Source organism: Glycine max, chromosome 1 (assembly GCF_000004515.6).
Source record: "Glycine max cultivar Williams 82 chromosome 1, Glycine_max_v4.0, whole genome shotgun sequence".
In the NCBI taxonomy this organism is placed as follows: Eukaryota; Viridiplantae; Streptophyta; class Magnoliopsida; order Fabales; family Fabaceae; genus Glycine; species Glycine max.
In genome coordinates, this window is record NC_016088.4 from 5,079,383 (window position 1) to 5,151,471 (window position 72,089).

General features: G+C 30.2%; 4 protein-coding genes across 5 annotated transcripts; 2 read left to right on the plus strand and 2 right to left on the minus strand.

The window, feature by feature from the left end:
- Positions 1–17,757: 17,757 nt before the first annotated feature.
- Positions 17,758–18,823, plus strand: LOC100819761 (uncharacterized). The gene has a single exon (XM_003517908.5). The coding sequence runs from the start codon at positions 18,101–18,103 to the stop codon at positions 18,647–18,649; it is 549 nt and encodes a 182-aa protein (XP_003517956.1). The 5' UTR covers positions 17,758–18,100; the 3' UTR covers positions 18,650–18,823.
- Positions 18,824–36,485: 17,662 nt separating this feature from the next.
- Positions 36,486–36,806, minus strand: LOC102663971 (uncharacterized). Its single transcript, XM_006573894.1, has one exon. It carries the CDS (start codon positions 36,804–36,806, stop codon positions 36,486–36,488), a length of 321 nt encoding a protein of 106 aa, XP_006573957.1.
- A 7,679-nt stretch (positions 36,807–44,485) lies between these two features.
- On the plus strand, positions 44,486–47,327 carry LOC100806758 (protein GAMETE CELL DEFECTIVE 1, mitochondrial). Of its 2 annotated transcripts, none has more exons than XM_006573041.4 (3): positions 44,486–45,128; positions 46,486–46,672; positions 46,821–47,327. In XM_006573041.4, exons 1-3 carry the CDS (start codon positions 44,605–44,607, stop codon positions 46,896–46,898), a joined length of 789 nt encoding a protein of 262 aa, XP_006573104.1. In that variant the 5' UTR covers positions 44,486–44,604; the 3' UTR covers positions 46,899–47,327. The 2 variants fall into 2 exon arrangements, with proteins under 2 accessions (XP_006573104.1, XP_003517783.1); XM_003517735.4 differs by having other exon boundaries at positions 46,832–47,327.
- Positions 47,328–53,086: 5,759 nt separating this feature from the next.
- On the minus strand, positions 53,087–55,874 carry LOC100306464 (uncharacterized). The gene is made up of 5 exons (NM_001248505.2): positions 55,783–55,874; positions 55,613–55,639; positions 55,378–55,500; positions 53,801–54,077; positions 53,087–53,230 (listed from the first exon to the last, which is right to left on the minus strand). The coding sequence occupies exons 1-5, from the start codon at positions 55,842–55,844 to the stop codon at positions 53,162–53,164; spliced, it is 558 nt and encodes a 185-aa protein (NP_001235434.1). The 5' UTR covers positions 55,845–55,874; the 3' UTR covers positions 53,087–53,161.
- Positions 55,875–72,089: the final 16,215 nt, after the last annotated feature.

Here is a 72,089-nt window from a genome sequence, read left to right on the forward strand (position 1 = left end):
TTAGTTTTTGTAGTGATTTTAAAATGTTAATGTAACAATTTTAGGTAACTTTAGAATGTGAGAATACAAAAAATTTAAAACTTGCAACAGGATTAAATTGGGATATGTTAAACTATAGTAAATAAAAGAAAATGTTATTGTAACTATAGAGATTAAAATAACAGTTAAACTTTATATAAAATCATGACATCCAATACATTTTGTGATTATAGCATATAAAGATTAATTTTTTAATCACCCAAAAAACTATCTATTAAGATAGAGTAATTCTTATATTTATTTATATTTTATGTCATATATGATCAACTTGTTATCAGTTGACTCGAATAGGATTGGTTCTAATAAAAAATACATATGATTCAGACCTATGAATATGTGATCAACTTATATGTAGCATACTTTAGTTTGACATCTGATTTTAAATATTCCATAACTCTTCAAACGATGTTGATGTTTAATAAGGATATGTCAATGTTATTATTTATTTGTTATTATTGTTGTTTGTTAATGTTAATGTTATTATGATTTGAAAAGTAATAATCATACATCTATTTTTTCTTCCATCTCATTTTTCCTTTATTTTATTTTATTTTTCTCTTTTTATGTATCACATTACCTATTACTTTTATAACTTTCTCTCTATTTTTTTTTCGTATCTCTTTTGTATTTTCACTCTAATCTACCCAAAAGTGGGATGAATGAATACCACTGCTCTTATTATTTACTAGTTATGGTTTGGCTTGCAAATTTTATGTCATAAATGTTCAATGAATTGATTTTGAATTCTTAAATGTGTGTTTTTTTAATGTAAAATGTGATAATTGATTTTCTAATTTTTAAAAATCTAACACTTAATTTGAGAAGAAGTATTCATTTTGATAGTAAAAGTCAACTGTATTGTTTGGATTAGTTTTATATTAAAAAATAATCATTACTTTTATGGTAAAAGTAAAAAATAAATAATTATTTCTATTTTTCATAGTATCTCTATAATTTTGTAAGGTAGAATTGATTATTGTGTTATCCAAACACACTGTAAGATAACGCGTGAGGGAAAAAATGATAAGCTTTTTTGCCTCTGATATTAAAAAGAATAATTTTACCTAATTTAAGTTTGCAATCTAATTCCGCGAGTCATAGAATTTATTATTTAAGAAAAAAATTAAAAATTAGAAAAGTAATTCTAATAGTAAGTAATTTAATACATTTTACTCAAAAATTATTTTTTAGCTACTAGTCTAATATGTAACATGTTTCATTTGAAGTTAAAAATCAAACCATATATTATATTATAAGTAATAATTGATCAGTAGTCTTAAAATAAATAAAAAATACAATAAAATTGGACTGAACTAAAAAAGCTCAAACTCTAAAGGATAATAAAATAAAATATATTAAGTAATCGGTGGAACGAATCGAATTGGATTTTTAAAAGCAAAATCCAGGATCAGATTCAAACTCATGGAATTTGTAATGTTTCAATTTGGTCCAAATCAATGATCCAAACCAATACAAATTTTCCAATTTGGATGATTCAGATTCACTGAATTATTGGACTGATCCGAATCTGTGCTCACTCCTACATCCAATTCCCCGATTTGAATTTCACAGAAAGCACCAAAGCAACGAATGATTAACCAACATCTGATCACAAAACTTCAGTTAAAATAAAAATCATTCATGTCAATTATTGTAGACATAATTCATTTCAGCCTTTTTTCACTCCAGTATTTTTTTTTTTTTTTATGATTTTGAGTATTTTTAACAACATACTTTAAAATAACTTGCCCGCTACTCCATGATTGTGATTATGACAACTAAAAATAGAAGATTGCTCTTAGAAGTTCATATATCATAGTAACATGTTATTCTCATACTATCATATATTCATATCTCAGAGCAAAAAAGAAAAAGAAAAAAAAAAAGGTGTGGTTCTCTTACATTTGGGAGCACTTTTCAATATCCTTAAGCCTACATAAAAAATCAAGCCATTGAAAGCAACTGGCATGATTGGTATTCGAGGCCCATGCAATCAACTTGACCAGTGAAAAATTAATTGCGCTGTGCCTAATTGTTCAAGTACAATTATATCCGGGTAAGGACTAAAGAGAGTTATTTAGGTGAGAATATTTAATTATTATAAGAAATAAAATAATAAATATAAATTATTAGATTACATTAATTAATTAAAATTAAGTTAAATGAACATAATTTTTTAAATAGTCGTACAATTATTATTAATTTATCATTTTAATAATTTAATTAGGGAATTTAATAACATTTACTCACATATTTTAAGAATAAATATATTAGCACGTTTTAACTACAATTTTCTTAAAATATATTTAAGATGTAACTTGTTAACATATTTCTTAAAAAAAAACAGGTGGATGTATATTAGCAAATTATTGGAAAATTTGTTTATGTATATCCACTTGTATTTTTAAAAAGAACACGTTAGTATATTGTAATTTATGATTTTTTTAAAATATATTTAAGATGTACCTTGCTTAGGTATTTTTTCTATAAAAAACAAAATGAATGTATGTTATCAAATCCCTTTAATTATTATATAATTTAAATTTATAATTTCTATATTTTCAATATAAGAATAATTAAATTTAATTTATAAGTTTTATATTTTGAAGATAAGAAATATTCTCGTTATGTATGTCTCATGTACTGATGCTTATCATGGAGATAGGAGCAAATTCTCACGCACATGTATTTATAGGTATCACTTTAAACTGAGCATTTATGTAGTACCTAATCATTTGTACAATTGTGCCAGCTCAAACACTTGATTAAATTGTTGTGATCGTACCTGTTGCAATTTGCCTTTGCGGGCACCCCAAAGGCCCAAATACATTCGGACCTCAATCTTTTAATTATAATTTTCATAAAGAGTAATTACTTTTAAACTATTTTTATTTTAGTTTATCAAAAAAATTGGATAAAAGAATTTTAATATCCCACCATTATCAAATTCTACCAAATGAGATGCCATGAATTGAAATAACTTAACTCTTATACAATCACTTCAAAACAATTAAAATAACATAATAATATATGATTATTAATTAAGATATTTTTTTACTTTACTTTTTTTTATTAATACTTTACATTTTTTTATAATGACTGTGTTAGGAAATTATATATTTGTTGGGAGTATAATTCTTCTAAAAGAAATATGCGCAATTGTATACTAAGGTTATATTCGCCAAAGTTAATTTTTAATTTTTTTATTAGTTAAAAAATTTGTTTGACGGTTAAATAAACAAGTATTTTTTTAATAGTTTTTAACGTTTTTTAAAATCTTACTTGAAGTGACATTTTTTAAAATGCTAGTTTCTAACTTTTAACTTTTTATATTTTCTTTCATTTTTATCCTCAACACATTTATTCAATTTCCTTATTATATTTTTTAAATAAATTATGATTTTATTATTTTTCTATCTTTTTACATTTTTCAATTACACTTAGTTTTACTAAACACTTATAATTTAATAAACTAGTTTTTCAATTTTCAGCTATCAATTTTTAATTATCAATTAACTTTCTAACTTTCAACTTCTAAATACTTTTTCAGCTAATTTTACCAAATGTAACCTAATTAACCACTAATATACTTTCACTTATTTCCTATGAAAAAAATATGGTTACAAATCATATATTATAATATATTAAATCAAAAGCCATAATATTTTGATGTATTCCTTAATGAATGTAAATATACTAAGAAATCCCCCGGATAATATAAATAAATCCACATGTTTGACAAATATTATATATATACTTATAGTTATAGACCCCAAGCTGTATTTGTATCGGGTAAGGGGTCTAAGAATTATGATTCATCTTATTCTACTAATATGTTTTTATTTGGAAAAAAAATTAATATGCTTGAATTTTAAGAATAGACCAATATATTTTGAGGATGGATTTAGATTAGAGTTTAAATCGTCTTAACTCAATTTGGTGTTCTATATTATTTAAAAAAAATAACTTTTTTAATAATTATGTAATTGTCATAAAACTAGCATAATGGATAATACTTTTAATAACATGATATTATATTTATAATGATAGTTATACTTGTATCGAGCAATGGGTTGAAGAATCATGTTCGTCTCATTCCACAAATTTTTTTATTTGAAATTAATTTTAATAGGTTTGAATTTTAAGAATTAGACCCAATATATTTTAAAAATGAGTTTAAATTATACTTCAAGTCATCTTAACTCAATTTGGTGTCCTATATTAATTTAAAAAAATATAGAATTAATTAAATTTTTTATCCCTCAAATTTTTTAATTTTTACTTTTTAGCCTCTCATAAATTTTTTGATAACTTTTACTTCCTTCCTTAATTTTTTGTCAACATTTTTAATCCCTAACATTAAATTGGATCCTTAAATGCTTATGTGATAAACAGATGTGCATCTCAACATGACATATAAAAGTTATGTAGCACCCCATGTAGTTTCACGTGACACTCTAAATAAAGTGTTGTTAGAATTTTAGGGGATTCTTATAAAATACTAATAATCACCTGAAACACATTACGTTAGATTATCAAGAAGAGTTTTAAGAATATTTGGATCTATAATGATTAATCAAACAAACACAGTGGAATCTGAATCCATAGGTAATTAGTGGCTTCATGATTCTTCCTCAACCGAAACTTCTTTATTCCTTAATAGGACCTTTGTAACTCTTTAGATGAGGAGAATAGAAACTATATGTAACGGCTTGATATATTGGGGATCATATTCATAGTCTTCTTATAGTGTGTTAACATAATAGGGTTCTCATTATCTCCTAATGGGCCAATACTGACATCTGCTCATTTTAAGTCCATATCATTTGATTTAGTTATCTAACGGACTCACTTAATTTAATCACATAAAATAAAATCCACTAATGATAAATAGCTAATATAATTGTCTTATAATATTAGTTCACATTAATTATTGGAATAGAAAATTCCAACAATCTCCCACTTGGGCTAAATATTGTAACAATTATATAAAAAATCCTTAAGCGTGCATTTGTATGTTATTTACCTTTAGACTTCCACCTTAACAACCTGGTTCATCTCATGTATCAATAATGGAATCATTGTGGCTTTCATCACTACAACAAATGTAACTAGATCCCAATGACCACCACATCAATACACTCAATGACATAGGTCAATATGGATAAGCAACATGAAAATTACATGCAATGTGATCTTAATCATACCTATTTCCAACTGGTGCAAACTTTATTCTTTATAGAGATCTATCCAAACACAATATAAATATTGCAAACAAAATAAGCTAATAATAAAATGATAAACTTCAACTTTATTTTTACAGAAAATCCAAACAACAAAATGTTTGTAAACCATAAAATATAGAACATAAGTAAGACTTCCACTAAACTAAGGTATTATCAGGAATTACACCCATATGAGCAATGTGCTCATGGAAAACTTTAAGTGTCATACCTTTAGTAAGTGGATTAGCTAGTATGGAATGAGTCTTTATATGTTCTATACAAATCTGTATTTTTTGAATTCTTTATTTAACAACCAAATACTTTATGTCAATAAACTTTTACTTGATTGAATCCTTAATAAGATCGCTAAGATATAGTCCTAATAAACATCCGATGGCTACTTAATGTTGGCGACAACAGGCAAGTCAGTTACAATAATTTAGTAATCATAAATTCTAGTATGATGTCTCATAGAAAAATATTAACTCCACCAACATGGTTAAATGTGAATCCTTTTGTGGAGTGATTGCTATTAAGACATTTCGAAAAAATCAAAGTCAGAATACCCAATGATCTCTAAACTTCTAGACTTTCAATATGAAAACATATAGTTTCTTGTTCTCTTCAATTAACATATAATGCGCTTTACTACTTTTTAGTGTTGCATACCAAGATTACTCATATATCACCTTAGGACTCCCACAAAAAAATATTTTATGACAATAAAAAATAAACTTAAGAATACATGATGAATTGCAATATAACTATTTTGCAACAATAAATCGTATGTTGATAGTAGGATGTCATCAACATATAATACTAAAATAATAAATTTACTCCCACTGAACTTTTAGTACATTCAATCATCAACCAAATTTACCTCAACACTATAAGAGATAATCTAGATGAATTTTGTAATACCATAGACAAGAGACTTGTTTAAAAGCATAAATGGATTTCCTTAGTTTGCATACCATAGACTTTAGATCATCTTAAACAAGGTTTTCTAGTTGCACTGTATAAAGTGTTTCATCAATGTTTCTTTACATCCATCTATGCAAAATAATTATCAAAATGATCTACAGTGTCATTATAGTCCTAAGAAATCAGAGAGAAAATCTCTTTGTGATCAATGTCTTTCTTCTTATAAAACTTTTGGCGACAAGACAAACTTTATATATCTAAATATTACCCATTGAATCCCTTTCGACTATAGATATTTATCTACAACTTATGGGTTTTACACTTTCAAGCAATTTGACAATATCCCAAATGTCATGTTCGACCATCGGTTTTATTACATCATTTATAGTATCAATCCACTTGAAAGTTAGAGCACAACATGACTTGATTAAGGTCAATTAGACCTTCTCAGTCAACCTAATGTCATATTCATGTTCTTCAAGAAATATGACATAATTATATCAAATTACATTTTCCCTTTCTCTAGTGGATCTTCTTAATGACACTTCTTGAGGCTATTGAGTTTAAACTTTAGATGGTGCTTGAGAGAGAATTTAAGTATTGTCTTGTCTTTTAATAATGTTAGGAGTAACATTATTATTTAATTACCATATTCATTTCTTGAACAATGGTAAGTACAAAGATTTATCTATTGTCAATAACAGGTTGTTCTTTAAAGACAACACTCTTTATGTTTCTTTCCCCTTCAAACTCAATTTCCTCAAGGAGTCTTGCACATCTCAAACATGATCTTAAAGTAGAATTTTAAAACTTATACATGTGAGAGCTTTAAATGTAACAAAAAAAATTGTAACTAATTATCTTTAAGTTCAGCTTACCTTCATGCAGCCTATAAGGCATTGCTTCAACTGGACATCTCCAAATGTGCATATGTCTAATGTTGGAATTTCCTTGGCTCACACCTATAGGGGTTCTTAGTGACTACTTTAATTGGTACCCTAAAAAGATATAAATTGCATTCGTTAATGTCTTTCCCCAAAGCGACTTTGGTAGAGAAGAATCAACTTCTTACCATATCTGTACAAGTCTAGTTTCATCATTCAACAACTTTGTTCATGGTAGATTTACCTAACATTATATGTTGTAGAAAAATTTCACAATTATTGAAGAAAACACATGGGGAACTCCAAACGTTACACCTTATGTCATATCTACCATAGTATCCCCCACGGTCAGATTTGACAACCTTAATTTTCTTTCCTAGTTGAAGTTCAACTTCGGCTTTGAAAGACTAAATGTCTAGAGGCCAAAACTTTTCATAATTAAATAAAAATTAATCATCTATGAACATAATAAAATAAATTTGTTCATTCCATGAATCCATAAGGAATATAACACAAATATATGCATGTATTAGTTCTAAGACATCTTTATTTCTTTCCACACCTGAATTCCATTTTGTTTGTTTATTTTTCCTTTATATACTCAATATAGACTATAAGGTCCAACCAATATAAAGGATCTAGAATTTCCTATGACACAAGCATCCAAATTCTCTATTAAGAGATATGACTTAAGCGCTTATGTTATAAAGTAAAGAAATTCCCATTTAATTTTAAGTTTTGTACTACCCAAAATTGATTGCAATAAGAACACTCAAATATCCATAAAAGAACTCATAACTTGCAACATTCGAATCACATGAGAGATTAACTTTATTATTTCTAATTGAACAAAAATAACCAAATTTGTCCAAATTAGAAATAAAATTTGGTTTAATAAAGAGCTCAATATATGTCTAAACCAAATTCAAATGAAATTGAGTCTTTTAAAGCAACATAAAAGTTCTCATAACTTTAATTATAACTTTTTGTCATCGCCCACATAAAAGAATATTTCATTATAACTTGGCGGATGACTTCATAGGTAGCATCGTATAGACATGCTTTTGTGAGTAGTAGAACCAAAATCTACCCAATAGCGTCCTTCGATACAAAACTAAATTAACTTTAAAACAAACAAAAATGAGAAGTTTACCATTCTTTACACACTAAATAGTGTAATTGGGACTCCATTTTTTTTATATGCCTCATCCTACAAAAGAACAATGAAATTCTTTATCTTGTTTTCTTGTTTCTTTTCTAAAAATAAAAAATTATGCAATATCCTCAACTCTCAACTGACTCTTTTTTCAAACTCTAAATTTTATACATGCATATTTGGGATTCAAATAATATGAGTAATTTAAATCATAGTAGTAACAACAACAACAATTAAAGAAGAGAACAATAAACATACATTGCACAAATAATCTTTATGGTAAATTTCAAGACCCATACAAGATACCTAGCGCACCATTAATCCTCAATCTTTGGACGCATTGATCAAACATTGGTGATAAGTCCTATCAAATAAAGGTTGTCTTTGGACACTCCATTGCTCACATGGAAAACTTATATGATGATTACTCCGGTCAAATAATGATTGTCTTTGAACATTTTATTATTCACATGGAAAATCACACTTTATAATCATCACAAGTTTACCATCGCAAACATGTAATTATTCAACCAAATTGTGTCTTCCTTTAGGCCAAGCACAATTCACATGAATAATTTCATGCAACATTCATGTAAATTCAATCAAATCAACTTACACAATAGATGTTACTTTGGCAACATGTTGTTTCAATCAATTTAACCAAAAAATACAAGGCAATTTAATATAATAAATGGGAGGTCTTAAAATTACACAACTTTCACATATAATTTAGTTATATAAAAATATATATAACAGAACATGCAAATATTTTGCAGAACAGACCCATCACAAGATACCTAGCACAACATTAATTCCTAGAGAAATTAATTTGTAATTGATACTCTCAACGCAATGATCAAATATTAACAATAAATTCTGTCAAATAATAGCTTTTCTTTGAACTGACTATTATTCACATGAAAGCACCTTATAATTGTCACACATTTATCATCACAGGTACAAAATATTGTTTGGCTAAATTGCGTCTTCCTTTGGGCCGAACACAATTCGCATAAATAATTTTATACAAAAATCTATGTAATTTTAATCAAATCAATTTTCATAATAGGGATTACTTTGACAATATATCATGTCAATCAATTTAATTAAAAAAATCACTAGATATGCAAATAAATGGGAAGGATATGTTAATGCTAAATTAACTTCAAAACAAATAAGAGCAAGATATTTATCTTTCTTTACACGCCATGCAGCATACCTTGGACACTTTTGTTGTGTCCAGACTTCTTGTAAGTAGCAAGTAAATTCTTCATTTTTCTTTTGTTTCTTTTGCTGAGAGCATCCTTAGTTTCCTTTTTTTTATTCTGAGAGGTCAAGTCTTCACCAAGCTCTAGCTTAAGTGCTTTTAGTTTTGATGCCAAGTTAGACATTTTCATTATGTACTCCCTTATATAACTTTTTCCTTTTTTTTAACAATAAATAAAAAAAAAACAAAAACTACATGCGCACAAAACTTCCTTATATATATTATGAACAGTAGTCATGAAAAGAAGTCGTTCACAAAACCAAATAACGATGCCAAAAAATAAAATACACTTGAATTTAAACCAAATATCCAATATGGCAATATCTGAATTTGCCAAAAATGAATGTGTGTTGTTCCAAAAAAAAATTGGATTCATATAACCAAAGCAATCCAGGTATAATTAGAATCGAATAACTTTAAATCCCAATAATCTAATAGTAATGGTGGTTCTGATACCACTTGTTGGAATTTTAGGAGATCCTTATAAAATACCAATAATCACTAGGAATGCATTACGTAGATTATCAAGAAGAGTTTTAGGAATACTTGGATCCATAATGATTGATCAAACAAACGCAACAGAATCTGAATCCATAAGTAACCGGTGGTTTCATGGTTCTTCCTCAACCAGAACCTCTTTATTCCTTACTAGAACCTTCATAACTCTTCAGATTGGGACAAGAGAAATTATATGTGACGACTCAGTATATTGGGGACCACAGTTTTCTTATAGTGTGTTAACCTAAAAAGGTTTTCATTATCCCCTAATGGGTCAACACTGACATCTGTTCATTTAAGTCTATATCTTCCGATTTAGTTGTCTAACGGGCTCACTTAATTTGATTACATAAAATAAAATCCGCTAATGAATATGTGTTGTTCCAAAAAAAAAAAATTGGATTCATATAACCAAAGCAATCCAGGTATAATTAAAATCGAATAACTTTAAATCCCAATAATCTAATAGTAATGGTGATTTTGATGCCACTTGTTGAAATTTTAGGGGATCCTTATAAAATACCAATAATCACTAGGAATGCATTACGTAGATTTTCACCTTTTGATGTAAGTCCTTATAAATTTTTTATTTTTCAATTATAGTCCCTTAAAATTTAAATTATAATTTCTAGTCCATAATTAATTTGTTGTCTTAATTTAGTCAATTTTAGAATACTTAATTTATTTGTTTATCCGTGTTTCTCAACGGGGCAATCTATTTATAAGTCCAATCACTTCATTTAGTGACTTTTTTTTTTGTTTTTTCCTATATTTTATCTTTTATCTCTATACATTTTTTCATTTTGCTTTCCATTTCTTATTTTACTATGTTCAACTCTATGTATTTCTCTATCCATAAAGTATATTGAATGTACAGAAATGGTTATATTAGAGTTTCTTTGCTAATATTGTCACATAATATCATTCAAATCATTATTAGCCAATAATGACAATGGTGGAAGCAGAACCAAGTGGCCCAAATATCAGCTCAACTCCCTTAGACTCACCCAAAATACCTTGAACACACCTAACTCATAATTCACTTAAAGGAAAGGCTACTTGGGCAAAAAAAATAGGAATACTTGTTGATCAACCATGGTTAAATTTGGACCCAAAAACTCTAAAGAATGACAAACTAAATACATTTATTTTAGGCTTATTTTTATCAACTGAGCTTTTAGTTTTGGTGGGCAAATATTTAAATTCTAATGTTGATGAAGAAGAGAAACTAAAAATGACTAAATTTAGACAACAAATTAATTAAGGACCAAAAACTAGAATTTAATTTTTTTAAAGAACTAAAATGAGGAATGAAAATTTTACTTGAAACTAAAATTCGAATTTCAAAATTTTGAAAGGACTAAAAATGATAGTAAAAACATTGTGCTACGTGGTACCACATGAAAGTGACATGTGACACACCCATAAGGCTAAGACATGACACTTTCTTGGGGTGTCATGTCACACCTCCATGTGGCATCCATGTCAAGTGACTGTCATGTGTCGTGCTAATGTGAACATTCATTTGTCATATCAGCACTTAATGAACACATTTTAACGTTGGGACTAAAAATATTGACAGAAAATAAAGGGAGGACTAAAAGTTATAAAAAAATATATATGGAACTAAAAATTAGAATATGAAAAGTTAAGGCACCAAAAAATTAATTAACCCAAAAATATAAAGTGTTTAACAATTATGTATTAGCGATAAAATTTCCTGATATGATGGATAATATTTTTAAAAAGATTATGTTATATTGATTGATTCCATGCTTGAAATATATATATATATATATATATATATATATATATATATATATATATATATATGTGTGTGTGTGTGTGTGTGTGTGTGTGTGTGTGTGTGTGTGTGTGTGTGTGTAAAACATATATTACTAAGAAAATATGTTATGTACTAACAATGTAAAATAAGTTTGCACTCTCATCCAATCTTAAATCAACATATATGGTAACTTTATTGACTTTTAAAATAATTACTTCAGAAATCATGCTAAGGATTTTTTTTATTGGTTGATAGTGTAAAATTACTTTACACAATTGGTACATGACCATTAAACTCTACATAAATTATAATTCATATTTCTTTATTTTTATATTTTTTTTATTTGTCTCATATATTCTCCTTCGGAAGAAATTTTATTTAAGAATTGAACACTAATGTGAGCATCTCTCTTGATGGGGATTAATTTTACAATTTATGTTAATAATTCAAACTAATATTTGTGAAGAGATCAAAACAACACAAAAATTGGGTTGAATAGTGACTTTGCCAACTTTTCATGAAACTTTTACCTTTTTGAACTTTTACTCCATATTACCTTTGTGTTTAGAAAACTTTGACATAAAGGTTCATACACTAGGACAACTAAGCTTTCTAGGTGGTTATTCATAAAATTCATTGTTAAATGTTTGACATGATTATGTGAACATAATGTTAGTGCACACTTTCTCATGTTTAGAAGATCCTTACTTAAATAAAAGCATTTCTCATAATATTTTTATTATGAAAACTTAGTTTATGTTATGTAGAAGCAATACTCAGAGTATTGTATTCAGAAAGTTATTTGATAAATCACTTTTTGAGTGACATTTTGTGTGAATTTTTGTGTCATTTTACTATATTTTCTTGGCAGAACTCACATTTGGACACTAATTTTATATTGTAGAAGCACAACTGCTCAGTTGAATGAAAGCATTGAAAACTATATAATTTTATAAAGATTTAAAGACTTTACACTTGATCATGGTCATGGTATTGGTACATTTACCACAGTCGTCATAACCAGCACGACCATAGTCAGATGATAACAACCCTCCCAAAACAATATCAAAGATTCGACAAAAATCGTGGTAAACTCACCACAATCATGGTCAATTTGTGAGGGTCATGGTCACCAAGAGGACAATAGTCAATCCATAATAGCCTAGAGCTTTAGCGTCACTTTCGATCACGACTGTGGTGGATTTACCATGACCATAGTATGCCTTTTCATGTAGATATCTTTAGGAAGCTATATATAAGTCTCTAGGGTTTGTAAAAAAACAATATTTTGTTCACTTTTATCTTTTTATGAATTTGAGAGAACCATGAGGGCTTTTGTGAGTTGAAGAGCATGGGCAACACCACTAAAACAGATCATGATTATTGTTCCTGCTTATTGGCATATCTATGTTTATCTTGTATAGGATTTTTAGTTTTGCTTTAACCATGAGCCGCTAGTCCCCTCAGTCTTGGGGTTATGATGTAACTATCCAAATTACTCATCTCCTTGTTCTTAATGGAATTCCTCATTATTTTATGCTAATTAATTATCTTCCTTACTTTTACTATTTATTTGGAACCAACAATTCTAATACTTAATCATTTGCATAGTAGTAATCATTTGCATGCAATTGGTAGATCTAGGTAGCAAATTTTTTCTACCAAATCGCATGATCAAACTAGTTAGGTAATCTCTGATAGATTAGTTAATCTTTGATTAATCATCCCTAGAATTGATTTTATCTTTGGACTTAAATTGATAGATCCATGATCATTGGGGTATTGATTTAAGGCAAAAAGCATCTTCTGACCTTGATCATAGGCTTTAGTTGATTTTGGGAATTGGTAATTAACTAGGGAATGAATTTCATTAAGACTGAGATAGGGGAAAATTGGTACTAGTGAGTCATAACCCTTGGTCATTCTTATCATCACTAAAAATCTCTATTTGCATTTGTATATTTGTTTTCTTCTAAAACCCAAAACCACAAAAATATTTAAATCCTCTTTTTAATCACCTCAATTGTAAGTTTAATAAACTTGACTAACTGGGAATATAATTGGTCATTTAGGTTCGATATCTAGAATTTCGAGTCCATTGTAACTATTGCATAGGGTACACTTGCCCTTGTGTGAGCCTTACATATTTTATGCATCAAGTTTTTGGCACCATTGTCAAGGACTAATTGTGGAATTCACAACTAGTTAATTTTGTTAAACCAACCATTTTTGTTTATAGAAATTCTTTTATTATTAATGTAATTTTTTCTATTTATTTTTATTCCATTCTTTTATTTCTTATTGCATTTGATCTTCTCCTTTGCTGTTTAGTGCATGCAAACCAAGTCCAAAATCCACCACTTTAGTTCCAACTTGATATTAACAAGTTAATATGAAAACTTTGTGTAGAAGTTCATCAAGAAAGAGAAAGAGCAATGACAACCAATCAGGGCCAAACCCTTATGGACTACCTCACCCTTACCTTGGGAGACACTACTACCATCTTACTACCCAAGTTGGCAGAAGGAGTCACTTTTGACTTCAAGCATGAGTTCATACAAATGCTGAAGAATAACCTATTTAATGGTGTTACCCATGAAGATCCTACAAAGCACCTAAGGAAGTTCACCAAGTTGACAAACATGGTGCGACAAAACTGGGTATCAGTTGAATACATAAGACTTTATGCCTTTCCCTTCTTTCTTAATGGGAAGACATAAAATTGGTCGTGTTCACTGTTAAAGAATCGTATCACCACATGGAACCAATGTACAAGTACCTTCTTATGGCAGTATTTCTCTCCTATGAAGACAAACCAGTACATAAGGGACATTGGAAATTTTATGCAGAGAGAGCAAGAGAGTCTACTTGAAGCCTAAGAGATATTACAAGAGATGATTAGAAGTTGTCCACATCATGGCTTCTACCAACAAAGGCTAGTTCACATCTTCTATGGTGGAGTGTCCTACCACAACAAGACAAGTTTAGATGCTGCTTGTGGGGGTAACCTCATGTTAAAATCCCATGTTGATGCCATCAAGATCATTGGAGATATATATTCTAACCCCTATAACAACTCAAAAGATAGGAGGATTATAAAGAGAGGCATTAACCAGGTGGAGAAGGATGATTCCGAAATGGAGTTGGGAAAACAGGTGAAACCTATGGCACTGAAGATTAAGACACTTCTGAGAGCTCAAACTCAAGTCCTCATCACTACACCTTCACTCCCAACCTGTGATAAATGTGGGATTGTACATGGGTCAAGAGAATGCATTGTTTATGATAAGCTAGTTGCAGCCATGGATGAGATCAACTTTGTTGGGGAATGAACAATTCTTATAATCAATATCAAAGCAACTTCAATCAAGGATAGGGCTTCAAGAAAACTCAAGGGATGTATAGACCTCAATCATGCAAAATCAGAGGCCTAGACAAAAGGAGAGACAACCCACTCTTCCGTAGACCATGCTTCAATATATGACCCATAGTGATAGAGAATGAAGCTAGTGAAGTCTCAACTTACCAACATACAATCCCTCTTGTCCCAAAGACTGCAAGACAACCTACCTTCACAATCTGAACCAAATCCTAAGAGGAGAGGGAAAATGTTAAAGCTATTGTGACTTGAAGCAAGAGAGTTCAAGAGGACTCTGGGGAGAAAAAAGACTCTTCTCTAAAAGATGCAGATGGCGTCTTTATTAAAAATGACCAAGCATCGGAGAAGGTTGAGGTTTCGGTTGATGGGAACTCAATCCCAAAGAAAGAATGAGATAAGAAGAATGAGATATTGTCATCTCCTCATGTAATTCTACCTTTCCCTCATAGGGTTAAGACTGACCAACTGGATGTGCAATTTAAGAAATTCCTTGAAACTTGTAAGTTTATCATTTTTCAAAAAAATATTTACAAATTTTGATAATCTTCACTTATTTAATATTTTATAAAATAGTTAATAAAATATTACATAATAAAACTATACAAAAAATTATTATCAGATTTTTTTTGAAATTTTGACAAAATTTCAAAATTTGGTTAGCCTTTATTTGATTGAGGAAAATGAGTAAAATAAATAAGTAATAAAATAGAAAGAAAAATACATTTTATAGTTGAGGAGAAAAAATAAAGTATGAAATTCACAATAGAAGTGTTCTCACCTTAACACTATATTTGTTTTGATATAAATAGAATGAAAAAAATATTAAAAAACAATTTTTTTATTTTGCTCCTTTTCATACAACATAAAAACAAGGAAGGAAATATTTATTGTAGTGTTATTTTCTCATTATTCTGTTTTTTACATTTAGGGTACAAATAATTTTACACTTATGTTTTTTATTTCTTTTTACTTATTCTTTATTTATCCAAATAAATCAGAAAGATATTTCTTAGTTTGTTTCTTTTTTTTCTTCCCTATTCCTTTTACGATTCAATCAGAATTTGAAATGTAAATGAAAAAAAATAAGAATAAAAAAGAAATATTTTATTGAATTAAAAAGTATATTCATCCATCATCTACTATCTGTAATTATATTTAAAAATCATAAAACTCATTTAATATACTCATACTTTTCTTCCTATTTTGTTTTATTAAAGAAACGAGAAGAATAGACATGACAACGGGGTGGGTCGGGAGTGGGTTTTGCTTACCCCACCCTCGCCCCGATTCCCCATTTTCCTCCCTGCCCCCGCCCCCGAAACCCGACGGGGTGTATATTTACTTTCCATCCCCGTCCCCAACGGAGTCGGGTTTTTCCCGCCCCGCCCCCGACATATTTATAAAATTTTATTAAAAAATTATAATTTTTAGTAAAATAAAAAATGAAATTTTAAATAACAACCATAACATATTTTTAAATTGTACATGCCAACATAAAATTTAATCTAATAATTTCATGTTTAAATATGTTTTGTAAATTAATTATTAGCGGGACGGGTTCGGGGTGGGTATTATTAATCCCATCGCCGATCCCGAACCCGACTTTAACTATAGGGAAAAACCCGACCCCGACCTCGACTCCGGTCAACTCGGCTTTTCCCCGTCAAAGTCGGAGTGGGTCCAGGATAGGCCCCACAGATTCGGGCCCCGTTGCCATGCCTAGAGAAGAAAATCATTTTCTTACTTTTATTCATTTAAATGATAAAATACCAAGATATTTTTATTTTATTTTCTCTGATTTTCTGATCTATTATTTTTTTATTTTGGTTTTCTCCATATAACATTACTGATTCATTTACTTTTTTTACAAAGACATTTAAAAAAAAATTAAAGGAACTTTTAATTAGTTTTAAAAAATAAATATAAATAATTAAATTAATTTTAAAAATAAGTCATATGAGTTGTGTAATTGTATAAGATTTTTTTTTTTCATGTACAAGAAACAATAATAGACACAAACAGGATTAATCTTTTATTTAATAGATAAGACTTACCCATATCAAAATTAAGTTAAAAATCATTTAATAAGATGGTACACACCTCTTAGAAAAATATTGACCACACACTTAATATCAAAATCTGAAAAGAATACTAAAATACTTGTACCTTGTAATTTTTTTTCTTCCCAACACCAGTTGTCAGTATCTTTGGGCCTTTTGATACCTTCCATCTCATGCAAAGGCAAAGCGCCACGCTTTCCCCATTGCCGTTCATTCATCACCGTCGGTGCCCGAGCTTGCACGAATTCCTATCCTCATCTAATCCAACGGCCACAACCCAAAGGAACACTAACCCATAAAATAGGCTACACGACACTCCAAATCCATATCCAAGAATAGCCTTTATTATTTATTTATTGAGTATGGTTAACCACCGTGATTAGAACGTTAGTTAAAGATATAAAAAATATATATTTATTGTAAAAAAAATTTAAAAAATATGAAAAATTATTATGAGGAATGTAATTTTATAAATTCTAATAAATATTTTTTTCTTAATTCTTTAATTAATATCCTAAAAATATGGATTAAGATTTTTCTTTTTTTTTTCATATTTCTTTAATTAATTTTGAAATCTTCTAGACATCTTTCCCTCTCCTACTCTAGTCCAACAATAACAAACTGACTTTACAATGTTTCCCAAATTAAAATATTCCTTGAATCCCCCTTCTTTCTACTTTTCCCATATTTTGACCATAGCTCTCTCTTTTCCCTTCCCCTATATAATGTTTCCACCCACCACATCTCTCTCATCATCCTTAACCTATTCCCTTCTTCTCCTTCTTCCCACTTGCAATCTCTTTATCATACCAACAATCTAGTTTCATTTCAGTATTTCATCTTCTCCTCTTCTATACTTGCTTTTTTCCATTTTCCAACTAAATGGAGGAAACTTTGGTGCCAAAGAGGCCTAGAGAAGAAGCCCAAGTGGAAAGAGGCTTGGACTTTGAAGAAGATTACTCCTCCTCAAAGAGGCACAAGCCATACAACCACATCCTATCCCTTCTTGATTCGGAGGAAGAGGACTCAACACAAGACCTCTCCCCTCTCATGACAACCCTCCAACAAGAAATCACTTGTGCCTCGAAAAATACCCAAGATGCCCTTTTAGTGTGCCCAACTCAAGAAAATGACCAAAACACCCTCACGATCAGTAGTTTAGAGGACAATAATGCAACAACCTCACAAGTTTTGAAGGAAGAGGAAGAGAATGACAAGGAGAGGGTCATGAGACACCTCCTTCAAGCCTCTGATGATGAACTTGGGATTCCAAATAGTGGGGATGGGTTATGGGGTTTTGAAGATAATGAATTTACTAGCGGGGATGGATTTTCTTCTTTGTGTGACAAGATGTGGGAGCTTGAAGATGAGAGAGCTAACTACTATGATTTCTTGCAATCTGAACTCTTCCTAGGGGGGGGGGGAATATAAATATTAGACAATTTCTTTTTCCAATTCTTAATTTCTTATCATCTCTTTTTTAGTTTTTACCAACATTGGATGGAGTTGGGAATGTGGGTGGCTTGTTTGCTCCGTGACCGAAACGGACTCTATTGCAGTTGAAATGGCTGGACCACAAATAAAGGATAAATAAATCTCAAAAAATTATAATTGTAACTTTTTAATAATTATTTATCAATTTATTAATAAATTCATTTTTATACTATGATCAATTATTAACATGTAATTTGTTGGTCATGTAAATGAATTTTTTAATAATATTTAGACAAAGATTAAAATAGTTTTTTTTTAATGTAGAACTTAAAAAATCAATTTTATGTTAAATTTTAGGAATAAAAATATATGTAAACCTTAAATTTAGTATATTTCAAGTCAAGAATAAATACATCGTTATATTTTTTTATTTTAACTACTTTTATGCTTTGAAGAAAACAAACTGACACATGTTTCACATGTAGTTTCATAGTGGAGCACTACCACTTGGGTCACACATTTCACAAATTTTATTTGTTATATTTTGATATTTAATCTAATTAAATTATCAACTGGAGTAAAATAATATAGTATATGTAAGGTTGTCAAAATTAAATTAACAACGTTGTGTACACCAATAATTATAGACTATTAATTCAATATCTTAAACAATTTATTTTACAAAATAAAGGATGGTTTTACAACAACTTAATTTAACAAGATTGCTAAATTGCTTTGATATTTCCCAAATTTTTTTTCTTTTTAGAAATATAAAATTGACATAATAATTGAGAATGAAAACTTGAGAATAAAGAGAGAAGAAAGAAGGGAGGAACAAGAGGTTTGCGAGTTTAAATCTCTCCACATTTCTAAGAAAACTAACATATTAACATTTGTTTATATAAAAGAAAATTTTCTCTCACATGAAGTTTTACTTTTATGATTGTGTGGACTAAATGAATTTATATAATGATAGATTAGATGGTTATTTTAACTGCACGGCCTTCTCTCTTCCTTGTTTGTGCATCAATTATCTCTTCTTTTTTTTACACTTAAATTCTTCTTCATTTGTCTTTCACTTCTGATATTTGCATTTCTTTTTCTTTAATTGTATTTTCATGTTTTTAATTTTTCAGAATAATTATCTTTTTGGTTGTAATTTGGTTTACATGCTATTTGGAAATTCATTTTGTTTAGATTCAAAAGGATGGAAACAAAGCATTCAAGGCCCTTTCTTACCATTATGGTCTATGGTTGCATACTTTATGTTTTAAGCAAGTAGGCGGTAGCAAATGAAATCATTTTTTCTATATATAAAAGAACCTTCATTCGCTTCAAGTAATTTTCATATTAATGCGCTTCAAGCAAGAAGAAAGTAATAACTCATGCTTTAAGGATTTACATATTCCTTTACCCGTGAGTTAAAGTCAAAATTCTCCTTTTATACTTTCACATTATTTTTACATATTTTTTCCTCTTCATCTATTTCTTTATTTTTTGTTGTTCTTCTTCATCTATGGTTATATTTTTCTTTATATTTTTTTTCTTCATTTATATATATTTTTTAATCCCATGTTTTGCTTCTTTTTTTATCTTTTATAAATTATTTTGCTTATACACGTTTTTTCTTCTTCACCTATTTTATTATCTTTTTATTCAACATCGTCTATTGTTATATCGTTAATCTTTTTCATCATCGTTATATTTCTTATCTTTTTTTTCATCTAATTAAGTTTTTGGTTCTTCTTCCTCATATTAATTAATTTTGTTTTTAATATATTACCGACTCATAATAATCAAGTGAATGCATATATATTTTTAAATTAAAAGGCTTTTTTTATAAAAGAAAACTTCTACATTACTTTAGAAATAATTGTTTTCAATTTACCGAAATTTGTAAGCTTCTTCAACAACTTTTTTTAATTATTCGCCTCAAGTCCCTTTAAAAAAATAAAAAAAGTGTCAAAGATAACTAATTTTAAATTTATTTCTTTTTATTTACTGTTTTCATTACCAAATATTAAAAAAACTATCATTTTTATTTTTAAAAATCTATAAAAAAAAATCTACCAATGTTAACTAAAAGTAATCATTTTTAAAAATAAAAAATAAAAACCTTCCAATTAATTTTTTAACTAAAACTACCCATTTTTTAAATTTCAAATGCCAATTTTTTTTAATTACAACTGTTTTTTTTTTTTTTAAAAAAAAAAAGTCTACCCGACAACCTTCCCAGAATTGGGTAAAAGCCTTACTTTGTTCTTCTTGTATGGGTATATGGGTGTGGGTTTTGCAACATTTAGAATCCCAAAATCCATTTTATTTAAGATCAGGAGTACAACAAATAATAGAAGCATAGTTTCTAATATTTTAATTATTCATTTTAATTGTTATGGCAGATATCTACTCTTTTAACTAAGATGGTTAAAGGTAAATCTTTTTGGTAGCTGAAATGGTATACAACTAATAGATATAACAATGACTTTCAGAAGTATACTCTCTCTATTTTCCCCTTATCCTCCTTGCCTCCCAAAAGTAAAAATACATTGCCTAGAGGCAGAGGATAAATGAGAGGTACGTGCAACTCTCTATTCTATATTTAAAAAATGTTTTTTTTTATGTATTGTGAATCATAATACAAAATAACTGACTAAAAGAAAGAACATCTTAGTTTGTCAGAGAAGACAAACGTCTAGAAAAGTCCTCCATAACATGCATCTTAATGGGTTATAAAAAAAGAAAATTGGAATGATTCATAGATATTTCATTTTACTCTTTTATTATTAGTTTAATTAGTTTTTCTTTTTACATTCAGGTTATTTTAGGCACATATATGTAGTGTCTCATGTTGTCATTAGTTGCTTTGACTTGACATGCTAGTGTTTTTAATAAACTTATTTATTATTTATATTTTTTTTGCAATTTTCTTCATTTTTTTAGCTTTTATTTCAAATACTGTATCAGAAAAAAAATAAAAGAAAAGTAAAATTTTCTCTTATTTTGGTCTTCTTTTTTACCCATTATTTAATCTTTGTTTTAAATTTAATTGAAATATTGTTCCATATGTTCAATGTGGTTGAATTTAAGAATATGATGAAGCGACGGAGTGTGTAACAATTGCAGGTTAAAATCCTTATATCAACAATAATAATACTTTTTAGCACTAACAATATTATTTTAGAAGTAATATTTTGCATCAAATTCAAGATGAATTTATATTTCTCTATAACATAAAAACTGGAAGCAAAACTTAGTACCCATAATAAGCTAAATACTAATTTAAGAGGAATTGTTACTGTTTTAACACAATAGAAATGTAATTACGTAATAAAATGTGAATACACAAGTACTAAATAATTAAATAAGAAACAAGTCAATACATAATAAAGTAAATTATAAAATTAGTGTTAACTTTAACTTATGAAAACACGATAATCAAATAAAAATGCGAACACAAGCACGATAATGTCTGTGTCGCGCTTGAGTTTTCGGTAGTTATATTAATGTTAAAATAGAAAAAAAATCACAAAATCTTTATTTTACATACAAAAGTATGAAATATGAAATTCAAATACCTATGTTCGTAGTTAGATTAAAAAGAGAGAAGTTGATGGATTAGGGGCCCTTGTTTAAAAACTTGCCCAACGGTGTGGAGAATTTTTTTTGCTGAATTTCTACGTGGAGGTAAGTCTTCGGTAAAATTTCAATTCAAATTAAAAAAAAAATAACAAAACACCAAAGTCTTTTCATGTGACTTTCCTTATGAATGACCTTGCAAAAAAGAGGAAGTTTGATTAAAAAATAGTTGCCACTCCAAGAACGAGAGGAGTGTCATCATCAAAAACATTGAGAGTGTCATTAACAATTGTTGTGGTAGTTGCACTTGCTTTTGTTGGTGGGTGTTTTAAGTATGGTGAAGTGCTTCACCAAATTAGGAGTGCATCACATTGATGAGGTGATGAAGAGTGGGGAAAGTACTGTCCAATTTTCTGTCAATGTTGATGTGATTCAGTATGGATATTAAGTGTGTTTGAAGATTTCAGAGAAAATTAATTTTAAATGAAATTAATTTTGTTTTAAGTGATATAATTTATGTTTGAATGTTAAAATAATAAAATCAAGTTTGGAGTAAATTTATTAAAATAATTTAAATGTAATACAAAAATTACTCAAACTTATTTTAACTCAAAATTAATTTTAAATTTTTCTTAAAGATAAAATCAAACATATCAAAATTTATCCAAAATCAATTACTGTCAAGTTAATCTTATTATTCTTTTTATATCATCAAAGTTAGATATGCATGCCGAAAAGATATTCTTTATGTATTTAAGTTTGTCTTTGATTTGATTTATCATAAAAAAGATAATTATTTATTTTATTAATTTATTGAGAAAAAAATATAAAAAATCATTATTTCTGAGAAATTTTAATCTCTGCTAAACATGTAGTCCTAATTTTTTTAGATTATGATTAATTCCTCCCTTCTCCCTTTCCCAAGAATCCGCCTAGACCTATTGAGTGGTTTGAGAAGAGTTTTAAGCCCAGTTTGCGCAAGAATTGCCAAGGAAAAATTATCGCAACTTTAGTTATGAAAATAATTGCCATTATTTTAGGATGTAAGTTTTTTTTTCTTCTAAATCTTAGATCGCAGGTATTTCTAATAAGAAGCTATTCTGTCTGAACATGTTTTTTGCTTTTATTTTTTTTTATAAAAATTACTTTGTACATGTTAGGAGGGGTTGTAGGGTTGTCTGTGCCGAAATTACTTTGTATTAGTCTGGATGATTTTAAATTTCTGTCTTTAAAAAATAATTTAATGGGAAAGGATATCATGTTGTGAGAATTTGTTAAAGAAGTAAAAAAAGATATAAAAAAAAGTGATAGACTATATTATAATAGCTGTACCAAAAAAATATTACTATATTATAATAGAGGAGACTTAATCACAAACATTTTTTCTACAATCTTTCATCAAGATTTTTAGTTGCTGCAACGTAGAGTATGAGATCATGTCATTACCAAAAAAAACAAGTGTATGAGATCAGGTCATAAAGACAATTTACTTTAGTGGTAATTTTCTTTAAGGAATTTACTTTAGTACGTAGTCTAATTGCCAGCTATAAGTCAAGTAATTTCACCGGCCTACTCTTATTTTAAGATATATATATATATACCAGCTCAGTGTACCGTAGTTTATATCCATATCAAATTCATATTTTATAATTTATAATAGTAATTTTTTATATTATTTTAAATTTTTGATATATTATTAATTATTTTATTTAAATATATTTGTATATACATGCATGTTCCAAAAAAAATATTATTATTGGAGACTTTGACTTAGGTAGATATCTCCTCACTTTATTAATGTTTTGCATATTTCCTTTTGATTTATTTTTTTTATAAAAAAGTTGATTTAGTTATTTTTTTTATTTGCATACTTATTTTTTTTATCCGTATAATTCAAACTAATTGAATTAAATCCCCTTAACATACATGTTTGGTTTGGGATAATAAAAATTTAGTGAAGTTATTTAATTACAATATAATTTATTTTTTTATTTAATTTTCCTTTTTAAGCTTTAAAGGTCTAAAAATGTTTAAACGTAAAAATTATTATTAAAAATATCATTTAATTTTGGTTGGGATTGAAGGAAAATAATTATATCAATGTTAATGATTTGAACCGATACTTGATAATTTGATTGATGCCATATTGAATTATTTTCAAAATTTAATTTCAAATATATTTGCATCATGATGTATATCTTTCCTTTTAACTTGAATTATTTTTTAAAAATATATATTAAGTCATTTATCTACATGAATTTTGTTTTTTTACTGTGATTAATTCTATTTTAAATTAAATTAGTTTCAAAAATAACTTTTTCATTAAATATTTTTCATGAATAAATATCATAAGAAATGAAATTTTATTATAAATAAATAAATAAATATATTTTCATGATTAAATTTCAATCAAATAATTACATAAGGATATATTTCATCAATGATAAGATCTTGAATAATTTTCATTTTCAAGACCTAAATTTTAGTAATCTAATTTTTTTTGTTAAATAATTTTGTATAATTATTTTATTATAATTAATTAAATATTTTTTATGAATAAATGTCATAAGAAATGAAACTTTATTAAAATAAATAAATAAATATTTCCATGATTAGATTTCAAACAAATACTCATGAGTAATATATTTTCATCAATGATAAAATTTTGTATAATTTTCATGCGCAAGGTCTACATTGTAGTACAATAATTTTTTCTATTAAATACTAGTTAAGAAATAAATAGTATAATATAACAATGATATCAAAATGATAGTTAATAATAATTTTTTGCTAATTAAAAGATGAAAAAATTGTTAACTAGTCAATTAAAGATACTTTTCATATATTACTGACTAAATACGCATCCTGAGAGCTTGCTTCAAAGATATTTGTACAAGGTGCACAGATAAACTAATAAAACGGAATAGATGAATCAACAATTAGCTTTACAAAGGTAATGACTTAAAATATAGCCGATATTAATGATTGGTGGCCTTGTATTTATAAACGCCTCATCAAATTTTAAAGGTGTTGTTTTTTATTTTTATTTTGATTGAAAATAGAAAATGGTGATGAAATTGTATTTGGTTGAATTTCTGTTTTCATTTTCGGTAAAAATATTTGTTCAAATGAATAAAAAACTGAAAATAATAAAATTTCCTTTTTAATGTTTTTCAGTTGAAACAGAAACCTTATTTTGAGTAAAATGAAAATGAAGTGGCAATGAATCTAATTTTAAGTAAATCTAAAAATACATTTTCTTTTATAAAATTTTTAGTGTTTTTATTTCTTGAAAACAAAAAACAATAAATCAAACCAAATATGTTTTCAGAATTCTAATCTTTTAAAAATGAAAACAATTTTCAGAAAATAAAAAAAATTAAAACAAAAAATAAAAATGTAAACCAAAAACCCTAAAGTTTCTTTTACTTGCGAGTGTTTCAAAATTTTCAACCTTTACATCTGAGTCAAAATTGAGAGACATGACATACGGATAGACTTAATGCGGAGTTGATAGTGAACGTGAAGTTGATATAAAGCACATGCATGTCTTTATTATTTATATTGATAGTTCATATATTTAAAATGGAAACAATAACAATATTAGAGCTAAATAATCAATTATATATTTTTGACTAATAAATTAGAAAGGTCGATTTTAGATTTATATTGATAATTTATATATTTAAAGATGTAAATAATAATAACATTAGAGATAATCAATCAATTATATAATATTTTATGTAAAAATATAATTGTCAATAATTGAATTAATGATCAACTTTTTTTTACTGTTTTTATATATTATAAAAATCAATTATAATATACTTATACTATATATATATATATATATATATATATATATATATATATATATATATATATATATCTTAAAAAAATAAAAATAAGAATATTTTGATGCCAAACGTATAACAATAACCTATTCTTAAATTATATATCAGTGTTTCTAAATAATTAATATTTATTAAACTCTTTATTAAAAATATATAGCTTTTATTTTATTTTGCGGAATATATTTGTTAAACTAAATTGTGCGGAATAACATTTGCTTGTATTTTTAATGTTTGTTAATCTCTTTATTAAAAATATATTGCTTCAGGTACACTTTAGCATGTTATAATTACAAATATATATCAATGCTTCTAAATAATTAACTTTAAAATAATATGGAATAACTTGAAAATTATGCTAAGTTCCTTTTGCTACTACCAGATACGGTGGTTAGAGTTTCCAAACAATCAGTGGTGTGACAACGTCAATTGTTGGGTGGTAACGACGAGAGCGAGAATAATGGTAAGTGGGAAAGAGAATATCATAATAGGAGATTTTTTATTTTATTTTATTTTTTTAAATATAAAGTTAAATAATCATCCTTTAATTTATACTGGTTTAAATAAGAAAAAAATGATTTTTTTTCAACTAAAAAGGTATTGAAGGTTAACATACACGTTTTATTTCTTAAGTGTTAGCAAATCCATATATATATATATATATATATATATATATATATATATATATATATATATATATTAAATTTTATTATTTCAACTATTAAATTAAAAAAATTATTAGTAGATAAAACTATAACTTTTTATAAAATTTTAACATGTTTGAATATTCATCAAATAATTCAATTTAAAGTATCAAAATATTTGACAAAAATATATTGTGAGAGTTAATACCAAAATATTGAATGATTGGGTTAGAAAAGTTTGTTGTGATTTTTAAAATTGAAAATAATTAAGTTCTTAATAATACTTTTCCAATAGTTCTTTTATATATTGTTCAAATCCAAAAATAAAAATGAGAAAATATTATTAAAAAAATGAATATAAACGAACATAAGACTAAAATTAATATAATTATTAAAATATTAAAAAAATTATATTAATTTTATTTTTTTTAAATCTCATTATTTCTTATTATTTTTTTCACTAACTCTAATAATTTTGAATATATTTATAAAAATTCACATAATCATTTCATATTATTATAAAAGTCTTATAAGAAAAATCTAATAAGTCATAATATTTACATATAATCTTTAAAATCTATAAGATTTTTTTTATACTAAAATAATTTTTTAAAATTCTAGTCCAATACGCTTTTAATTAAATAAAAATTAATATATAACTTCGTTTAAGAATATAAATTTCATCTAAATATTTTATATAAAACATCTTTTTTTAGTATAAGGGTAAATAAAAATGTTAGCTAACATATTTTTTAACACAATATTTTGAATGTTTTTTTTATTAGTGATTGAAATTTATTAAAAATTATAAATTTTGTAATCCAATACACTCTTAATTAAATAAAAATTAATATATAACTTCGTTTAAGAATATAAATTTCATCTAAATCTTTTATATAAAACATCTTTTTTTAGTATAAGGGTAAATAAAAATGTTAGCTAACATATTTTTTAACACAATATTTTGAATGTTTTTTTATTAGTGATTGAAATTTATTAAAAATTATAAATTTTGTAGGTCTTACTTCTTATTTAGTGATTATTTCTTCTGATTTTATAATTTTTAATTATTTTTAATCAATGAGAAAATATATATATTAAAAAAACATATTAAAAATATATTATTAATGCTTCTCAACGTAAATACTAAAGTCTGATTTAGTACAGTAGAAATGTTTGGATCCGCAGACTGTGGTGACACGTGACGGTGACATTGACCTGGCGAGTGGCGACTAAGCTATGCCTTGCCTTTGTCTGCCATGTTTATGCTGTCAGTATGGTGAATGCTCTCACCTCCCAACATGCATCTTATTAATATACCTAATATTTTAATCATCACACTTATTTTTTATTTATAAATGTTAACACTTATTTTATACCCACGTGGCATCACTTTAACAAATTGTCATGAGTCATGCTTATAATTTATAAAGAATGTTTATCATGTGTTTATTTTTTCAGAAAAAAAAAATATTATGGACATATCTTAATTTATTTGATCAAAGATTAATCTTGTAATTTTTGTTGATCTAAGAAAATTTTGTGACAACAAAAGAAATCAAACATAAATTTTCTTGGTTAAGTAAATTGTTTCTCATATGTAAACGTATGAGAATCTTAATCGATCCTATGGTTATATTGACAAATGAATAAGAAAAAAAATAATATAAAAAAGAATAAATAATCAAATTCATTCTAAAAAAATGTGATGTGATGATAAAGTAGTCTTTGAAAAATGAAAAATATAAGTTTAATCCTTAAATGTGCAAAAAAGTAAGACAAATTAGTCATGTCGTTAATTTTGTGAGATCATTTTATCATTAAGTTCAAGAATCAAATTGACAATAAGTTATATTTTTGGACTACCAATTTAGCATTAAGCTGCAAAATTTAGAATCAATTTGTCATTAAATTGTCTGTGTGACTAATTTGTCACATTTTTTACATGTTCAAAAACTAAATTTGTCTTTTTTTTCTTTCAGTGATTAATTTGTCAGTGTCTCACTTTTAGGGATGAATTTGACCATCTATACTAAAAAAAAGTTATTTTTACTCATGAATAAGGAAGGAAATAAAAAATTGGTGAGGTCGATGTCAAAATTACTTTCTCTCTAATTTGGAAAGAAAAATAAGAGAAAATAGGTAAATTGAGGTTAAAAAAAACAAACTTACCCTTGAATTATAAAATATTGTTAATTTTGTTTTATTTATTTTAAGTGATAAAATATTTTTAATTTTGACTTTTTTATTAGTTATGGAGAGCATATTTATGTTTTTATTTTTTTTATATTTCATTTTTGTGTAACCATGCTATGTGATTTTGCCAACATATCTTTTCTTTTTCTTTCATTTTTTACTCAATCAAACAAAAGAAGAGAAGATTTATATTTTTCTTTTCTTACACTTTCTCTCCTACCTAACAACTAAAAAATTATTTCACTTTTTTCTATCTTTCTTTTCACCTTCTTTGCTTCTACTTCGTAACCTTCATCGTTACATGGAACTAGAAATTATTTTAAGTAGAAAACTTTATTTTAATTCATTTAAAACTCTTCAATTAATTTGATTATAAAAATACTTATAAACTTTTCATTTTTCAAAGGTCAAAGGTTAAAATGTCCAACTCCAAAATAAAACCATCACACACACACACAACATCATAGTAAACCAAATATCCTTAGAACATACATATAAACATAAACCATACTACAAGAATAAATTACATAAACTCTGAATTAGTCAACACTACAAGTAAAACTAACGAAGAACAATACAAGAAGAATTGCATCTTCACGTCCGAGCATGCTCATCCATGATGAGCATGCTCATCCATGATGACTCCAAAAAAAGGATTTATCTCCTAATCATCTGCTCCCACGAACACAAAGTTAAAGATCATCACAATCATAACCACATCTGTTACATGCAAGGGTAAGCTTAAAAAAAATAAACATGCTTAAAACGAAATAAACTTAAACCATTTAAGCATGACCTACTATCATCATATATAAAACATAACACGAAGGAATCATTCATAAAACATAAGTCTTAAAATCCACATAACAAAGAATATCATAACAATCACCAATTCATCAATCATCATATCAAGATTCAATCATCATACACCATGATTTATCCATCAAACATCATCATCACTAGTCCATCAATCATCTACACCAAAGACAGACTAAACTCCATGGAGATTTCACCTTTTGAGCAGTAACCCAGGCACATCCTTTAACATAGCCACTTTTTAGGATTTGACCATTCGAGAAGACCTAGATTAATCCTACGGGAAATCGTAGTTTTATCGAAAATGGATGATTGGGGGTAGTGACTTACCTTAGAAAGGCTTGCAAATAATTTGATCTATCTATTACTTCACCCACCTATTTGTTCTCTGACCTATTCATTCTATAAGTCCATTCCTGTTAGCCACTATTAACAACCTCCCACAGTAGATTGAGGGCCACCAATCACCCTTAACTTACGTGCCTACTCACAACAATAACTACATTTAGATTCTTTGAGAGTTTTAGGTATGACACATTTGTATCCACCATCTCACTCATGGTCGGTCTCAAGTATTCAAGTTTCATCATCAACAACAATTCATCTCATATGCACTAAAAGAGTTACTAATCCCCCTAGGAATTAGTTTTCAACACCTCGACATGTCATTTGAAGTTAAAACATAAGAGTGATACTCAAGAAGATACCCCACTAGGCAAGATCCCTGGGTCGCTTTAGTGAGGCAAAGTTCTAGCATGGAACTCACCCTCCCAAGTATACCATTTTCTAACAAGAAAAATCTTCTCAAAGGATATAGTTAACTCCTTTTCACACATATAAATGATTCTCAAAACAAGATTATCATCCATAACAATCATATGTTATAACAAATCCATTCACCAATCTCAACACCATAAGAGGTTATAATATCATAGATTTACTATTCATATGTTCATCACACTCACGAACCCACATATAGTTCAATAAGCATAGCAAGACATTCAAACACCTTCAATTATTGCAAATAAACTCACCAAAAACTCATATGAATGTGAATATCATGATCTCAACATAAAGTTAACTCTAATCATAAAACAAAATCATCTCAATGACATCTCATATCATCATAAATTCATTAAGATCTCAAAATAATTAATTTATGAAAGGAAAACAAACATTAATCACATCCACATCAAAATTGACTCAAAGCTGGTCATTGGACTCAAAACTAGCCATTGGACTCAAAACTGGTCAACAGATGCGAAACTAATCAGTGGACATGAAACTAATTAATGGACGTGAATTCTGTAAAATTTCAAAATTCGGTAGAATTGCCTCTCATGACTTCTAAATCATCCTAAAACAAACCCAAACCTTTTTCTATCAATTCCAATAGATAAACAATATCAAAATGTTTTACAAATAGGAAATTTTCATCAATATTAATCAAATAATCAAAAATCCCAATTTCAAAACTCAACCTCAAATGTTTAAACTTCCATTTTTAAATAGCATCTTTCATTCTCAAGCAACATTTAAACCAATCAAAAGCAACCTAAGCATAGAAAAAAGGTAAAGCTTCCCTTACTTATTTAAACTCCAAAAGATGATTTTGTGAAGATGAAGAAGGAAAGGAAGGAACTTTGGGTCCAAGGAGGAAGCTTTCCTCAACTCCTCTAGTACTTCACATTACAAGGGCATTATCCATACTTAAAATCAACCCAAAGTTAGATCTAAACACAAAAACTAAGCCTTTTCCATAGAACCCCCCCATGGGTGTCCTAGGGGAAAATGGAAATAAAAGATGAGAAGGGAAGGAGGAGAGTTCCTTACCATTGAACTAGCCTCAAAACTCGAAAAAAGTACTGCTACAAGGTTCCTTGAGTCAACAAAATTCAAGGTCTCACACTCTTTAAGGAAGAGTTATCTTGGAGAGGAAGAAGAGTGTGAAAATGAGAAGTTTATAACATAACATATACATAAATATAACATTAAAACTCGTCAAGACACACATATAACATGACATATACATAACATAGACATAAATATAACAACCCATCATCTCATAATTAATTATGACACTTAAATAATATTTATTTACTTTTGCAATATAATTAAAACAATTAATCAGGCATTACAAAAAACATAATATTACATAAATCAAACATGGTGTAACATATTAATTCTTTTTACTTTTTTAGATATATGTTGGTAAAGTTTACTAGGGTCAATATAATAGTAGGGTGTTTGAATACTTTGCACAATATTTAAAATTTAAACTTTGTTGTTATCACAAGAGACAATTTTGTTTAGGGTTTGGCTATCCTCATGTGACAAATTTTCAGTATAACCTTATCCTTTAATTAGAAACAAGAGTGAGAAAATTTAAATAATAAAATGAACGGGCATGAAAGTTTTTATGGTAAAGATTTTTTATGGAGAAAATGTTAGGCTAAAGCTTTTAATATGTGATGTTACAAACTACAAAAGAAACACAGGTCATTAACAAAATGCGGAAAATAAAAAATCAAATCATACCTCTAGCCATTGCCATGAAAGAGTTTTCTTGTTTTTGGTTCTTCCAAGCTCTCTCTCTAGATGGTGTATCAGAATGAATTCGAAGAGATGAGCTTAAGGACCAAACATATGTGCTATATATAAGCAGTCTACTATCAAAAATGCATTTAGTAGCCATTATCACTCATTATTGGCTGTTATAATTCATTAATGGCCATTATCACCCATTAACAAGCATTCAATTTGACTTCCGAAACTGATGAGCGTTTCAATTTTTCAAAATGTTAGGACCAGAAATTATTACATTCTCCCACTTGGTCCAAACATTTTGACTCAATGCTCTATCTTCTTAAGAAATGAATATACGAATCATAGTGATAGTTCCTCTTATAACGAGTAATATCATCCATGTATTACAATATGCTTAATTTCCTAAATAGTATACTCAAAGTGATAATAAAACTTAATGAATAAACCCAATGTTTATTCTTGGTCCAAAACATAATTTTTCTCAAATAAATCAATGTGCACCCAAATATGAGAAAATATCATAATATAAAAGTTTCAATTTTAACATATAAGTATACAATCATAAAGTGGAACCAAGTCTCATTCTTTCTACATGATCCTTAAATTTAAACGGTGGCATGCCCTTAGTTAAAGGATCAGCGATCATCAACTCAGTGCTTATATGCTCAATGACCACTTTCTTGTCTTTTACTCTTTCTCTAATGGCTAAGTACTTAATGTAGATGTGCTTACTTCGACTTCCACTTTTGTTATTCTTAGCCATAAAGACAGCAGTTGAGTTATCGCAGGAAATTCTCAAAGGCCTTGAAATAGTATCAACTATCTTCAGCCCAGAAATGAAACTTTTAAGCCATACACCATGTGATGTAGCCTCAAAACAAGAGACAAACTCAACTTCCATGGTAGAAGTAGCAGTCAAAGACTGCTTAACACTCCTCCATGAAATAGCTCCATCAGCCATCATGAAAATGTACCTAGATGTTGATCTATGAGAGTCAACACAACCAACAAAGTCTGAGTCTTAATAACCAATCACATCTAGATTGTCTGTCTGTCTATACATAAACATGTAATCTTTGGTCCCTTGAAGGTACCTCAGCACTTTCTTAGCAACTCTCCAGTGATCAATACCTGGATTACTCTAATATCTTTCCAACATTCTAACTACAAAAGCAATGTCAGGCCTTGTGCATACTTGAGCATACATGAGGCTTCCAACAACTGAAGCATAAGGAATGTTTTTCATCTATTCCCTCTCAAAGTCATTCTTTGGATATTGGTTCAAATTAAACCTATCACCCTTCACAATGGGAGCAAAACTTGGTGAACAATCTTTCATCCGAAATCTCTCTAGAATTTTGTTAATATAGGTTTTCTATGATAGACCCAAAATACCTCAAGATCTATCTCTATGAATCTTAATGCCGATAACATAAGATGCATCACCCATATCCTTCATGTCAAAATTCTTAGAGAGAAATTGTTTCATCTCATGTAGCAAACCCCGATCATTAGCTACAAGTAAAATATCATCTACGTATAAAACAAGAAAACATATTTTTCTCCCACTGACCTTGTGGTATATGCATTGATCCATGTGGTTTTCATCAAAACCAAATGAAGAAATTATTCCATGAAACTTAAGGTACCACTGACGGGAAGCTTGTTTTAAACCATATATAGATTTATTAAGCTTGCAAACCAAATGCTCACCATTATTAGAGGAGAAACCTTCAGGTTGTTTCATATAAAGCTCATCCTCTAAATCACCATTAAGAAAAGTTGTTTTCATATTTATTTGTTGCAACTCAAGGTCAAAATGAGCAACTAATGCCAAGATTATACGAAGAAAATATTTCTTAGATACTGGAGAAAAAGTTTCTTTGTAATCTATTCCTTCCTTTTGAGTAAATCCCTTAGCAACAAGTCTTGCCTTGTATCTATCAATGTTGCCTAATGAATCCCTTTTGGTCTTAAAGACCCATTTACATCCAATGGTCTTTGTCCCATTAGGAATCTCTACAAGGTTCCAAACTTTGTTACTCTACATGGAATTCATCTCATCCTTCATGGCATCATACCATAAATTTGACTCTTCACAACTCATGGCTTGATCAAAAGTTTCAGGATCATTTTCAGCTCCAATATTATAGTCAAATTCTTGCAAATATACAATATAATCAATAGGAATAGCTGATTTTCTTACTCTAGTAAACCTCCTTAATGTTGCATCAACATTTTCTTGGGGATCATGTTGTTCAACTGGTTATTCATCATTTTCATGAATTTGATGATCAACTTGATCTACTGGATTATCAACAACAGTTTGTGGAATGCCAATCATCTGTTGTTCATCATCCCTTTGAACTTGAGGGGTATGAATTACAACCAATCTTTCATTTGATGTGGAAGGTTGAGACTCTACACAATCAATTTCAGAACCTAAGTCCCTCAATTGATCACTCCCACTGATCAAGTCATTTTCAATAAACTTGGCATTTCTTGATTCCACAATCCTAGTAATATGATGTGGACAATAAAACCTATAACCTTTAGACCTTTCGGCATATCCAATGAAATACCCACTAATGGTCCTCGGGTCAAGTTTCTTCTCTTGTGGGTTATATATTCTCACCTCAGACGAACAACCCCAAATGCACATATGTTTCAAACTCGGTTTCCAACTATTAAACAACTCAAAAGGTGTCTTTGGGATAGCCTTGGTTGGAACACGATTTTATATATACACTGTCGTCTTTAGTGCTTCAGCCTACAAGGATTAGGAAGATGGGAATTGCTAAGCATACTCCGTACCATGTCCAATAATGTCTGGTTCCTTCTTTCTGCCACACCATTCTGATTTGGAGAACCAGACATAGTGTATTGGGCAACAATCTCATGTTCTTGAAGAAACTTTGCAAAGGGATCAGGTGCTTGTCCATTCTTAGTATATCTGCCATAGTATTCTTCGCTTCTATCTGATCTCACTATTTTTATTTGCTTGCCACATTAGTTCTCAACTTCAGCCTTAAAGACTTTGAAGGCATCAAATGCTTTGTATTTGTTATGAAGCAAATAAACATTCATATATTATGAATAATCATCTATAAAGGTGATAAAGTATTTCTGACCACGTGCATCCATATCTGGACAACAAATATCAGTATGAATTATTTCTAATATGCTTGAACTCCTATTAGCACCTTTCTTAGACATGTTGGTCTGCTTACCCTTAATGCAGTCCACACAAGTCTTAAAGTCAGCAAAATCTAGAGTATTGAGTACCCCATCTTTCACTAACCTTTTAATCCTCTCAATAAAGATATGTCCTAATCTCTGGTGCCATAAATTAGAGGAATTCTCATTAATATTACACCTTTTAATACTAGTTTGAACATGCATTGAACTATAAGTGACACTATTTTGTAAACCAAGAAGATAAAGACCATTAGACAAGATACCATTCCCAACACATTCAGAATTATAAAATAACTCAAATGACGTGTCTTTGAAATTAAAGGAATATCCAAACGGTACAAGTCTTGAAATAGAAATCAAGTTTCGGGAAAAACTTGGTACATAAAAGGTCCTTTCTAATTTTAAAATAAAGCCACTAATTAAAGTCAAAATGCAAGTTCCAATGGCCTCCACATGTAAGCCTAGCTTATTGCCTAATAAAATGCTTTGCTCACTTCCCACTGGTTTCTTTAGGTTTTGCATACCCTGTAAAGAATTTGCAATATGAATAGTAGATCCAGAATCAATCCACCAGGTGTTAATATTAACACTAACCGTATTAGATTCATAACATACTAATGAGATTGATTTACCTTTCTTCTCAAGTCATTTCTGGAATCCGGGGCAATTCTTCTTCATGTGTCCCTTCTTCTTGCAAAAGAAACACTTTGCCACCTTCTTAATATCAGCTTGAGGTGGTATTTTACCATTCACCTTCTGATTAGCTTAAGACTTAGTTGTTTTGTTCTTCCCATAAGCAGTTGTTAGCAATGCACTCTCACCCATCTTCATTACAAGCCTTTCTTCTTCCTGAACACACATGGTCATTAATTCATCGATATACCATTTATCTTTATGTGTGTTGTAGGAAATCTTAAATGACCCATATTCATGCGGAAGGGTGTTCAAAATGAAATACACTAGGAAGGACTCAAACATATCAACCTCTAGTTTCTTAAGTTGAGCTTAAATATCTCGCATTTTCATGATGTACTCACGCACACCTTTCACATTGGTGAGCCGAAGAGAAGAGAACTTCATGATCAAGGTGCTTGCTAAAGTCTTATCTGAAGTGATGAACTGGTCATCAATGGCCTTAAGTAAGTCTCGAACCTTTTCATGCTGGTCAACAGAACCATGTATCACAGTCGAGATTTTGATCTTAATGAACATCACGCTGAGCCGGTTAGATCGCTCCCACCGCTCATATAGCGCAACGTCAACTGGGCTACTTTCATCAATGATTGCAGGTGATTTGTCTTTCCTTATAACATAGTCTATGTCCATCCACCCCAATTGTAGAAGAATTCTCTCCTTCCATATCTTATGGTTATCTCCTTTGAGTTCGGGAACATCACATTGAATATCAGAAAAACTAATAGTTTGAGAAGCTGCAAAATTCAAAGGCTTATGTCAAAATTTGAGGCATACTAATCTTAATTGTATCTTTTACCAATGTAAACATACCATAAAATTGAATCTTGTGACATAAAAATTTTCTGTGGGCTAAATTTTTAATTCAATAAAAAACAATTAAACCTTATGATAAAATAATCAAATTACTTGCTCAAATTCATGCTTTATGGGTATAACATGAAAATAATTTAATTTCTATCGCAAATATTTACTTTATGATAAAATCGACAAATTATACATACCTCATGATGCCTGTGGGTAAGCCATGAAAAATAATATGTAATGTTATCCCAATCAATTATACAGATATAATAAAAATTTCTGTGGGATAAAATTCATTATATAAGTATAATTAATTACAATATTATGTCTAATTCCTTATATGATCTTTAACCAACTTAATATATAATTTTAATCAAAATATAGATGTTGTGACTAATCCATAATTAATCAAAATTATAAAGATCACTTAGACATAAAACTTTATTATATGAGAATAAATCGTATTATGCATTTCAAAATCAAGATGCAATATAATTATGAATAAGATTCTCATATAATTTTATAATTGAAACATAATATTAGGCATTTGATTTCATATATATATGCATAGAATAAAATTTTCCAAAATATATTCATGCATAAATTAAATCAAAATTCCAAAAATTGTAAAGCAGAATAAATATATAACATATGAAAAACAATTGCATATCAGAAAAGCTTTATTGATTTAGTTGTTTGCATATACTATAGTGTTTTATGAGTCATCATTTCGACACCCAGTAAGCACAAAATGTGGGATTTTTTGTTTTTTTTAACACTATTCATCATCTTCAACCTCTAGCGGGTCAAACCCGACCCATATGCAGACCCGGTCGATTCTCAGTCATTTGGACACCATTTTATGCTATTCAAAAGCCAAAAACAAGGAAATCGAACAAAATACAAATTTCTAATCTTATTTTTAAGAAACAAGACCCTTTATACCATAAACGAAATTAAATTGAAAAAATACCGAAAACCAAAAAATGGACAAGGCAGAGGCAATTGTGGCTCTGATACCAAATGTTAGGCTAAACCTTTTAACCTGTGATGTTGCAAACTACAAAAGAGGTCATTAACAAAATGCGGAAAATAAAAAATCAAATCATACCTTCAATGAAAGAGTTTTCTTGTTTTTGGTTCTTCAAAGCTCTCTCTCTAGATGGTGTATCAGAATGAACTTGAAAGATGAGCTTATGGACCAAATACATGTGTTATATATAAGTATTGTACCATCAAGAATGCATTTAATAGTCATTACCATTCATTATTGACTGTTATAATTCATTAGTGATCATTATCACCCATTAACAGACATTCAATTTGGTTTTAAAAACTTATGAGCATTTCAATTTTTCAAAATGTTAGGACCAGAAATTATTACAGAAAATTCAAGTGAAAATCTTTTAGAGTATTTAGCATAGTTTTAGGATCAATCCAATAATGAGTGAGACCTAAAACAAGTTTTAAGAGAAAATTTCTTATTTTAAATGAGAGAGCTATGTTGGATCTTTTTGGTCAATATATATTTCCTTTTTTATTTATAAAAAATAAAAACAAATAATAAATATTTTTTTGTTGGTGGACTTAAAGTTTAAATTTAAATTTTAATTGTTTTGTTCTTAGGTCGACCTTATATATAATTGAATATTCAAAACTTGAATTTGAAACTATTGATTAAATTAAAATAATTTCCCAGTAGAACCACATACCTTGTAGTCTTAATGAGTACTGCTTGTTAGCAAAATAAGTAATTTTTTCTTTATTCACTTATTAATAAAGTGGGAACGAGTAGTAAAATAGTCGTACTTTACTACTTATCATTACCAACAATGCAAAATAACTTAAAAAATTCTTATTATATATAAACTAAGTTGTTTTAATTTTTTTATTATAAGTATATATTTTTAAATTATATAATTTTAGTATAAATATAAATTTTAAAGTTATTTTTTAGCATAAATTTAGGTTTACTTTTAATATATTTTTTTGTTTAAAATTTTATATTATAAAAAATATTTATGGATACTCGTTAATTCTCATAGATATTCATAAAATCTATAGAAGCTCACTTAACATATATTTATGCAGGTAAGAAATAAATTTTTAATGTATTGGAACTGGTGGCAGAGGGCTACTACCCATGCCTACCTTGCCCTGTTACCATCCCTGACAAAGGCCAATAAAAAAAATTAATAGAAATATTAAATCACCATAAAACATTTTTAGAGAAAAATTTGATAAAAAATTCTGTACTAAATATTGGGTTTGTGGGTATATTACGTGCAGAGGTCTTAACATTAAACAATGTTAGTTCAATATGCAAATTAAGATGACTTAAAAAATTTATCCCTCAAATTCTAAAAAAAAAATTATCCTCAATAAAAAGAAATTTTTTTAATATATTTATTTCTCATTCTTGAAACAGAGAATTCTTATTATTAAATTTTTTATTATTATTTTGTAAATGAGAGAAAAATTAAGAAAACTTTTTCATTTTTTTTAACAGAAACAAAGTTACCTAATTTTTTATATAGATAATGTTTGTGTGTTGTCAAATATTATTATTGTTTTGTAATAACCAAATAGAAAGTACATCCTTAATATTTTTTAATTTTTTTAAAACTTAAATATATTTTTAATTTTTTTAAAAATTTATAAATTTTATGTTTGATTTCTAATAAATTTTATGAGATGAATTATGTATTTTCCACTACATGTCTATATCCTATTTTATGAGTGCAATTCCCAATCACCTCATACAACTTGCAAATATCATTTTTCTTAATCACATACACATCAGTCATTATAAGTCATTATAAGTATAAGAGTCATCAAGTCATCTTATAAGATTGAAACTTTAGATACATAAAGAAGATTAATCGAGTCTACAAGATGATTGCTAGTTTGAAAAATTTATCAAACCTTGTATAGTCTTTATACAATTTTCATTTCATTTTAATAAATTTTAAAGCCAATATTAAAAAAAAACTCTAGTACAATAACTTTTTATTAAAGAAATACTTAATTGAATAAAGTACACTTAATTGAATAAATTACATCCTAGATATTATTAAATACGTGAATCAATTAATATAAGATTATTCTAAAGATTTCATATTCAAAGAGTAAGTATGTAATTATATTAAATACTTAAAAACATCACAATTATTTTATCTGACTCAAACATTGATATATTTAATTAAAAAAAAAAAACATCCCAAGTCCAATTCCATAAACATCAAGATTAGTTGCTTACTTTTTTGGCCAACCCATTGAAGCATGTGGCAGACTGAGAATTGACGACAAACAAAAAGTCCATAAAAATGAAAGTCAAGAAACATAGTGACCACGACCCTTGAAAACAATAGGCCCGTGCCGTGCCCGGCATGTAGTTGTTTGTTTGTTCTGTTCATTAATCCTTGACCCATTCACTCATCTTTGTTTGAATTGAAACTTTCATCATCTAGTTCAAATCATGCCCCTTCTTTTACTTTTTCTTCTTTATCTCTTTCAGACCTGATTGAAACTTTGAAATTAAAGATTAATGTAACTTGTACATAGATGTCAACCAGCAATAGTTGATTGATATATTTCATACTCTAATTATGTGTTAAACTAGGAAATACAATATATAAAATAGCAAGCTAAAGTAAAACATGTTAATAATCTAACGGATTTCATCCATGAATGACATTAACCTAAATGCTACTATGAGAAAAGCTAATGCCAATTCCAAAGAAAAACTTAGACGCAATTAAGAACATCTAGTAAATGGTTTAGGAAATATTTGGTCTAATTTGTTTTGAGTTGCTGTTGCTGCAAAATGAAGAAGTTGGACCAACTATATTTTTAAAAAAAACTTTTGAAAAGTTAGTTTCACAAACTTGAAAGTCCTTTTTTTTTAATTAATTTCAAATTTATAAATTTAAGAATGTATCGCTTTCAAAATTTAATTTAACAAGTGATAAAATTATACATTAAATTTTAAACATAGATTGAATTTTTAATCTTATCTTTTATTTTTAAACTGATTTTAAGTTCCAATAAAATAAATTAATTGCAGTTGCAATCCAAGTTAAAAAGGCTGAACTGGAATTCATCCTGTATTATAATTTATTACAGATAAAGTGTTTTTAAAATATTTTTAATCATTTTAATTGATATATTTCAATTAAAAATGATTAGAAATGCTATTTTACATTCACCTCTTGAAATTTTGTGTTTTTAATATTTTTAAAAATGTGATAATACTAGTAATATAACATTTTTCAATAAAAGATTAAAATATATCAATCGACAATAAAAAAAACACTTTTTTTAAACCACATGCGATTCCGATAGATTTATTAGACATTTGATTAAGTATTAACAATCACTCATGCATTGATCACGTACTTGCTGATAACCAAATACCTTTTAAATTATCTCAACTATTACAATTAAGAAAATTAAGTTACCTAAATGTTCACACAAGGCTGGAATCCAAATAATTAAGATTGAGAGGGAGCACAACTCCATTAAGCCTTCTAATATTTAGTTCAATTACTTTTATTTAATATTTCTACAAATTTTGTGGCTTATTTTTATTTTTTATGTTTTTCAAATACATCAGTTGTCTTCTCATATATTATTTTCTCCTCATTTCTAATCTATTTCTTTTGGGTAAAAATTGTTCAATAAAAATAAAAAGCAAATATGATTTCTCTTTCCCATCAAGTGTGCATTTGGATTGGTATAATTTTAGACACTATAATAAGTTTCCATATAAAAAATTGTTTATAGCCTTGCTCTCTCTTATTTGATAATATTGCTGAAAATTAAATTACAATTTTAGATTATTTTTATCACTGATTTTTATAAACAAAATAGATTTTAGAATAATGATTAAAAGCTAACAGAATATTTTCTCTTTTTATTCCCAATATATTATTATTTTAAATACAAAACTAGTTATTACAACTAATTTCATAACTTTTTTTTAATTTACTATAAAGAAACAATTCTTTTAAGCATTCAAAAAAACAGAATATCTTAAAATCATTTTTCATTTTTTTGTAAATGGGGACAAAGAAAAATCCAAGAAAAAGAACTAATGGGCAAACATCAAATCATTGCCTAAACAAGCAAGAACTGAATTAGGGATGGGATGTCCACCCTGCCAAAGGTCAGCAACTGTAAACTAACTTATTGATTAATTTTATTGAAAGCACCCATAAGGCAGTGTGCATAATTTTATTAAACATGCCCATAATAGTGAGTACGTGCGTGTTACAATTTTTTAGAATGAAAGATTAATACTGTGTTTGTTTCAAAGAGAAGTTAAACAAATGTCTTTATGTTTGCCTCAAGAGAAAGGAAGAGAAAGGAAAAGGATGGAAAGAAAGGAGGGGATTCCTTTATTTGGTTTGCAAGGACAATGAAGGAAACATACACATAAAGGTATTGTTTTGTCAACATAATCGTTAATGAGAATGATAGTTTAGAGAAATTTAGTCAATTAAGTTGAAAAATCACAAATTACTTTTTCTCTTCTCCAAACTACTAAATATTAGAAGGGAAGCAAAAAATAGGAGGGCAAAGATTTTAATTCCTCTATACCAAAAAAAAAAAAGATTTTAATTTCTTATTTTTTTTTCTCTCTTTTCCTCCAAAATTTTGAATTAAAGAACGATATTTTATTTTATTTTATGTTTTTTAGAACTCTCTTCTTTTACTTTCACTTTAACTAAAGACATTATATAGCCTAACTTCAAATCATGTTAATACGGTATGAAAAGTAGGATGATTTATTGTACTGTGAAAAGAAGTAATTTAAAGGGTGCGAATAACATGAGTCACATATAAGTCCATGCTAATCCGGTTGATAAGTTGTGAAATAAGTTTCAATTTTTTTTTAGGAAATTTCTATTTGCAAATCCTTTTCTTTTTTCAAATTACCCTTGTAACATCATTCTCCCTCATTCCCCCCCTCCCATATACCACTATACCAGCTTCTCTTTCCGTCTCACAGTCGCACATGCCTTCCACCTTCGAATGGACTTGAGGTGGTGGGTGTGTGGAGGAAGAAAAATGCTAGTGTGGTGAAGAGGACCATGGAAAAAAAAGGGGGCGAATAAAGTAAAATTAGAAGGCAAACTTGAAGGTCATTTCTTAATGGAATTCTAGAATTTTGGGCATAGATTTTATTTTTCTGTTTTGAATTCCACGGTCTCTAAGTTGTAAGTTGGGAATTACCTATGGGAGTAGTTAGACATGCATGCAACGAACCAAGTGCATTGGTTGAGTTGGATTTTACACCCCTTTAGAAAAGTGCATTTATGTGACAAAGGTTTCTAAATCATGAACTGTATTTAACACACACATCCATGCCAGAATGAAGAAGGGATAAAGAGTAAAAAGAGATAAGGATAATTTAGGGAAAAAAATAAAAAAGGTGGTGTCTAACAGGATAAGAAAAAAATGGTAGTGGAAATAGTAACTACTATTTTTCTTCTTCTTGATCCGGTTAAGGTAGAGGTCCATTTAAGGCCTTTACTTTCTACACTTCTCATTGTACTTCCTACACTTCCTAATTTATGTGAGTGGACAAAATTGTCATGCACCTCCTTCCTCATGTGCATTCCATTGCCAACCCTAACACCTCCCTCTATGCTGCCAAGCCCTAACTCCGCTTCCTCCTTTGATTATGCCACCTCTCCCCCAAGGGTGTGCAACCCCTTCATTTGTGTTGTCCCTCCACCTGCCACGACAAATGCAGCTCGAGAAGCCGATTATTTGAGGCCCCTACTCGCAATGCCAACAAAGGTAAGTGAATGTCATTTTGCAAAATTCATTTTTTGGTTTCTGGTACTGTTGTGGTGTTGGGTTTTGCAGTGGTTTTTGGCCTCCACAAAATGGGAGCCCAAGAAGGGCTTAGGATCCATGGAATGGTGTTTTACAAAACGTTCTTTCCTGAACAGGTTTTCTAGAACTATATAAGAATAGTTGAGGACTAGCTTTTCCAAAAAGACATAATATGCATTTTCAAAATGAGCATTTTTGATATTTTTTTTTTACAAAACATCATTTCCAGAACATGCTTTCTAGAAGCCTAGTAACACAATTATGGAACAATTATTCTAGAAAGATTGTAAACTCATTTTGGAAAGCCTACTGTGGAATTTTTTTTTCCATAATTGTGCTACACATAGAATGTAGATGCTACCTCAACCCAACCTTGACGAAGCTATGCATAGAATGCAGATGCAGCAAAACAACCAATGTTTGTGAGATTTGATCAAGATAACAACATCTATGCCGACACAACCTTCTTGGAGAACATACTCGAATGAAAATGGAAGAAGGTGTTGGGAGTAGGTCAGCTGATTTTAGGAGACTGGTTGAAGAAAGGAAAGTTATCATAAGGGTAGTTTAGGGATATTGAAAAAATTGGGAGTGCAGGAAGCACACAGGGAAGTGCAGAAAGTAAAGGCCTCTATTTAAAGGCTCATTGTTGAAATAAAGTCAAAGCTCAAGGCCCAAAATCTGCCCTTGGTTTTCTAGAGAGAGAGAGAGAGAGAGAGAGCGCAAACTGAGAAACACCACACTGTTGCAGTTCCAATTTCTTCTCGGTAGCTCATAAAAAATGCAAGCGTTTCGACGAAGAATCACAACAACGACAATCTCCAAGGCGAAGCAATTCAGCGCTCTTCCGTACATTATCGCCGGCGAAGTTCCGGCGACTAGACGGTGGTGGTCGAGCCGCAAGTCCCGGAGCGGCGAGGACGAGTGGAACGAGGCGTGGGAGACGGCGTGGCTTCCGGACGACCTGACGCCGAAAACGCGTGCTCCGTGGGAGAGCGACGTCAACTTCCCTTCCTACTCCGCCCCTGCCGCCGAGGACGGCGACGAGGAGACGAAGGCATTCGTGGCGGAGATGAACGAGAATTGGAACGAGCGGCGGAAAGGATCGAAGGAGAAGGAGAAGAGAGAAGAGAACGGCGCGCTTTACAGCTTGGAGAATATGAAAAAGGATTACCGGTTGAAGAAGCAGAGGATGCACGCTGGCTTGTGGATGAAGGAGATTGAGAAGCTCGAGGAAGCGAAATTGGGCGATTCTGACATTGCTGGTGGTGATGACATTCAGAGATTGCTTGATAGTTGCTCCGAGTATACCTCTCTCTCTCTCTCTTAAATTGGATTCTGATTCGTTAGATGTTGCTTGATTCTGTTAATGGAGTTTGAGTTTGTGATTATTAATTTGCTATTGATTTAAGTTCCACATACATATATCTCATGAAGCATTGAGATCATACTAGTAACTTTTAAGGCATGTTTTTTAATCTAAAACCCTAAAACATAACTCCTAAACCCTAAACTTGTTTTTTTTATAAGCTAAAACCAGAGTTTCTTGTGTAAAGTGTACAATTTGGTACTATTTTTGGACCCAGAAAATTTCTAATGAAGCTTGTTGTGTAAAGAACCGGATTGGTCCTGTGTTGTGTTTTTTCTATTGTTGTGTACTGTGATTATTATTGACCAATGACCAGTTCTCCCAATATCTTCAGCTTTAGGTGAAGGGTGGTGAATCTATGATTGGTTTAATGAAAAGTGCTAGCAGCATAATCTCAAACACACTCCTTAAAACATTGGTTAAAATTTATTTAAAATTACAAAATTATAAGTAGGGTTCCTTAAATAAAGAGCGAGATTTCCCACCATGTGCAAAATTCCCTTGGATTAGTGTCAGCCATGCACTGCAAGCGGGATTAGTTTCTGACCCAGTGGGTTGGGGAATACCCTTGTCTTTGACCCAGGACCAAAAAAATAAATAGAGTGAGATCCACACAATTTTGTGATTTCCAACAAATTTCAGCCAGTAGTAGAGTGTGTTAGAGAATGTTTTGCTAGTTGTGATTGTGGGCAATGCATAGACACAGTCATGCCCCCCTGTGTTGAAATTCAGCTAATAAGAAATGGAGTAGCAGGGATTGGACTTCTGACCAGTTGGTTTTAGAAATATCTAAGATATGCCATGTCAATGACTCAATTACCAACTCTCATTGTAGCTTAAGCTTCACGGTGAAAGACCAGGATTGGTTTTATATCTCTAATATGTACCCTTTCTTTTGCCAACAATATTGCATTGCTTTTGAGAGATGAGGACAAAAGGTAGCGAATGATAATCTATGAAGAAAGTACTGTTTTATTTGTGGGGAATAATATGTATGTTTTCTTTCTCTTCAGAATTCTCATCTGTAGATAGGTCTAGGTATTAGCTGGTGACTATTTTTTTTTTACAAATTTTGATGTTATGCTCTCATTTTATTTTACACAAATGTAGATGTAGGTCCATGCTGTGTTATATACACTATTGATTTTTCAGGTCTCTTGTTTGTGTTTTATGTGCTCATTAATGTCTCACAGCTTCATAGTTGTAGCATATTCATCTTTATTTTTATCCTGTCACACATTGGAATTGGATCTACTTATGAATTTTGTACTTAAATCCCCTGAACAACTGCAGCATTTTTGACCCTGGCAATAATAATCTCAACAATGCGCATGTTCAAACTTCTGATTTCAAAAACATGCCTGATGGATGGGAAACAATATCAAAAAATCAAGAAGGAAATGTGTGGGAGATGTCCCAGAGAGAAGAAGATATACTTCTCCAGGAATTTGAACGACGTATTGCCTATAGCAAATTTCAGGTGTGTATAAAAATAATAGATTGACATGTTGCTTTTCTAATCCCAATATAAAGCAATGGTGTTGTTTTTTGGAATCATGGTATAATGTCAGATATCTTGGTGTTTCTTCCTAATTTTTGCTTCTTTTATCATTCACAACTTTCTAAAGCTTGTATGCAGATTGCTAGTTTTATCAAGACTCATATATTTAGCCGGAGGAGGCCAATTGATGGGTGGAAATATATGATTGAGTTGGTGGGACCAAATGCTAAGAGAGGGAAGGGTAGTGTTTCTAGAGTACCAAGTCTATCCGATCCCTCTACCCAACCATTTAAGGAGGAGAAAAATTCAGTTGATAAGACTTATGTACCCCGTGAGAGAAGGTAGCTTGGTCATGTGGTGTTGTGTAATCACTTTTATTGTGCAGAGGTCGTTTGATTCAAAAACCCTGCATGAAGGATAAAGCAAGTGACAATATGACCTAGGATGAATGTGATATTAATTGGTGGTCTAAAAGCAAAAGGAATTTTCTCATTTGCGATGTTAGAAGTTACTTCAAATGTGGAGTAATTAAACGCAGATGTACACGAAGATATTAAACAGGGGATCGCAAATTTTATCAGATGTTTTATTTTCTTGTCCTAATCAAGCGAAGAATGCACGAGAGGTTTCATCATGAATTGTGGATGCATCAAAATATAAACATGGCTGATGGCGTATATTATATTCATTGAACTTACAGAACTAGAAAATAATTGATGCCCTCTGCCTGTTAAAACATTGTAAACAATTAATCTCATCAGACTGATGTGTCTACACATAGTATCATATACGTAGTGGCATGCGATAGCTTTCTTTTTGTGTGCATGACTCTGAGTGCATTTCAATGAGAGGGGAAATAGATGAGTAGAAACCTGCATTTTAGCAGAAAGCTTCTGACTGAGAATCGAAATTGGAATCGATATTACGGTTAACGTTTAGACCAAAGCTTATTTTGTTTCTGGCATTGTTGTTTTTGATGCAACCAGGCTTATAGCGTGGTTTTATCTTCATGTGTTAATGTGTGTCCTACTTCTACTTGTCTGTTAAAGAAAAAAAAAAAGCTTGTTATGTCATACTTCGGCAATCTATTATTGAGATAAGCTTCCTTTTTTTGGCACAGAAGATTGCAGGCTATAAGATATCTTAATTGAAAATTTGAAAAGACAATATGCAATGTTTGACAACATTTTTAAGCATAATGGCCGTTTGAACATATAATATAATGTTAATGTATCTGAATTTCTCACATCTAGTTCAATCTTAGTGGCAACTTTTTAGACAAATTTTTAAAAGAAATGCCCATGGTATACTTTGACACTTTTAATTTTTATTATCAAGTAAAGTTTTATGATAGGCTTGGCAATAAAAAAGGCGAAGTCATTGTTAAGTCAAATTCTTCTTCATCCTCTGGGTTGCTAGATAAATCAAAAGAATTTACATGAGTAATTTCGAGTTAGTTTATGCTGTCAGAGTTCTTAACAGAAATTTTGATCTCTTAGTTGATGCTTACACTTTGGGGGCAGGGGGAAATGGAATGCTTGGTGATGGTGTGTCAAAGGACGGATCCAGAAACCTTATAAAGGATATTGATTCTTTTTTTACAATTGTGTAATTCAATTCCATTGAAGTCTGGACCAGATTTTCACTCTCAATTTTAATGAGAACAAATTAACCCTTATTCTTTCTCTTTCCTAACTTATTCTATTACAATTGTAAAAAAATAAAAAATAAAAGATGAAATAAAGAAGAGAAGATTAATTACATATATTTAATACTTAATTGGATCTATAATCCTTTTCACCTCTTCCCATGTCAATAACTGGAATGAAAAAAAGGGGAAAATATCTAACTTTTAATAAGTAATTTTTTTTAATTATTTTTACTATTTTTATACATAAAATTGAAATTATTTTTTATATTAATTGATGATAACTTTAATTGTTATCATAATAATAATAAACACACAACTAATTTTACACAATTTTACACTAGTTATCACTTTAATCATTGCAATAAAACAACATATACAACTAATTTTATACTAATTAACATCAACCATTATTATAATAACAACATACAAAATTAATTTTATATAATTTTATACCAATTAACTTAAAATACATATGTATGTACATGACAAGTTCCAAGGGAGGGGATCGAGCCCATGCTCGTCCCTTTCTAGATTCGTCCTTGGGTGTGTATAAGAGTTGGAACCTATTCTAATTCAAAGTTAGATGCATTTATCCCCAAGGCATGCACTAGAATCAAAAGTAGTTCTAGATTTCCATACCATAGTATTGCTTGTGGTTTACAAGCATGTTGTTCTAAACATCTAGTTACTAGTAGGAAAGGAGAAAATTTAATAGGAGGAAGATGCTAGGAGGTAGGATTGGACTCTAAGTAGGCACATATGTTTCTTGCCTCAAGCTCATCGTACTTGTGCTGTTTGTTTTTCTGGTGATCTTTACACTTGGGGGGTGATGGAGGTAGTGATCGATGACTTGTGCTTGGTTTGAAAGGTTTTGGGTGTTTAGGTAGCATTTGGTTGTGCAGAAAGGAGAACATAAATGAGAGGAAAGTTCTAAAATTTGGTATAAGTCTCAGACTTTTATACTTTATTTTAATTCAAAACTTTCATCTCAATTTTATTTCTTTCCATTAGAGTTTCGTTGTGAAGATGGCCATGGTTGATGGTGGTGTGGTAGTGGCTAGATATTGCTTGGTAGCATAATCATCATTTAATATTTATAGTCATATCATATGTGCCTACATATTGCTTCTATACCTGCACGGGGGTAGACATGTAACTTTCTTCCTTACTTACATCCTTTGAATGATCTTTCTTCTTCTCCAAATGGTACTCGACAAGCTAAAGGGTGGGATACCTATAAAAGACACTCTGACGTTCAAGTAAAGTCTTAGTCAAGAGCAATAAATGAGGGTAATAAATGAGAATCAATAGTGTCCTTACCTCGATATTCATGTATCTATTTATGCATACCTTAGGTAATGTATTTGTAATTATCATTAGGGAACTGATCTCATCCCTAATGATGCTTTATTAAATAATATGGGTAATCTTTGTTTTAATAGGTCATCATAGGTTGGATGAGACATGCTCGGTATTCAATTAGACCGGCTACCTAGCATAGGGGTATCAAGTATTCAGCTAGGTCGAGTGCCTGATATTACAGGGGGTATTAGGTATTAGGCTAGGTCAAGTACTTGTACTAGGGATATCAGGTACTAGGCTTGGCTGAGCACCTAATAATAGGGATACCAGGTACTAGGCTTGGTTGAGCTCATGAAACTATAGAAGGGTATTAGGTATTGACTGGGTTGAGTACCTGATACTAGGGATATCTGGTACTAGGCTTGGTTGAGCACATGATACTAGGGATATCAGGTACTAGGCTTGGTCGAACACCTGAAACTATATAAGGGTATCTGGTATTTGGCTGAGCCGAGTACTTGATATTAAGGATATTAGGTATTAGGCTTGTTGAGTACCTGAAACTATAGAGGGGTATTAGGTATTTGGTTGGGCCGAGCACTTGATACTAGGTACATCAGCTATTAGGCTTGACCAAATACCTGAAACCATAAAGGGTATCAAGTACTCAATTAGGCTAAGTACCTGATACTAGAAGGTATCAGGTATTGGGTTAGGCTGAGTGCCTGACACTTCTCAGGGTAAGCCCTACGGGATAATGGAGTTGTAGTCTTCCAGTATTCGGCATGACCGTACCGAATACCGGGTACCATCTCAGGGTATGCTTTAGTATCCCAAAGGTTTTATTGGGGTGTTATGGGTATTCGGCCTAGGTCGAATACCCATTTGGTATAGCTTCCAAAACTTGGCCTGAACACAAATAAGCATCAACAAGTAGAAGCAATATGGGGTTCAATCATAAAACACATAAAAAATGCATTGTTTCCAAGAAAAACCAACCAAAGCACTCAACAAGAACACTCATAGTTATTGGAAGCTATAGCAGATGCCAATCGTATATAGGAGTGGCCTTTGCAATATGCAAATGCTAAACATCAAAGAAACAACATGAATCATCAAAAGGGTATGCAAAAGATTTGGAGCAATAATATATGAATACCCTTGTATATATAACATAAATCTCATTAATACTTATTGTTTCTCTCAACTTCTATCTCCCAATATCTTTATCTCCGTTACAAGCACTCATATATCACTTTTCGTACTTACATTTTTCTTTTTGTTATCTCTTTATCTTTTAAGAGTCATATAGCACAAGCAAAGTTTTAAATTGCAGTTGTGGTCAGGGTTGCAATCCTTGATGTTGTGGGAAATTGCATATAAGTATAGTGGTTGCGGTCGCAAAAACTTTCAAAACTTTGACATTGTGGTCAAAATCACATACACACACTATTTTTTAAAACCTTGAGCAGAAGTGTCCACCAATCATTTTCCAACAAATTGAATTCTAAAGTGGGTCTAAACCTAAGCCTAGTTTGCCATGATTTTCGCAATTTCAAATGTGTACTTGTCATTGTCACTAATTTTGCATTGATAATATAGAAATAAATAAGTGTTAAATATGTTTTTAATCATCAAAATCGAAAATACCTTCTTTTTAATTCCTCAAATTTAAATATAATGTTTTAGTCTCTATTTTTGGAATATGTCATTTTTTATTCCTTTTCCAGACATTGTTAACTCAGATGGATAAAAAAAATGTCATCCATTGTTGCATGTGCTAATAATATTACATGGATCATGACGTGAGTTAATTCTTTCACATCATACATTTGAGAGATATTAATAAATTAAACTCCGAAATACTAAAATTGAACTTTTTATATGTTTACAAAGATAAAAAATATATATTTTATTATATTAATTTGTGCATAACACCTAATAATATTATTAATATATTTAACATGTCATTCATCATTGCTATTTTATTATGTAAATTAAGGATAACACTAGATTTAGAAAGTGTTTACAATCATCACAAAAGTTAAAAAAAAATATTAGTAAGGTAAAACCAGTTGCATATATTATCCCATTAATTTTGATTAATGACATTGAGAAACAAAAAGAGAAGTGTTGGGAGTGTGTGGGTGTTGAAACGGATAAGGGACTAAAAGACTAGGGGAAAGATAAATTTATAGACTTTAAGGTGGAGGAAGGTTTTGTACGTCCCCTTGAATCCTTAATTTTATTTTCTTATCTTATCTCATTAAGAAAAAAACCATTTTAGATGCAAATATTCCAGAATAATTCATAAATTAATAGTTAACTGTTGCGAATTGTCCTTTTGCTCGTTTTCTATAGTTTGAGTGAGTGAATCAACAGTTGAATCTTCTACAAAGCTACGTCTTTGATACTTAAAAAGAGTTAGAAAAGTTTGATTTGGAAGAGCAATGATAAGACTTGGTTACATCCCAAGTATAGTTAGCATAATTTAGTTTAAGGGAGACTAAATGGTGTGCGGTTGGTTCTTATGTAGCAGACTTATTTTTGGTGGCAAGTTGAATATTAAATGGAAGTGATAAAAATGTTATGATTATGCTACTTCCACTCATACACGGCTGTAAACTTTAAGCCTGATGAATGAAATATCTGATTCAACTTTATATCTTCAAGCAAAACCTTTGTTGCAAATTCCTATGAGATTACATCTTTACTGTTGTGCATGGAATTACACTAAATATCAGAGATATTTTTACTAATGGGCCACTGAGTAAAATCTTAAAAGGCTTAGATTTATGAATCTTTCCTTCATTGTTCAACTTTTTTATATTTATTCAATGTGAGGCTTATCTCATATTTTAGTTATCTGTTGAGCTGGTGATTGGTTAACCTATATATAAACTAAACACAATTTGTTTATATTCTTATAGACATTCCACAAAAGAAGAAGTGGTGAGCCAGAAATGGAACCAGATCATTGAACTGGTATAATATAGTTGTTTTACTGAATGTAGCAAGAGCATCACACTCTTAAAACTAAAATAACATTTTGTTTAATTGATGATAGAGTTGAGTTGGATAACTATAACTCTAATCATGACCAGTTCCAATGTTGCCACACTTCATCTAATTCAGCTACGACTTCCTATGTATGAGTTTAGCATTTTTTTTATTATATAGCCGATCTCACTTAGTAAGATAATACTCTGTCGTTGTTGTTTTAAGCTCAAAAGTCAATGTGGGTATATCTATTTACTTGAAGTAGGAATGAAAAATTCATATTTACTTTGGCCAGAAGGTAGTGATTGCTTCTGACTTTGGTCATCACTCAATCCCCATCACTTTCTCCCCCTCTTTTATCTTTCCTGCTTATGTCTTTATAGGCCAACTTGATGAACCTGAACTAAACATATCTAAAGTCACTAAGTTCATAAGTCATACACTTAAATAACTATTTAAGGAATTGTCATAGTGATACTAGTATACTACAGAGAAAAGTTTAAGGGTTAACAAAGTTAATCTATATAATCATCATCAAAGATCATATAATTTCCATTCCTCCTTGCTCTAGCTTCTCTGTCAGCCTGCATATAAAATAAGTATTTTTCATGATTAAAATAAACACAGTTGCTTATATTTTCATGTTTAAATTGCATTTAAAAAGGGCTACTTCCTATAAATTCAGTGCATGAAATAGCCAAAAATAACTATAATTTACAACTAAAATCTTCAAAGAGATTCTTGGTTTTGTATTTCATGTATATAAATGGATTGGGCTGAGAATTTTCTCTCAAGCAATTCACAACCAAATTAGTTATAGATGGTATTTTAGAGTAGTTTTCAAATTCAGGCACTGCTACGAGTTAAAATAAGAAAAAAAAGAGTAATATATACCCAATAATGAGATAAATCCCCCAATTTTCCACAATATAATTATAAGGCTCAGAAAAATGATATATCAACCATGTCTATGGTCTTCCTCTGAGGATCTATAATATGCCAATAAACTTAGTACTATTTCTAGTTCATAATTAAATTATGAGTAATTTTCTATATTTTAAATCATCCAAGGTTTATGGGAAAGTCAAATTCAGTGAGATTAAGAATGAAACTATATCTACTTTGTCACCAAAAAATTTGGAAAATATGTGTACCTTGGTTATGAGTCTTTCAAATGCTTCTGTTCCATGCTCTTCCATGTATCTCTCAGCAGCAGTAAGGACATCATCCTGCTTACTAAAGATGTTCTTTCTAGGAACATACCACATTTGAGAAGTTCCTGGGATTTGAGGCATTTGAGGCATTTGAGGCATTTGTGGATTCATATAGAATGGTCTAACATAGTGCCTATAAACATGTGCTGCCCCATTAAAGTTTGGAAGAACCAACCAGCAACTGAGTATCAACTTGGCATAGGGCCATATGGCAAGCCTGAAATTAGTCACACAATTTACATTGGAAAGTTGCAGTGGAGCTGGAAACTTGTTAAAACTTTTCTTGCCAAGCAAAGAACATGTGAGAACTTTTTGAAGGGAAAAAACAGATGATAATGCGCGTGTTTGAAGCTATAACTATTAGTTTCAGAAAATCACATCCGAAACGTGAAAAATCATGTCCTAAACATGAAACCAAAAAAACGCTAATTAACAATATAATAAAGATAGTGGTTAAAAATGAAAATTTCCCCAAAATGATAAGTAAAAGTGTGAATGACCTTAAAATAAATGAATAAACTCAAACTTCAAAATAAATTAGATTATTTAAATCAGTCAAACTTAAACTTGTTATTAATAATTTATTCATGTGTGCTTTACTAAAAGAATAATTTTATTTATACATATACTTGTAATTATATTTGTAATTATCTTATGTCTACAATTTAGTTAACTATAATGTTTAAGAGTTGAATTTTAGTTAAAAGACCTTTCAACCATCCTTAAAATCTCGAGTCACTTATATTAATAAAACAGTGTGTCTTTGACCTGGACTAATGATTTGCTTATTGCAATACCATATTAATGGTCTCAGATTCAAGAGATGACAAACCCTTCAAAAAAAAAAAATAGTGGGCTTAACATGTTACAAGCAAATACCTTAATTTTGGTCAAATATATTTATAAGTAAAATGTTACAAACTACCAAAAAAGACTTGTAAAACACACTCAGAGTTAAAACTTACAATTTATTACTTTAAATTAGACTTGTTTTAAATAAATAAACAATCATTATTTTTCTCAGAAGCCAAAATTAAAATTGAAGGGCATGTTTGATTCCCTTTTCATTTTTTCGAAAAGTTTTTTTATATATAATTTCACACTATTTAGCAATCAATTTTTCATTCAAAATCTATCAAGTTATGAAAATTGTTTCTAAAACAAGCATTTTAAAAACTAAAAAAGCAAAACAGTTGAAAGAAGCATGCTTTCTTATCTTTTTTCCCATCCTGTTTAACCCTTCCCTTGGTTTCACACTCTACCCTATATGTGCCTAGCGCCACCATCTATCAGTTATTTGAGCAACTAAAAACAGAATATACAAATAAAGCCTTGTATATAAACAAAGCATTCCCTTAAATGTTTTGATTTTAGCCTACCCGTTCTTACCCTTATAATTAACATTCAAACAATGTACCAAAAAGAAATTGCATACTAAATAAAATCTTCTATAATTTGCACTACTAGACCACCAATGTATAGCATCCAAAAGTGTCCTGTTTCACTTGTTAACTTACACTTCAAGAACTTTGGCAAATGTGAGCTCGAAGAGTGTGATCAATGAATAGAGAACCCAATAAGTCAGCCATTGCTGATCATCAGTACTAGACCTGGTCTCTATGGCCTTGATTGAAGCATATCTGTCACAAAAACATCAAAAGATACACTCACTCACAAACCAAAACCTTAGACGCACATTGCTCCATTTTAGTACAAAAGTCACATTCAAAAAAACAAAAGGCATATACTTACAAAGGGTAAACAAGGGTGACCAAGGGCCTGAATAAAAAGTAGAAGCACCACTCAGATCATAATGATTCAATGTAATGTAATATACAGAAAAAGTTTTAGAAAAATAATAATCTGAATCTGCTTCATATAATGGCATTCAAACTTAGAGATATAAAAGAAAAGAAGCATACAGAGCAAGAACATCGAAGTTCTTGGCGACCACTTGGAGAAAATTGTTGCCAGAAGCACCCATGTGTTGCAATGCTGTTCTGTTTTCTTCTCCTTTTCTGAAGTGGAACTCAGAAAGAGGGTATTAAAGAGAGACAGAGAGGCTTCAAAAGTGGGACACTACAGACTAGAAAGTAACAAAGACAATGAAAGTATGTTGACAAAAGGAGTCCTTAAGGAGCATGGACCTTAACAAAAGGCTTATAATAATTTTTTCATTATTTTTTTTTTCAAATTAATAATTTTATGAATAAATATATGTAATGCCATTCTATTGATTATAAAGATTTTTTTATATTGTAATTCAATTGTAAATTATTTACCTTGATTAGTGATATTTTTTATAGATTGTATTTTTTTAATATTGTGATATGAGTAAAATATTTAAATAACTACTTTTTTTATTAAAGAATTTGATTGATTATTTTTAATGATATTTTTTAATCATGTTTTTTTTGAAAAATCATCTAAAAATTCGTATCCAGTTTTATTGTGATCAAACACAGATTGATGAGTTGTTCAAGGTATCAAATTTTTATCAATTAAACTCTTATTTTGTTACTCACTCTCTTTCTTTTTTCATTTTTTTATTGCGCAATTCTATAAAAAAAATATAAATTATGATTTTTCTGTAAAAAGATGAAAAGATTTTAGAAAGTTTTTAAATGTATTTACGCACGACAGCAGATGCACCGAAATATGCAGTTTCTTTCCTTATGTCATGGACCGTACATCGACACGGCTACGCTGTGATACTGATAGGGTTATCACTGCCAGCTGTTGTCCACGCATCTCACTCTTTTATTTTATGTTAATTAAGTATTTTTAGCATCTCAAAATGTAATAATGCCTTCTAGTATAATTTGTCTTCTCAATAAAATTCCCATGAATTACGTCCGACATACAGATTACGCTCAAATCGAGAATGAAACTGGTAGCTAGTCTAAATAATCAAAACTTATAAAAATATTTTGGAATCTCACTCAAAAATCAAAAATCTTAATTATGATAATTATAAAAAAAAGAAATTCATTATAAAATATAAAATATAGGAAGATAATCTTTATTCTATGAGTTAACATGAATTATGTCTAAATTTATTATTTCCATAATTAAATTCCACTTAGGGTTTATGAGACTTAACTCAAGAGCATTTAGATGAGACCAAATGTAATATGTCTTCTGAGCTGTGTCCTCGGGGTTCTTATAGACATGATCTCCTTCAAAGCTTTGTAATCTAACTCTCAATTAATCGTTATTATGGGTGTCTTATAACAACTTTTCATCAATTATTGTAGCTCCAGAGGGGGTTATAAGTATGGTTTGTTGTTATTAGTCAGGAATTGGTCAGAACCAATTGACAGAGACTAAGCTATGTGAGAGAAGTCTTAGGTAGATCAGTGGATGACTGGTACGATACACAATCTTTCAGCCTTGAGTATTTAAGTACAAAAAGGCTAGAAGTAGTGGACTGATATGCGGACAATCAGTGTGGTACATAGTCCTCTAGCCTCAAGTGCTTAAGCACGAAGAATCTTGAAGTTGTGAACCGGTCGCCGGACGACTGATGTGGAACATAGTCCTTCAGCCTTGAGTGCCCAAGCACGAAAAGGCTTGAAGTTGTGGGCCAGTCGGTGAACGACCGGTACAATAAATTTGTGTATACTCATATGAAAACCAAGTTAATAACTTAACATTGAAATGAAATGATTTGTGTACTTGTATAAAAATTGAGTTAATTACTTAACATTGAAACGAAATAATTCGTGTATACTCATTTTAAAACCGAGTTAGTAACTTAACATATGAAATGATGTAATTTATATATACTTGTTTGAAAACGAGTTAATTACTCAACATTGAAACAAAATAATTTGTGTATACTTGTTTTAAAACCAAGTTAATAACTTAACATTTAAAATGAAATGATTTGTGTGTACTTGTTATAAAATCATGCTAATAACTCAATAATTCTAAATGAAACAATTCGTGTGTACTTGTTCTATAATTGAGTTAATAACTTAATCATTTCATAATTGAATTTGTAAAGTTCTCGTTATAAAATCGAGATTGTGAGTTGATACTTCATAATTGAATTCATAAAGCACTCATTCTAAAATCCAGATAGCGAGTGATATTTCATAAATGAATTCGTAAAGTACTTGTTATAAAGTCGAGATAGCAAGTGATCTTCACTACTAGAATTTATTGATTTAACATCGCAAGATTAATATCAATTTTTGATAAAAACTGATGTTAACGAGCTTATGTTAACATCGATTTTTTAAAATAACATAAGTTTATTAACATCGGTTTTTTTAAAATCGATGTTAACGAGCTCATGTTAACATCGGTTTTTATCAAAAATCAATGCTAACACGAGTTAGTTAACATCGATTTCTATAAAACCGATGTTAACTTGAGGTCATTAACATCGGTTCTTAAAAAACCGATGTTGTGTTTTTTCTTAAATTAAAACCCTAAACCCTTTTCTCCCTGCGCTCAGTCTCCCAAACTCTTTTATCCTCGCGACTTTCCTCGTCAACTGCCATCACCACTCACCATTGTCATTGTCATGTCCATCGTCACCGTCATTGTTAAGCACTCTCACCGTCATGTCCTCCTCAGTTGCTATCATCAGTCACTTCATGGCTTCCTAGCTTCGCACAACCCTTTCTCATATTTTTTCCTGGCTTCTTGGCTTCGTGTCATTCTTCATTGATTGTTGTTGTTTTAGGTTACAGGCAGAACCTGCAACTACTGGAAGAGTTGTGCTTCGCCACCACCGTGAGCAAACTCAAGTTTGAATGTCAGTTGGACTTCGACATCATTGATTTTGAGGTACTAGCTTCACTTCTAATTGTGGTTTGTTTGAATGGGATGGTTGTGCTTGTGGGAACCTTTGGCACCAATGTGGTTAACATTGCGATGCTGAATTTGTATTATGTGATGTTGAGATATGATAGTGGCCTGTATGTTATTTGGCTAACTCGGGTTGAAACCTTGTTTAAACTCATCCACGCTTGTATATCACACCGTAAGTACTGTCAACTTCTTCCCTATTAATTTGATAGAGCACAATAATATGTTCTAAAATTGGGAATTGAATGTTGGCAAGTAAGAATAATGTGTCCTTGCCAAGTGAACTACATGTAAATTGAATTTGTTTTTGTTTACATTAACTGTCGAGTGAAGGAATAATTTTTGGATAATTTGATAGAGCACAATAGCAGTATTTGATCATGTAACTAAACAACTAAGCCAAATTTGGTGATTAAATTTATTTTTTAATTGATGCTGTGTGAGTGTGACTACAGAAAGAGAGGGAGAAAGTTCTTTTTCGACTTCATGATGTGTAAAGTCATTTTCTTTAGTTCATGGCACATAATGACAAATTATATGTTATGGGGTTAGGTTTTTTGTGAAATATAGCTGGTGGGGACAATTTCAAATGTGAAAAGTGTGAGTATTTGGTGTATGATATTTGTCTCACCATGAAATTTGATACACAGGTGTCATAACAAAGACACAAATTCGTCTTGCTAGGAAGCTTATATAGAAAGTTTTGGAACTTTGATTTATGTTTTTAGGAACTTGAGTTATGTGACAGAAGGAATAAGCTGTTTTATGCCTTATTTCGGACATATTGTGTTGTTAATAAATTTCTTTTGGCCTTTTAAAAACAAAATTTTGGCTTTACCATCAAATTTGAGGGACTTGAGTTAAGAGATAGACATGGGATGATTTTGGAACAGTTAAATACAAAATTATAGAAATAGAATCTAGCTTTGTCTAAATGTTTGAGTTTGATAATCATGTTGATTGAAATCGTTAGCTGGTGTTGGAAAAGATCTTTAGTATCTCAGTTAATCATAAAGGCTAAGATTGTTTAGAATGGAACAATGGGATGTTTACGTGCCTCTTTCATAATAATATGGGCTGGTGATATATTAAACGAGGGAAGCTGAGATGAAGGAATTAAATAGTGTGAATGAGAAACGAATTGCATATATCAGACCTTTGATATTGTCGTTTTCCCACTTACATGTATTTCACTTTTCTTTCTATCCTTTTATAATTTGCCATGTAGGTAGAGTTCATGGTTTTTCAATACCCAGGTCATCAAAAGTTGTTAACACAAGTTGGTTTATCACTTAATCCTTTAATTATAGTTTGGATAAAATTTTCAGTTTTGGACATGGAGTTGTAGTTAAAAAAAATATCATTTTATCCTAACAAAGAAAACAAAGAGATAATGACATGGACTTATAATTAAAGTTTGTATTTTTAAAGGTTGTTGTATTAACATGTTCAATGTATGTGATAGGCGTTTTTCATTTTGTTGTTTGCATCGTGATAACGATATTCATTGTTGGAGACTGTTAATGAGCATTATCATAGGTATGAATGTCTTTGATACTTTTGATAGGCTGTTTTTTCTTATGAGTCCTTTTTAAACTTATTTTACGTGATTAATGATTATTGCTTTATATATAATTAATGTTCATCATGAGTGAGCCTTAGATTCCCATTTGAGATTGAATACAATGATTCTTGCGGATAATTTGCAATAATCGTTGTATTGAATATTGAATTGTTCGTTTGGACAATTTAGGAAGAGTCATATTTTTATAGTAGATTCTTGCGTAAAGGTTAAGTTTATTTTCTTAAATTTAATGAAATTTTGGTACAATGCATTTCTAGTTGTTCTTTGAGTGCATACTTGATTGTTGAGGAATTAATCTCACCACTTTCATGTCGTGTACTTGGAGATCAATGCGAAAATGCTGCCGAAATTTCGTCAAATTTAGGAAAAGAGACTTAACCTTGACGTATGAATCTACTATAAAAAATTGTCTTCCTGAATGAGATATGGCCACACTTTGAATGAAAAAGTGAGATTTTCATGCATCGAAAAACTTTGTGAGTATCACAGAGTTATTAATTACATGGATTGAAGTTGGATGAATGCCAATTGCATGAGCTCTGTGTATGAGGAAGGAGCGGAATGGTTCTTGGAATTCGCCTTCGAAAGAAGTCGACCGGATGAGGACGAAAAATATTTTTGTCATTGTATAAACTATTTGAACAGGAGATGACAAATACTCGACGACATACGATAACATCTGCTGTGTGATGGGATTAAGAAGAATTACACAACATGAATATGGCATGGTGAACTGATAGACATGTAGAGGGAGTCCTAATATGAACCATTTGATGTACAAATGGGAAATCGCTTAGAGGATATAATTCGTGATCTTGGACAAGAGTGTTTTCAGCAAGCGCATGCCCCTATGTATGATACATTGCAAATTGATTCGAAGAAGCCTTTGTATCTTGGGTGTAACAAGTCATTGACGTTGTTGTTAATGATGTTAAGTCTAGTTAATGTGAAGGCTAGATATGGGTGAAGTGACAAAAACTTTAGTTCACTCCTTTAGGTAGTGCATGATATGCTTTTAGAGAAAAACACGTTGCCAAAAAGTTACTATTAGGTGAAGAAGATACCGTGTCCGATAGGTATGGAGTATTAGAAGATTCATACTTGCCCTAATGATTGCATACTGTACAGACAAAAGTTTGAAGAAATGCACAAATGCCTTAGGTGTGAGGTATCACGGTACAAAGTGAAGGATGATGATGACTGTAGTAATGAATAAAACTCAAAGAAAGACCCCCCCCAGTGAAGGTGTTGTGGTATCTTTCGATCATTCCAAGGTTTAAGCATCTATTTGCTAATGGAGACGACACAAAAGACCTTATATGACATGCACATGGGAGAAACTGCGATTGAATGCTCCACCATCCAGCTGATTCATCCTAGTGGAAGAAGATTGATCGTTTGTATTCGGAGTTTGGCAAAGAGGCAAGAAATCTTAGGCTTGGACTTGCCATTGATGGAATGAATCCCTATGGCAGTTTAAGAACTTAACACAGTTCATGACCTATTTTGCTAGTAATTTACAACTTTCCTCCTTGGTTGTGCATGAGGCGAAAATACATGATGTTTTCTATGATGATATTGGGCCCAAGACAACCAGGAAATGACATTGATGTTTATCTCTATCACTTGATTGAAGACTTGACAAAGTTATGGGACAAGGGGGTTTCAGTGTATGATGCATTTTGAAATGAAAATTTTGTTTTACGTGCAATGCTATTTTGTACCATTAATGACTTTCCAGCATATGAAAATTTGAGCGGATACAGTGTTAAGGGCCATCATGCATGCCCTATTTGTGAAGAAGACACGAGTTACGTACAACTGAAACATGGAAGAAAAATAGTATACACTAGGCATCGACATTTTCTGAAATCTTATCACCCTTACTGGCAATTGAAGAAAGCTTTTAATGGAAGTCAAGAGCATGAAAGTGCGTCGATACCATTAACTAGTTAACATTTTTTTGAGAGGCTGAACACATGAATACTATATTTGGAAAGACCCAAAAGAAGGAAAAAAAGTAAAACTTGCATATGGAAGAAAAGATCAATATTTTTTATCTTTCGTACTGGTCCGATCTAGATGTCAGACATTGTATTGATGTTATGCATGTAGAAAAAAAATGTGTATGATAGTGTCATCAAGACGCTCCTTAACATTTAAGGCAAGACAAAAGATAGTTTGAATACTCGTTAAGATCTAGCTGAGATGGGTATATGAGACTAGTTGCATCCAAGGTCTGATGGTAAGAAAATATACTTACCTCCAGCTGGTCATACTTTGTCTAGAAAGGAGAAGATAAGTTTTTGTCAGTGTTTCATCGTGTCAAAGTCCCATAGGGATACTTTTCAAATATTAAGAGCCTTGTGCAGTTCAAAGATCTAAAGTTAGTTGGCTTAAAGTCTCACGATTGCCATGTCTTGAAGCAACAATTATTAGCAGTGGCGATACGAGACATTTTGCCTAACAAAGTGAGGCATGGCATAACTCGCCTGTGCTTTTTCTTTAATATCATATGTAGCAAAGTCATTGATCCTGTCAAGTTAGATGAGCTGGAAAACAGGGTTGCAATTATATTGTGTCAGTTGGAGATGTATTTCTCTCCTTCGTTCTTCGACATCATGGTTCACTTAATTGTTTATCTGGAAAGGGAAATCAAATGTTGTGGTCCTGTTTATTTGCGATGGATGTACTCGGTTGAACAATACATGAAGATCTTAAAAGGGTATACAAATAATATACACCGTCTGGAAGCATCTATTGTTGAAAGGTACATTGCAAAAGAAACTATTAAGTTTTGTTTAGAGTACATTGAAAAGACAAAACTTGTTGGGCTTCCCGAGTCTTAGCATGACGAAAGAGTGAGAGGTAAGGGTTCAAGAGAACTGCATGTTATCACTCCAAGTCTAGAAGATTTGCAACAAGCTTATTTGTATATATTGAATAACAGTAATGGAGTTTTGCCATACATAGTATGTCACGAAGGTTTAGTGAAGGAAATTAATCCAAAAATGTCCAAGAGCAGGGTGTTGAAAGAGCATAACAAGACTTTCCTAAATTGGTTTAAAGATACAATCTTTGCTGACGATAATGCTTTTGAAACGTTAAGAAAATTAGCAGATGGGCCGAAAAGAAATTTTATAACTTGGCAAGGATACAATATAAACAAATATTCAATCTACACAAAAATACAAGACAACAAGAGTACAATGTAAAACAGTGGGGTTAGTCTAAAGGTTGAATCTCAACACTTTGTGAGTGTACATGATGACAATCCTCGTTTAGCTTCCATCCCTTACTTTGGAGTCATTGAAGAAATTTGGGAGTTTAATTATGTCAAATTCCCTGTTTGTGTTTTTAAGTGTAAGTGGGTTGAAAACAATATCGGTGTGTGAATCGATGATTTCAGATTTACGATGGTAAATTTGAAGAAGCTCGCTTACCAAAATGACCCTTTCATCATGGTAGAACAAGCTTAACATGTATTTTATGTTTAAGTCCCTTATGATGAAAGGTGGTCAGTGGTTCTACATGATAAAACAATTGGTGTTAATGGTGAAGATGATGATTCAATAATTGATACTTGTGTTGGTCATTTGTCCACACAAATGTTGCCTAACGTCATCAACGAAGAAGAAGTTGACGGCGTGCATGCAAAATGTAATGATCATTATAAAGGAGAATTAATTAACATCATATAATGTAATTTATTTTATATTTACTTGCTTTCATTCCCATTCAATTACATAACTTAATATAGTTTTTGACATTATTTAATTAATGTTGTTTTTTGTTGACAGACACATGGGTACACACCTAGTTCCCCTTCCCCTCCTGATTCGGCAACACATTCCCCTTCTAAATTGAAGCGGACAAGAAAAGCAACACGACTAAGATCATTGGCTACTAGACCAATTGGGGCGGAGAGACCACTGGTTCATGTGGATCTTGCGATTGGGAAAGCTGATGGTCCCCACAAAAAGAAGTTAAAAACATATTCAGGGATCGTCACTCACAATATGGTGGATGTCACATATGAGAATTGGAAACAAGTCCCTACAGCTCGAAAGGATTTGATCCGGGAGAATATTCAGGTATCTCAGTTAAATGTTGCATTGTGTTCTAATCAGTCTTACTAAAATTATTAAATTGTAATTGACTAACAATAAAATGTATTTTTCATTTCTCAGGCTGAATTTGATATCCCTGAAGCATCTAATTTGAGGGCGAAGAAGAAAATACTTCAAATCGTAGGTGAGCGGTGGAGATAGTTTAAGTCCGATTTGACATCCAAATGGGCACTTGCAGACGACAAGGAGGACGTGGATGATACTGTATGTGAAAAGTACGACATTAGCAAGGAGAAGTGGATCCAATTTTGTCAGAGCCGTAGAGACCCTTCGTGGGGGGTAAGTTTTGTATTTTTATTTTTTAAAAATTTATATTTAAGTATTATTGTCGAACGCAATAAGTTAGGTTAATGTGTAATTTTTACAGGATCTTCGAAAGAAGGCACATGCCATTCAAAAACAAAACATTGCACCTCATGTGTTGTCTCGTGGAAGTTATGAATATCTAGAAAACAAATTGATGGAGAATAAGAAAAAGAAACAATTGGAGGAAACAACTTAATCCGGGAGCACTAACATCATCATTAATCCTCCATCTCCCATTAGACGACACATGAAGTGGAAGATGGTCCGGACAAAGAAAACTGGTCAAATGACGTCTGAGGCAGTAAAGGAAATTGTAGACATGATTGTAAGTCACTTTCATTTTTCAGTGGTCATTGTTTAATAATAATTGTTGGATTGACTAAACCAATTTTTCTGTTCACAAGAGAATTACTTGGAGGAGCAACATGGACGTCAAGATGTACTGACTGCTGCTATAGGGTGACCAAAACACCCTTGGTCGTGTTCGTGCTGTTGGAGCCGGTGTCATGATCAAACAATACTTTGGATCGGCTCCAAGGACCTCCCGTACGTCTTCATCCATGGATCACGAAGACCTGGAGCAGTTGACATTAAAAATCAGGGACAAGTTGAAGGAGTCGATCACAGAAAAAGTGACTCGACAACTAATGTTGTCCTTTAGCCAGATGCAATCACATGGACTCACACTGCCTCCTGAGCCTAAGGTTGCTCCTTCTGCTGCTCGTGTCAGCATAAAAAAGAGTTGTTTTGATCCCTCGGGGCATGACCCAAACATGGGGGAGTCAAAGAAATGTGGATTGTAAGTCGATGAAAATCCTCCCCACCTCGTTGTCCTTGGAACTTGGAAGACTTTATGAGGGGTCGACCAATGTTCACAAAATCCCTTTGGGCAATGATCAGGTCAAGATTGGTATTGAGGAAGTTCAAGATGCTGATGCTTGCATTCTTGTACCTACTCAGGAGGTTCAGTTAGTGGGGCAGACACTTAACACCTTCCTTGCTTGGCTGACACATCTTGTGAAGCCTTTGTCAGAACAAGTATTTCATTGTATTGCTTTTAACAAGTATTAAAAAAGGATTTTTTTACAATTAAAGTGTCCATTGTCATTAAATTATGCTTATTAACTGTGTAGGATAAACAGGGAGCTGAGGGACCGGTGAAACCTGCAGATAGGTCGAATTCTAATGTGGATCCCCTATATATGATGACATTGACCATCCCACAGCTTTTTCTCAAGCCGTTGCAGGTTATGTGGGATGCTACCGTGTTTGGGGTGTATAATGACAACTTCCCCTTGTATACATTTTAACTCATTGGCAAGTACACTAATTCGTCAAAGTAGTAATCTAACACGGTAAAACCAAGTATTGCTTCCACAGGGATTTTGATTATACTCAAGATGATGTATATCCTATTTTTGTACAATTAATGAATAGATTTAAGAAGTACAATTTGAATCATTTTTGTAAATTGGATAATTATACTATTCTAAGCTATGATTGAGCAAGAAAACAAACACTGGGAGTGGCGAAGGATTGTGAATGCAGGAGTTGAATATGTTGGGGGCTTCCTACTGAAACTCCTCTTGATGCGATACAATTAATTTCCTCTATTTAATATTACTCTAATTATCACTTATATCTATTTATGTACTCTAACCGTGATTCCTCACATAAGAGAGCCTAATTCCCCTAATTTCTTTCTTAATCCCTCAAGAACTGAATTAGTTGAACTACATGACTAATGGATATGCATAAATAGGCTAAACAACCTCACACTATCCCTAGCAATGAAGCATTTGGATGTTCTTTCCGGTTCTAAGGATTAAAAATATTTTCCAATGCCTAAACGCTAAACATAGCATATATATGAGTGATCAAACCAAATACATGTGAATAAGCACAAAAAGAGATGATGAAAACTAGTAATAACATTAAACAGATAGTGAGGGTCATTACATCAAGAGAGTTTGGTGGAAAGCTCCTCAACAATGGGTGGTTTAGCCTCTCATTGCCAAGAGAGGCTTAACTATACAAATGGGATGAAAGTATGAGGGGGAATCGAAGGAAGATAAGTGTGGAGGTAGTCAGTGGCTCCCAATGGTTGTCTTCTTCTTCTTCTTCGAGCTCTAGGTTTCCTGTACTACTCCCAACAGAAGTCCCCTTCTTTTCCCCCTGTTTCTCACTTAAAAACCCTTCTGATATGAGTTTGCATGATTTTCATGCTAAGTGCGAGTAAGTGACTGGGCGCTAAGCGCACAACACGCGTTAAGCACATCTTCACGTGACTTTAGGCTCTCCAAGTAGTTTCCTCACGCTAAACGGGATCTTTCCGTTAAGCAGCTAGAGCTCGCTAAGCGAGCTTGGTGCGCTAAGAGAGATCATTAGGCTTCAACTTCTCTTCCAATCCCTCATTTGTGCTTCTACAAAACAAAAACCACCAAAACAATATAAATCTAACTGTTTAGGCATCTACTACACAAAAGCTCAAAGGATGTCAAAATTCCAATGATTCACACAAATGAAGCAATAAAAGAGGAGAAAATTGATAACTCCTATATGTCTTAATTATAGAATATGCTTATGCACATAAGTTATCAACATAAAGCATGAAGATCTCTCTAAAAGAGCACACGGAGGTCAATGTCTCAACATCTTTGTTATTCAATTGTGGATTCTGTAAATCACTTTACGTTATTGTTTATTAGCTAACTTTTTGTTTTAAATTCGTACATAATTTACTTTATTTTAACAACAATAGACATATGACTGAGACAAGTATGCAAGCGGGAAATGCCGATGTGTATGGATTCCTCGAGACACAGTGCATACAGAGATCTGGGCAATCACAATTTGAATCAGAAAGTTATATTAATAACTACATGCAGAATTGAAAGAGGGATGTGTACCTAGGAGCTTACTTGAATGAGTAAGTTAAATTGAACAAATGAATTTAAATATTGTATGCACTATAATAACTTACTGTTCTCCACTACAGTGCACATTGGCAAATGGTCATCATATGTCCTAAGGACAATGTTGTCATCTGGTTTTGTTCCTTGCACAATAGGTCAGACAACAACCTGAAAGGAATTATTAACAGGTCAGTTGTATTTTCTAATACATTTACATTATCATTACTCGGGAACATCAATATTTTAATTGTATAATACGCACGCATGTTTCTATTGAACAGTGCTTTGAAAGGATTTGACGATAGTCAACATTGTAAATCCAAGGCTGCTGCTAGATGGATTGTTGTTAAAGTAAATGATTTAAACAATGTTTCTTGCCTTCAAAATTATATTTTATTACTATGTACACTAATTTGTTCTTAACTTTGAATATCTAAATTTCATAATGTATTTAGTGTAATAAGCAAAGAGGAAACACTAAGTTCAGGTACTACGTAATGCATTGGATGTCAACGATAATGTTAAGAAGTTTCAAGAATAATTGGAAAACGGTAATTGTTTACTTCAAAATTAATTCAATTTGTTATAATTGCTATTATATATGTTTATTATCATATGTTTTATTATATCATGCAATATTTTAATGATGTAAGACCATTAAAACCAGAGAGAACGAACGCGTTTCATATCCAATGGGCAACATATTATCTGAAAGTTAAAAATGAAATAATTGGTGTTTAAGTAATTTTAGAATTATAGTTTAGTTAATTTACATTTTTTACAATTCATTTTATGTATGAACTTTAAATATTATTTTTAATTCACAGTAAATATTCAATTTTTATGGAATTTCTACTAAAAACTATCTGAAAATAGACTCAAAATTATCTACATTGGTTCTATTTTTAATTTGCGGATTAATTTGGAGTAATTAAAAAGAAATAGACAACATATTAAAAAAATCCAATAAACAACATCGATTTTTAGTTAAAACCAATGTTGTTGTTTACAAACAACATAGTTTGACTCATAACATCGATTTTACTAAAATCCGATGTTGTCTTCTGCTTACTAACATCGGTTTTTTAAAAAGTTGATGTTACAACAACATCGATTTTCACTAAAAATCAATGTTGGTTATCAGAATACAACATCAATTTTTACTTAAAACCGATATTATTTTGTACAGATTTCACTCTTTTTTGTTATTTCTTATTATACAATATCAGTTTTTTTTTATAAAATCAACGTTGTGAGATTTATGTTAACATCGGTTTTGTAAAATCGATGCTAATGTTATTACTTTCAACGTTAGTACATTTAACATCGGTTAATAACCGATGTTGAAAGTCCTTATTAACCGATATTAAAATCCTATTTACTAATATTGATTTCATAATTGAATTCGTAAAGCACTTGTTCTAAAGCACTAGTGCGTTGAATACTCATTAAAAATCCGAGTCTATTTAATTATGAAACATCACTTGCAATCTCGGATATTTCATATTGCATGTGTACCCATGTAATAATTGAGTGAATAACTGATTCATTAATAATGAAATACAATGTGTCTACTTGTTCTTAATCTGATTTAGTAGCTTGACATTTTACGATTGGATTCCTAGCATACCCGTTCAAAAACCAAGTTCACAACTGGTTTTGTAGAATACTCTCAAAAATCGAGTTAATAGATTTATGTTTTTTCGAGTCGATATGACCATTTTTCATGCAAGTTTTAATCCAAGTAATACCAACCATTTTTATATGGTGGCTTTTTTCAAGTCGATTCAAACCAATTTAATGGTGCTTTTTCCTAGTTGATATTCAAACCAATTTAATGGTGCTTTTTCCTAGTTGATACCTACCATTTATATACAGTGGTTTTAATTCGAGTCGATACCAACCATATATTTTCACGGTGGCATATTCTCCGTGCATGTTTTTATGCCTTACATCTGTTAAAAAATAAAGCAAATAAAAAATAGAGATAAAAATCACATAAAAATACTATATGTAATAAGACTATTTAAAATCTCATTAAATATCTTTACAGATACTTAATAAAAACAACAAATGTCTCAGACATGGAGCAGTGATAAACATAAGAATTATACAAATTAAAGAACTAAAATGCCTTGTGATATTTACGAGAATAATAGGCAAGAGATCACATCCATAGATATCAAGATTCCAATAATACTTAAACTAGGTTATTAATCTTCCATGTAAATTCAAAACTTTTTTTTTTATTGTGAAAAGCTTAACAGATGGACTAAAAAAAAGTAATTGATTCAATAATATCACAAGGTTGATGCTAGCTTTTTAAAATTTTTCTATTAATATAAAGCTCAAATGTTTAATACTGTATCTTAACCGCATATAAATGTGGCACGTAATGATATAAAATACACTTTAATAAAATAATTTCATAAAATAAAATCCGTCTAATATCCTCCTAATGATACTGTTGTATTATCGTTATATTTTATTTAAAATATAAAAAGATGTGTTGAACAATACTTAATTTTGCAAGTCAATTAAATATTAACTACAAATCTTATAAGAATAAACTGATAATTTAATCCTCACATCTAATCCCATTTTTTTAATCGCTACATGTGAAAAACTGTTTGTAAATTGGTCACGGTTATCATTTGCTCAAGTTATAATAGTGTTGGGTTTTTCTAAATTAGGTTAAACTAAAAAAATTAAGCTCCACACTTTAAACAGTTTTGAAATTTTTGTATGAAAAAAATTAAAATATTCAAACAATTATTTTTTTATAAAGTATTACAATTTCGTTAAATATATCTTTTCATGTGATATTTGAGCCTATATTATTTTTTTTATAGAAGAATTCATATTCAATAATATGAGTAAAATAAATTGTATATTGAATAAATATCAGCATAAGTCACAAAAAAAAAAAAAACACAACGAGTCGACCCCATTTTGCCCGAAATATCACAATTATTCGGAATCAATACAAAGTAACTAAACATTAATTATTGCAATAAGTGTATAAAGAAAATAAATCAATATTTAATTTGGTTCCCGTGACAAGGGCATTCTTACTTTCTAGCGTGTGTATAGGTTAAATTGATTCGTATTCAAAGTAAAATTAAATTTAATTGCTGAATAAACTAACTAAATTAAAAAAAAAACTGAATTCGACACCCTTTAAAATTCAAAAGAATAAGACGTAATTAAAGAAGATCATAATAATCTTTTAATATTTAATTTATTGTAAAAAAAGCCTTTTTAACAGAAAAAAGCTTTACAATTAAAGAATTAATTGAGGAGTAATCAAATGCACTTTTTACGATTTAATCATTAGAAATGCATTTAAAGTTTTTTAATAATAGTAAATGCTCATTGAATATCAAGATCATCTTTCAAATTTACCAATTGAATGAGAATTATATGTATAAAATATCAAAACATTTTTTTTATAACAACACCACCAGGGATTTTTGATAATTACTTAACAATGAAATTATGAACATTTTACCATTTAAATTAATGCATAAACATGTATTGATATTTAGTGTATCGTTTTATATCACTAATTTTTTTATATCAAAATCAACATGAATCATTTACAAATAATCTTGTGCAGACAATGAAATTTCAGTGTATCCTGATTGATCTTTAGTTTTAGCGTGACAAAACAAAAACAAGCCCATGAACAAACAATCAAGAAGAGTTTTAAAACCACTTTTAGTCAAAAAAGGAGTTTCAATATCACTATTATTCTGGGAATTATTAACCACCTTAGACGTAAATTTTTCTTTAGACACTAAGTTTTCTCTTATCGGGGTAGCTATATATATGAAGTAAATTTTGCTTAAACTTTTCATCGAACAAGTGATGTGCAAACATTTAAATGTATGAAATGAAGTGGCTACAAACATGATCACAAAACAATTTGTATGGATCCAAAAGAGTGTAAGTATCAAAGTGGCAGACTGAGATCGGAGAATGCTTATTTTAATGCTTAGAGTGGTGAATTGATCGGTTAGTAACGATCACGGTCGGCATTGTGCCGTTTGAGATCAACCGAGGATGAAAGGCACATGTTTGATGCTCTGGCGGAGAATGAAGGGTAGAGTGGCTCCTTCCAACTCAGCTAAGAGCGAGTTGTCTCATGAGGTCATTGATTACTTGTGTGTGGTTGCCAGAAAGAGTTTCACCGAAGTCCCAGGATGACCACCAAAATGTTCCTATAACTAAATCTCATTACGAGACCTAATTCAAGAACATTAAATTAAGATCAAATGTAATATATCTTCTCAGCTTTGTTCTCTGGGTTATTATGGTTGTGGCTTTTGGGCAATTATTAGTGCTCCTTCCAAAGAAGGTTATAAGAATGGTTTACTATTATTAGTAAGAAATTGATTATGAATGATTGATATATATAAGTTATGTGAGACAAGTTTTTGGTCGGTCAGAACTAGAACTATACTGATAGA

Excerpts from the sequence above, each read along its gene's own strand:
- LOC100306464 (NM_001248505.2), bottom strand. The coding sequence starts at position 55,844 with ATGGGTGCTTCTGGCAACAATTTTCTCCAAGTGGTCGCCAAGAACTTC. Across the intron at positions 55,640-55,782 it reads AACTTCGATGTTCTTGCTCT|GCCCTTGGTCACCCTTGTTT; the intron begins GTATGCTTCTTT and ends CTTTTTATTCAG. Across the intron at positions 55,501-55,612 it reads GTCACCCTTGTTTACCCTTT|ATATGCTTCAATCAAGGCCA; the intron begins GTAAGTATATGC and ends TTTTTGTGACAG.
- LOC100806758 (XM_003517735.4), top strand. The coding sequence starts at position 44,605 with ATGCAAGCGTTTCGACGAAGAATCACAACAACGACAATCTCCAAGGCG. Across the intron at positions 45,129-46,485 it reads TTGCTTGATAGTTGCTCCGA|CATTTTTGACCCTGGCAATA; the intron begins GTATACCTCTCT and ends GAACAACTGCAG. Across the intron at positions 46,673-46,831 it reads TTGCCTATAGCAAATTTCAG|ATTGCTAGTTTTATCAAGAC; the intron begins GTGTGTATAAAA and ends GCTTGTATGCAG.
- LOC102663971 (XM_006573894.1), bottom strand. The coding sequence starts at position 36,806 with ATGGACATAGACTATGTTATAAGGAAAGACAAATCACCTGCAATCATT.
- LOC100819761 (XM_003517908.5), top strand. The coding sequence starts at position 18,101 with ATGGAGGAAACTTTGGTGCCAAAGAGGCCTAGAGAAGAAGCCCAAGTG.